Source organism: Gymnodraco acuticeps, unplaced genomic scaffold (assembly GCF_902827175.1).
Source record: "Gymnodraco acuticeps unplaced genomic scaffold, fGymAcu1.1, whole genome shotgun sequence".
NCBI lineage: Eukaryota > Metazoa > Chordata > Actinopteri > Perciformes > Bathydraconidae > Gymnodraco > Gymnodraco acuticeps.
The window spans coordinates 158-72246 of NW_022992145.1; the positions used below are offsets into that span (position 1 = coordinate 158).

A 72089-nucleotide genomic window follows, 5' to 3' on the forward strand; every position below is an offset into this window, starting at 1 on the left:
TTTAATTAGACTTCTCGGTTTCATTTATTCGACTCTGTATAATTGTTACTGTAGCTTAAACGGCTAAATCGCTTTTGAGAGATTTTAAATCTCAGATCTGCTCAGGCGAAACCTGCTTTACAGCTCTCAGCACTCAAGCCTGCATTATTAACATAGGCAGGGGCCAGTCTATTGATTGCGTGAAGTAGAACCGCGTGACTCAGTCATCCTTTAGCTCAAAAAGCATTAAATACCGCATTTAGAAACTGATGAACTCAGTGTGCATCTGGACCCGGTGACAACATTACCTATTGACGCACAACCACTGTAGTTATATTCTTGTTTAATTAGACTTCTCGGTTTCATTATTCGACTCTGTATAATTGTTTACTGTAGCTTAAACGGCTAAATCGCTTTTGAGAGATTTTAAATCTCAGTACTGCTCAGGCGAAACCTGCTTTACAGCTCTCAGCACTCAAGCCTGCATTATTAACATAGGCAGGGCCAGTCTATTTATTGCGTGAAATAGAACCGCGTGACTCAGTCATCCTTTAGCTCAAAAAGCATTTAAATACCGCATTTAGAAACTGATGAACTCAGTGTGCATCTGGACCCGGTGACAACATTACCTATTGACGCACCAACCACTGTAAGTTATATTCTTGTTTAATTAGACTTCTCGGTTTCATTTATTCGACTCTGTATAATGTTTACTGTAGCTTAAACGGCTAAATCGCTTTGAGAGATTTTAAATCTCAGATCTGCTCAGGCGAAACCTGCTTTACAGCTTCAGCCACTCAAGCCTGCATTATTAACATAGGCAGGGCCAGTCTATTTCGCCCATCAGCTGTAGATAGTTAACTAATTAACTTCAGCTGTGAGAACTGAGCAATCAGGCGTCCATTTCGGGTAGCTCTTTCCTGGAGCGTCAGCTTCAGCGGCAGACAGGCTAAGACTGACAAAGACATTAGAGTCCTACAGGAGTCACGAGGGAGGCAAAGAGGAGGCAAATCCTACTTTGATTGAGCTAAGTATCGTTGGTGTTTTTAATTTTTAATTTTGTTGTTTAGCCCCTCATGCTATAATCATGTGTATTTTCTCCATTCCTGTTCATGTGTCTTCTCGCAATTATCACTGGCCCCGTGTATCTCGTAATCGATATAACCGGCCTGCTCTCGTCTATCCCACGTGCTCCACTGAGATCCAACATCTAGTTTCAGGTGGCCTGTGGAACTGCCAGTCAGCTGTTCCTAAGGCTGACTTCATCTCTGGCTACACCTCCCTGCAGTCTCTGGATTTCCTTGCTCTCACTGAGACCTGGATTACTCCATCCAACACATCCACCCCAGCAGCTCTCTCCACTGCATATTCCTTCTCCCATACACCCAGACCCACTGGCAGAGGAGGTGGCACTGGTCTCCTGCTCTCTCTCAAATGGAGCTTTTCCCTCTTCAAGCTACCTAACTTTACTCCTTCCACCTTTGAGTTCCATGCCGTCACAGTAACCCATCCTATACAGTTAACCATTGTTGTTCTCTACCGTCCAACAGGCGCCTTGGGGGACTTCTTGGAGGAATTAGATCATCTCCTCTCACACATCCCTGAAACTGGCCCTCCCGCTGTACTTCTCGGAGACTTCAACCTCCAGATGGGGAAGATAGACGAAACTAACATCTCTGTTAACCGCCTTTGCTTTCTCACTCTCTCCGTCCCCACCGACTCATAAAGCTGGCAATGTCCTTGATCTCATATTCTCAAGGAACTGCGCTACTTCTAACCTCTCTGTAAACCCGCTCCACACATCCGATCACTTCTTCATTTCATTCTCTCTATCCCTTTCCAAACATAACAAACTAATCTCTTCCCATCCTACACTTGTCCGCCGTAACCTTCGCTCCCTCTCTCCCTCTACCTTTGCCTCGTCGGTGCTCTCAGCCCTCCCTTCCTCTGATTCGTTCCAACTACTGCCTCCAAACTCTGCTGCAGAAACTCTCCTCTCTACTCTCTCATCCACTCTGGACTCGCTCTGTCCTCTGACATCTCGGCAGGCTCGTCAGTCCCCTCCGGCTCCCTGGCTAAATGATGCACTGCGTGCTAATAGAACCGTCCTTAGGGCAGCAGAGCGGAAATGGTGGAAATCCAAACACCGTGACGACCTCCTAACCTATCAAGCTCTCCTCTCCTCTTTCTCTGCTTCGATCTCTCAGGCAAAAAGCACTTTCTTTCAAGATAAGATCCAATCTTCCTATTCCAATCCTAAAAAACTATTTTCCATCTTCTCCACCCTCTTGGACCCTCCAAAAGCTCCTCCCCCCTCCTCACTTCTGTCAAGCGACTTTGTTACCCACTTTGAAAAAAAGGTTAATGATATTCGCTCTTCTTTTTCTGACTCACCTTTACTCACCGCTGGGTCACCAGACCTTCCTTCCACCAACACACTAACCTCCTTTTCCCCTCTCTCTCCAAGTGAGGTTCTTACCCTCATTACCTCTGCCCGCCCTACCACCTGTCCTCTGGACCCTATCCCTTCAAACCTCCTTCAGACTATCGCTCCTGATATTCTACCGTTTCTCACCCATTTCATCAACACTTCTCTAACTTCTGGTCACTTTCCAAACAGTCTCAAGGAGGCAAGAGTAAACCCTCTCCTAAAGAAACCCACTCTCAACCCGTCTGATGTTATAAACTACAGGCCTGTCTCTCTCCTCCCGTTCCTGTCTAAAACACTTGAACGCGCTGTCTTTAAACAACTCTCCTGTTATCTCAATCAGAACAACCTTCTGGATCCGCACCAGTCTGGTTTCAAGGCAGGTCACTCCACAGAAACTGCTCTCATTGCTGTCACGGAGGAACTGCACACTGCCAAAACTGCATCCCTCTCCTCTGTCATCATCCTGTTGGACCTGTCTGCTGCATTCGACACGGTGAATCATCAGATCCTCCTTCGCACTCTCCAAAAACTTGGAGTTTCAGGCTCTGCACTTTCCCTCCTCACCTCATACCTGAAAGACCGTACCTACAGGGTGACTTGGAGAGGGTCTGAGTCCGACCCTTGTCAATTAACTACGGGGGTCCCTCAGGGCTCTGTTCTTGGTCCCCTCCTCTTCTCCTTGTACACAAACTCGCTCGGATCAGTCATTAGCCCGCATGGTTTTTCTTACCACTGCTACGCTGACGACACCCAATTAATTCTGTCCTTTCCCCGCTCAGAGACCCAGGTCGTCGCACGCATCTCTGCTTGTCTAGCTGACATCTCTCAGTGGATGTCTGCTCACCACCTCAAGCTCAACCTTGACAAGACTGAGCTGCTCTTCCTCCCGGGAAAAGATTGTCCAACTCTTGACCTGACAATCAACATCGGCACCTCAGTTGTTTCCCCGACTCAGACTGCAAGGAATCTGGGTGTGACCCTAGATAACAACCTGTCCTTCACTGCAAACATCGCTGCTACAACCCGCTGCTGCAGATACACGCTTTACAACATCAGGAAGATACGTCCCCAGCTGACTCAGAAAGCGACTCAGGTTCTGGTCCAGGCTCTCGTCATCTCACGCCTAGACTACTGCAACTCCCTCCTGGCTGGTCTACCTGCATGTGCCATCCGACCTCTGCAGCTCATCCAGAATGCAGCGGCTCGTCTGGTTTTCAACCTTCCTAAATTCTCCCACACCACTCCGCTCCTCCGCTCCCTTCACTGGCTTCCGGTAACTGCTAGAATCCACTTCAAGACACTGGTACTTGCTTACCGTGCTGCGAATGGATCTGGCCCTTCCTACATCCAGGACATGGTTAAACCGTACACCCCAGCGCGTGCACTACGCTCTGCATCAGCCAAACGACTCGTTGCGCCCTCGCTGCGAGGGGGACCCAAGTTCCCATCGGCGAAAACACGTGGGTTTGCTGTCCTGGCTCCAGGATGGTGGAATGAGCTCCCCATTGACATCAGGACGGCAGATAGCTTGCACATCTTCCGGCGCAAACTGAAAACTCATCTCTTTCGACTCCACTTCGAGCGTTAGAACGATTAACGAAGCACTTTTATACTAATAAAGGACTGGATTACCTAAAGCCAGTTGAGTAGCACTTGAAATGTTTGGCTCTATGAAACCTGATATACTTATATGATTCTGTTTTCTTCAAGTTTGTGTCTTCCTGGTCGAATGTACTTATTGTAAGTCGCTTTGGATAAAAGCGTCAGCTAAATGCAATGTAATGTAATGGATAGTGAGGTGGGCTGAAGATCGGAAGGCTGTGAGTTCAAATCCCGCCAGGAACACCACCACTAGTGTGCCCTTGAGTAAGGCACTTAGCCCTTAGTTACTCCAGGGAGAATGTCCCTGTAATCGGTCATTATAAGTCGCTTTGGATAAAAGCGTCAGCTAAATGAAATGTAATGTGATTAGTAAAATATGCATGAATAAATAAATAAAAAGTTAACTAGGTGAAAAAAGGTAAGATACACTTTTAAAACTTGTTGAGAGAAAACTAGTCTTTGCTGCTGCCTCAAAGAGGAGCAGGGGGAGAGGATGGAGAGGGGGGAGAGGAGGGAGACAGGAGAGGCTGATTCAGGAGCACAGACACACTCACAACTATAAATGAACCAAAACTAAATTAATAAACAAGTTTCAGTGTTTTTTTCATATTGGAAATGGTATGTTATTGGTTATGGCCTTGATTTTATGATTATTGAAATGTATACAGTTCTGTTAAATATAGGTGTTTCCATAGATCTAGTCTCTTTATTTTCCCCTCAAAATGCACCAGATTGATGCATTTAACTCCAAAATAAAAAATAAAATCTTACCGGGGGGCATGCCCCTGGACCCCCCTAGAGGATTTGAGGTCGACCCCCACTAAAAATCACATGGATAGGTTCCTAAATACATTAATAAATACATTTATTTTTTTAAATAGTAACCATTTCCATATGGTCATGTGTGGGTAGTAGATTTAAACTATAGGGCTATCATTATGGACCCTGCCTGTACCTGTACCTGTTCGCTCTGCCATCGCGTGAAGGGTCTGCTAACAAGCGACCAACAGAAAGGTTAATGTTGTTGCACGTCACCTCAACCCCCCCCGCTACCACCACCCCCCAAAGTATATTTCAGATCTGTGGGAAACACTGGCAGTTAATGGACCAGCACCAGAAGCATTCCCATACACACAGGCGTTGGAGCTGTTCTTCATGAAATCCCAGAAGGATGAAGTGCTCTGACAAACAGTGCCATCTTTGCGCAAAATGATTATACCGGAACGAAAAGTCAATAAATAATGTTGTTAAAACTTTTTTTTTTTTCGCGAAAAATGAGAACTCCTCTCCTCTGTGTGGTCATATTAAAGCTTATGACATGGCAACAGCTGCATCAGCTGTGAGTGTTTTGTTAGAGCTCTGTATTTTGTAATCTCTGTTAGATCAGCTGAACATTGTTCCCCCACATATTTACTTAGACACTTAGACATATAGGCGACATTAGACTTATGTACGTTTCATATATTCACACATGCACACATACAAACACACAAAAAAAAACAATGACTGTCTATACACTATACTATAGGCTATGTTAACCTTTTTAAACTAGTAGGCTAAATGACATGATAAATCATCAACTCACACCTCTTTCACAAAACACCTGCAACGAATTTCTAATCCAAGTAATTAACGAATCATGAGGGACCTGACAGGCTAAGGTCCAGGCACACCTGTGATTTAAATTTCAACAACGAAAAACATAGTCAGTGACCACATTAAACAAATTGAGTCATGAAACCCGCTGTAGCATGTGCCTTACGGCAGTGGCAACAACTTCTGACCAACAACAGGAATCAGGAGAGACGCCGATCCCAGCGCTGGAAAGCGAGAATGCGCAAAGCCATCCTGCTTCATATTGAGGTATTTGAGTGTGCGATTACAATTGTTTTAAATAGTTGAAAAATAGCTGTTTTTTTCATTGGAATACAACAATGGATTAATTTGTTATGACAGAATATGTATGTGCAGTTTAGTTTGCTGGATAAAGGTATTGACCTGTACATTTTATTCTTCCTGCAGGTTCAACACCCACACTCATACAAACGTTTGAACAGCAGTGTCCCGGTGCTGGAGCTGTACTTTGGAGATGGGTGCCTGCTGAAGGACTTCAGGATAAGCAGAGACTCCCAGGAGGCCTTGATGCGGTGTCTGGGGCCTGAGAGGAGACAGGCCTGGGGACACCACATGACTGTCTTGACAACTGTGTACTGGCTGGCACACGGGTTGTCATACAGTGTGGTGTCCCGGGCCTTTTAGGTACCCCTCTTCACGGTCCACAGACTGGTCCACCAGGGAGTGGAGGACATCGCTGCTCTCAGGCAGTCTGTGATCAGGCTGCCTGCTGGTCCAGAGCTGGAGGAGGTCGGGCAGGGCTTCCAGCAGTTGGCCGATAGCCCGGCATTTAGTTCATGTGTGGGTGCAATAGACGGGTGCCACATTAGAATAAAGACCCCACCCGGACCCAGTGGCCAGGACTACATAAATCGGAAGCGCTTTCCTTCCATACAGCTGCAGGCTGTATGCGATGGGAAGGGTACATTCCTACAAACATTCGTAGGATTTCCGGGCTCAGTGCACGACACCCGTGTCCTAAAAAACAGTACCTTATACAAAGAGGCTCTGTACCCTCCACCAGGGTACTTCATTGTGGGAGATGGTGGCTATCCGTGCATTGTACACCCCATAACGGTCGTAACCCCGTATCGGGAGCCACTACAGGGGAGGGTACAGAACCGCTTCAACGGCTGCCATGCCAAAGCGTGCAGCATCATTGAGCGCGCTTTTGGGATACTGAAGGGGCGATGGAGGTGCCTCCTGTCGAAGGCCTTGGAGGTGAACCACACCTTTGTCCCTGCTGTGGTCACTGCCTGCTGTGTACTGCACAATCTCAGCATTACTGCAGACATGACTCAACTGTTGGAGGAGGAGGAGGAGGAGCAGAGAGGTCTCCACCTCGTCCTGTGAGGGGGGAGCGAGGTGGACAGGGCCGGAGAGACAGACTGGCAGACCAAATCTCGGCTCCTGACCACAACCCGGTCCAGCTGCACGACCACGATTATTGTTGAGAGGATTTTTATTTATGGCCAGTTTTTTTGTTACCCGTTTGTTTTCTTCACCGATGAAAAATGCATTTACTGGCCAGATGCATTACTCGGTTCTTTTGTTTGTGCCATTTATATGCCTTATTTCCAATTTCACCTTGCTCAAGTTTATTTAGAGCAAAGGACTTTACAGACCCATGTCTTTATTACAAATTGTATGTGAGATAGGCCATCGCACAATCTCTTCAGAAAGTGTTACGTTTAGTGTTGAAATTGAGTCATGTTCAGTGACAAAATATTGTTATGCTTTGACTGAACTTGAAAAGAAAGAAGAGACATGTGTTAGCAATTTTACTTATGTGGGGTTTGAGCTACATGCAGTAACTTGCCTCAATGTTAATGTATATATTATTTATAATAAAACATCCCTGATATTGCATTTGGATACTTTACACACGGTTGGTTTATGCGCAGAATTATTTGAGGTGGAGATCTAAAAAGCGGAAATCAGTGGCCATGACTTTCTCTATGACTATAGACAGTTATGCCTTGGGTTGCAAAAAGACTTTAAAAACGTTGGCTTTTCAGTCAGGTCACAAATCATAAAATGTATATTCAGCTTTGTATAAAATAAAGATCTCCTTGTATCTTCAGTAAACATGTGTGTTTCTGTATGTCTAATTGTAAAGAAGGCTTCATGCTTGATGTAACCCTTGTATGGTGTTCGGGTCTGTGGGACCCGTTTATTATTTTTCTAAAGAAAAATTATAATTTATTTTCTAACTCACTCAATGGCCTTGGCTCTGCAGGTCTCCCTTGAAAAAGAGATCAATGATCTCAATGGGATTTCACCTGGATAAATAAAGGATTTGAATTGAATTTTCTGTGAAGAACAGATATCAGAACACATTTTCAGTGACCACCCACTGTACCCCCCCCCCCCCCCCCCTACACATTTATATTACATACAGGGTGTTCAGGTCCACCAGACCCACGAACACTGGCTGAATAACAGAAATATGAACACACCACACAGGAGTTAAGGTCAAACTTAAATATGTTTACTAAATGTTGTAACATATATAAATAAAGAATAAATGAACACATCCAAAGTACAGAAAAAAGAAGAAAAAAAGACACTATTCCTTGCTAACTACTTCCTCAAAGAGCTTGAGGAATTTGGCGGAGGCTTCCTCCGAGGCTGCCTGCTGGCGGTTGAAGCGGTCCTCCTCCTTGACCGCCTCTGCCTCCAGGAACTGTAGTAAAGCGCTTTTTTTTTTTTGTCGGGGAGGGGGACCGGCAGACGTGGATGGCTCAACATCCTCCTGGCTGTCCAAGCCAGACTCTGTGGCCTCCTCATCCTCTACTGTGGCCTGGCTCTGGACAGCCTCAGTGTATGTTGAGCCACTGCCAGAAGCAAGAGCAGCAGTGGCCGAGTCCATCAGGGTGGGAGGGTCGATGGATGGCCTCCCACCGATGGCCTCATGCATGGCCGTAAAATACGGCCATGTGGCTGCTGTGGCCTCTCCCCTGTCGGTCCCTGACCCGGTTGGGGGGCATCTCAACTCCTACAAAAACGAGAGGTAAAGTTATACAAAAGCAGCGAGCAGACACAACCATGGTTTCACAGACACACATGAGTAAACGAAAGAATGATAACACATTACCTTGTATTTCCGTTTCAGGCTATCCCACTTTTTCCCGATCTGTGTGAGGATTAGGGCCTTTAGAATTTCCCTGAGTGATACAAGAGATGTTTCAAGCTGGTCAGCAATTAATAAGGTCTGCAGCAACAGGTGTCATCTATCAAAGCTATCGATATTTAAACTCACAGGTTCAGCAGACAATATTAAAATTCCAATTGTAACCACCAATATGTAAATGCTAACTATCATATGTTCCCAATCCAGGAAAATGTCACTCACTCCAAGGCTTTCTTGGCAGTGTGCCTTCGGCCAGTAAAAAGGTTATCGTTCTGGACTCTCACTTTGATGAGGGTCAGAGTGTCTTGCTCTGTCCCTGTGAAAAGACAAAGTAAAAGGTGTAGCTTAAAACTATTGGAAGATTTACAGACTGTAATGAGCGATGGATTCTAGTGTACAACATAGCCCAAACCAAATGATAGTGCTGAATGCTAAACAAAGTTCTGGTTGATTTAACACTTTTACAAAAAAATTAACGTTTACACTTTTAAACATCATGGCATGCTGTAGCAGGATTGGGTGTAGTTAAAATGTGGATAAAAACATAAAGAATATCAGGTGAGATGTCAATAAGGAATGTGGTTAGAGGGCTCTAACTGCATACAGACGGGCGGAGTTTGATCGCGCATTTCACTTCATAAATAACTAATACAACGAATCATTATCAACACTTACATTTGTGCATTGCTCCCGCCATGGTTTTGAAATGATTCCAGCGGTGTGTCACGCCTCTTTTATACCCAACGTTCCCGGAAATGCATCCGCGAAGGAGCCGCGAAGGACCCATCAGTGTATCCTCGGTTAGAGCTCCTCCAGAGAGCCTCCTCGATGCTCGATGCTCGGTCCTCTGTGTGCATTTTAGAGAAATGAGATGTCCTTCAACATGGCGCGCTAAAATCCATTTCCGGGTCACTACCGGAGGACCGAGGAGTCGAGGAGGGGGATTTGGTGAAATGAGAAAGGGCCAGGGAGGAGCCAGCAGAGGAGATATAACAGCTGGAGAGGTGGAGCTCGCTCTCTTCCCTTCGCTCACGAGAGCCAGAACAATATTCTGCTTGTAACATACCCGCGCCTTTTTTAATTAAAGTACCCATTTGGAACCTTCTCAGAGACTCCATTTAGTCTCCCTTTTAAAGCTTCTCTCCTGGACACGAGAATAACGAACACAGTTATCACTTTCAAAACATAACAAATGCCATAATCTGTTCATTGGGGACCATAACATCAATGCTCATTGCTGTTGCCGACCACTATTGCTCCTTAGCAACCTTCATTATAGTCCTTGACAGTGGTCTGTACTGCTGTATTAACAACGTGTCACATGTTAAGAATTTACAATCAGAATCGAGTATTCAACTAAGCCGTGTAATACAAGTTGTTAGTAGCCTTAAGGGCCTACACAGTTGTTATGCTATACCACATTGCCCTTCACTGGGTGTATAATGAGCTGCACTAAACTACATTATTTTGGTGAAAGTAACTCAAAAGTAATATAAAAGTAGTGTAACTCATTACATTTCAGAGACATAAATATTGCAATGTAATATATTACATTTTGGAAGTAACTTGCCCAACACTGTTCACCAATGGGTAATGTTTAGATGGATTTTAGGGAGAAACGGCAAATGCACTAATTAAATTGCATGTATACTGCACATTTAATCCTACCAAGGACACCATATTTGTTGTTGAAATTGTTTTCCAGAGTAATATCAGCTGTAAAAAAACAACTTCCTGGTCAGTGAGGAAGAAATACATTTTATTGCTCCAGCTTACAATTGTTTTCTGCGCTGTAACCCAAACTTTGGAAAACTTCCTCGAAACTTTTCACCTCTTTATTCCTCTCAAGGTAATGTATTGTATGCAACCCATGCGACAAATACAACTGTCAGGTATTGTTTATAATACACTTTAATATTACTTCCTAAGTAAGGCCAACAACCAAAAAGTATTTAATTAATACATAACTGCACAGTTGTTGTAATTATAATACTTCCTGCACTGCTGACTATTTATATCAAAGATGCAGTGTTTGCGTCAATGATTCTCACGAACAAAGCCTTTTAAATATAATGCTTAATAACCAGACATTATTTTTCATATGAAGTAAACTCCACAGCTGTCACTCCATCTGAGACCTTGATTTATGACTCTGAGGAAGCAGTTTTGTTTCCTCGTCTCTCAAATGGTAATTTCTTTGATCAGTTATGACTGATGGGTCATTTTATTTTGTATTTCAATAAATATAAAAAAAATTCCTACATGATGTACAACAAAATTAAAATGGTTATACACTGAGGGGCTATATTTACTTTGCATTCATTGCCCACCAAACTGTATTCATCCAGTGCAATCATCAGGTAAAAATTCCAATTAAATAAAAACATTGGTTTATGCCCAAATACGTGCAAAATAATTGATTCCCATCAGATTAAGCAGTACATTGTGTAAATATGTTAACAAACATTATAAATGCTTAAGAGTAGCATGTTAGCCACAGCAGATCAACATAAGATGTGTTGTACCAGTGGGATATTGTTTTTCACTGCCACTACACAATAAAGTATCTTGTGTGCACGAGATAGTTTCTCGTTCGCACGAGAAAGTTACCGGTGCGCCAAGTAGGAAGTGGAGCACAGAGGAGACAACCGTTTCATTGCAGACTGTTATGTTTATGTGGAGAAATGACAGTGCATATATTATTTGATATATATTTCAAACTCGGACTTCATTTAGGGACATTTTGGCCAGGGGTTTAGAGCTATTTGTTTAAGCACCGGATTCGCAAAACAGAATAGTCTGTAAACCAGTCTGCCTTGATCTATGAATTCCTGTCCGTGACTCTCACGGTATCTCAGTGGCGAACCGTGTCTATCACAACTGGACCTTCTGTAGACTCGCACTCACAACAATTCCGCAACAACTTCATCTTCACCTGTTGCACTTGTAATTTCAACGTTAAAAACAATAAAACGGCATTAATTGCTTCGTCGCACTCATCTAGATCCTCTGTCTCGAGCCAGTTAAAGCGGGCCTTCTAGAGTACCCTGAAACCGAGGGAAACTCTGAAAGAACACGCCCATTGGCTACAAATCAATATATGATTGGTTGATCAAACTGTCAGTCCAAACGTACGCTCTCATTCAGTGCAACGGCCAGGGCATTCGATCAAGGATGTAGAATACCTTGGTTGAAGGATATTCTACCCAGAGACCCAGAACAAGATCTGATTGGTTGCTTTCTTTTCTAACACAACACCACTGAAATGCGTAGTGCATGGTCCGAGAAGGACAAACAAATCAACGTAACACCGTAATATTACAGATCAACAACACGGATACGATTCTCATTTATTCATTTTATATACATTTTATTTATATAATTAAATCGATTTTTTGTTTGTTTTATCTGAGTGTTCCAGGGTATTCTCTGAATACCTTGAAGGCCCTGACGGTTCGCCACTGCGGTATCTGCTGCCCACAGCTGTTTTATAGAAGGAAAACCTCCTTCACTTTATGAAATCTCTGCGGCACCAGTGGCCTGTATTACGAAACAGGATTTTCTATTTACTTTTCATTCATGAAGTATGACGCTGCGCTGTCAGCACGCTTCTCCATGTTTGTGATTGGTCAAATGTTGCTAACCCCGTCCCTTTCACGTGAACGCGCTCTCAGCCGGACAGAGAAACCCTCAGTGACGTGCGGTGAGGTTCATGGCTGGTGAGGCACTGACTCTTTTCGGTTATTTTCAAAAGCTTTTTTAGTCTGATGCTTCGATTCATTTTAAACAGACTATTCAACAAAAGGATACCCAAAATCTAAATATTGGATTGTTCTTTCTTAGTAAGATCCCATGTTCATTATAATTGGGGTCTTACCTTGACTTGAAGATGAAGTCCATGCTATCCTTCTGGACAACAATCTCTATTACTTTTTTGTAAAAGTCCTCCTTATCTTCCTGTAGTTTCAAAAGTCTAGTTTGTTGTTTGCGTCTACCGTCTCTGCGTAGAATAACAGTAGCAACAAGAACCTGTGGGCTCACTTGCGCCCCCTTCAGTTCGGCAGAGGTTATGGCTGCCTCCCCTGGTGCTTTTTTCATTGCCGTTGTATGATGAGACCAGCGAGCCTAAATATCATATATACGTGAAATAAGTTATTTAGAGACTATGGATGGCGAGGACACATGTAATAAAGGGATCTACAAACATTACATTGGTGACATACAGTGAGATGGTGCAGGCATGCGCTTAGGGCCCGCTTTTGTGGAAATTGATTTAAAGTATTATGGCAAAAAGTTTGATACAGCGTAATTCTGGTATATTCATTTTTATGTCACCTGATATAGGCTATGGGATGTTAAGTGTTAGTTTGTGAGAGAAATGTATGTGCGTTCATTTCAAGACTCCTAAAAGAGCAGGATAATTGAGTCACACAATTAGAGAGACAATGGTCCTTCTGATTCTGGGTGAGCTGATTTCGGGTGGATGGAAGTTCAGAGATGGCCTGGGGGTATGAAGACAGTTAGGCGTTGTTGGTGAGCTGGTCCTGAGGAGGTCATGAGATGATGACTGTTACATTTCCAACAAGTATGGCTTTCATAAAGAAACACATATGACTTATGTGATAAGCTACATCAGGGGTGCCCAACCTTTTTTGAACCGAGAGCTACTTTTAAAGTCGCTAGTCTGCCAAGATCTACCAGTCCAAATAGAGAGGCGTAGCCATTACTGACAGCCTACTACCAGGTCAATACACACTTCTACTTGTATAAAACTGACCTTCGTACGATTAATACTTCATAAAATACTGCAGATCCTTTATCTTACCTCTTTCTAATCTACACACATACAAGTATTTAACTGAAGTTACACAACAGTGTTGTTGATACAGAGTTGGAGTTTATCCACACGTCACATACTAATAGAATAAAACCCTTTTTTTTGGTTGCATTTTAGTAGATTATAAAAATAAATGCCTTTTTTAAAATAGGATGCAAGCAACACTAGTTTCTTAACCCGAATTGATAATAGACTATAATCAATTAAAACAGAACAGATCTTAATGTTTGCATTCTTATACCATTTTGTACAATAATTATAATTAATAAGTTCAAACAAACTAAAACTTACAGCTGATTAATAACGATATCTAACTTGAGTTTTTATTATATCAAAAACCTTTTGAAATTCTACTGTTATTTTTACTGTCCCCCAAAAGTGCGTCAGCAGCCTCCAGGAATGCTTATTTCACAACTCCGCCGTCTTTGAAAGACTTCATGTGTTTCGCAAGAACGTGACTGACACGTTAAGATGCTATGGTAGCAGCCTTGCTCTTGTTGTTGGGCCTGGTGAAAATGGACTGCTGTGCATTTAGCTGTCCTTTCAGGCCCCTCCCCTTTTGGGAGCGTAAGGCAGAATTAGGAGGGAATTCCGTCTCGTAGCGTTTGTGCACTGTTTTGAAATGCCGCTCCTAAATTACCATTCTTCGATAAAGCCACGCTCGCATTGCAGATGGGACAGATGGACTTTGAATTGGAATAGATACAAAAATAATCATCCTCCCACTCCGAGTGAAAATGATATATTTGGTGCTTTTTTGCTTCTGCCATTGCGGTCTTGTGTGTGTGCGGACTGTCACTCCTGTTGACACGGACAACGTCAGCGAACGTTGCCCACTGCCACGTCACGTCAGCCCACTGAGTGCCCACAAGCCACGCCCTGACACATGGGGTCACGCCGGCCAATCACAAAGCTTTGATGCGTTCAAGTGCATTATTCTGGCACAGGAAGATTATGTTATAGGACATTAACGATAAAACTGAATATTGTTGTTCTATTTTTAGACACATCTCGCGATCGACTGGGAATCTCCCGGTCGATCGCGATTGACTGGTTGGGCACCCCTGAGCTACATGATAAGATGTGTTTTGTTGCAAAGTGAGCCTGTTTTGTTCTCTGCTGGCCCGCGCTGATTCACTGTGACACAGCATCTTTTGCATCTCCCAATGAGATGACCTGAAAAGATCACCAGCTGACCTAACCCCTCCTTCTTATTCTTGTATATCTCCTGTTGAGTCCTGGCGTTCGCTCTCTCTTCTCGGGCTGCCAGGACCGAAGGATCTACGCAGCACGCGAACCAGGGCAGGAGTGGGCCTACTCCTTACATTACAGTATAATTGTATTGTATTGTATTATATTGTATTGTAATGTATTATATTGCATTGCATTATTACCTTTTATAATTAAAACAGATTATTGTTTAAACTGGTATCCTGGTGTTCTCTGATTTCCTTCCTGTTATGATTTTAAGCAGGACTCGCCAAAACGACACGCGGAGCCGAGTTGGGTTGTAAAAACCTCAAAACTCCGACACTTTCCAGCCAGTTTCTGTGGGGTGACGCATTCTGAGGTGAGGCAGAGCTCATCTGTGCCTCACCTTACCCCACAGTAACTGGCTTGAGCGCGCTCACGAAATAAGTGCCCGCGCTACATTAGTGCCCGCGCTCCAGCCAGTTACTGTGGGCTTACGAGAGGCATAGCTCGTCCCTGCCTCACTTCTCATCGCTACCCGTAGTTGTAGCGGAGCTCGGCCAATTTGCTGATTTTAACTATAAAAAGCGATTGGAATCATACATAAATCACATTTACAACACAGATCAGTGGAGACATTTTATTATTATTACTATTTCGTTTTTCCGTTACATTGGAGTATGACAGGAGAGGCTCTGCCTCCCCTGACTGCACGTCGCTGGAAACCCTTGTTGATTTACTGAGTTGATAACCAGCTTCGTAGGACCGCTTGGCGAGATCGCATTTGTTAGGGTTAGTTAAGCCGGGTAACTCAAACATATCCAGGGTCTGTTGAACTGGCTTCGTCGTACAGGGCACTGGAGGCAGTAACGTGTAACTCAGCAGAATCTGAGAAGAGCAGCACCAGCTGCAAAGAGCTGTTCCTTTTACTGTTTACTTCACTGTGTGTCCCTTCATTAGAACCGCTGAATAGAGATTGAGGCTGCTACGTTTAACCACACACACACATGGAACTACCAGAGTATTCCCCCTATTACTCGTTGTATGAAGGAGATGTCCGGTCACCAGGGCGCATGGTGTGTGTGTGTGTGCGTGTGTGTGTGTGCGTGCATGCGTGCGCTCAGCTCAGCTCAGCTCAGCTCAGCTCAGCTCTGTGTGTGTGTGTCCGGTGTGTTTGTGTCTGTTTGTGTGTCCGACACCACCGGCATTTGTTTTCAAATTACCACGGACAGTAATTTACACAAATCTGGTTCTCCATATTTATATGTGTATTCCCAAGTGAAAGAAATGTGTTTGATCTTAATCTCGATGTAGTGCTATAGTCCTGCCGGAGTGCACCGGAACGAACGACACACAACAAATGCCCACACACAGACATATTATTCATAAAACTAATAATATGGCGTACTAATCGGGCAGTTCGATGTGTTTTACCATCTCGTGCGAACGAGAAAGTATATTGTGCGCACAAATTAATAAAGCGTGGCCTCGTTTCATTTATTTTTCTCTCTATGAACCCTCCAGGGCTCCGTACAATAGACATATACTGTAGTTGCAAAGATTGAGTTTCTGTGTATTGTATTATCCAAGCTCACAACAGTCTCAGAGAGGCAGATTGTTCAGGGCCCAACTCATATTACCTCTACTGTACCCGTCCCCCGGTGCCACGATGGAATTAAGAGAGCTCAGACCCTCACTTATGTTTGTTTATTTCTATCACTTGCTGATATTTGTACTTTGTCTAGTGCTAAATCCTAAATGTAATAATGTAGTTAATACATTTATTCTTTGATGTTGTTTAGCCTTTCTGAGGCTATAACATGGTTAAGTTTACGAATATTATTTAGGAATAAAAATCCCTCTTTGCAATGTTTACCAGCTTCCATAGGCTTTTCAATCACAATCATTGAAGAGGATTATATACAATATTGATACAAATTGATTGCATGAAAATATGATTTCATGTTTATTGTTTAGAGTTATTCTAAGGCTTTACTCATTGGGAACTCAGTATAAGAAAGTTCACACTGTTGAGATATCATATCTGCCTGTTTTACACAGTTTGGCAAACAGGGGGGTTTGTGTTCAAATGAAGCCTCATGAGATGCGCCCAATTGGCTGGAAAGCTTCAAAGCTTCATGAGGCTTCATCTCACCATCACCAGTAGGTAGGTCGACCTTGTCAGATGGAGAACACCAAGCAACCACATGTGAACAGGAACTAAGGAGAAGCCGATCTTGAGGTGAGGGACAGAAGTCTGTGGGTTTACTGGGTTTTATCGGATGAGAAAGGGAGGGCAGAGGCAGGCAGGGTCGGCAATAAGAAATCAGTCCAGAAACAAAGTGCTCGAGTCTTTCTTGAGTGGCGGAGAACAATTTGGTAGTGAGTGTGTGAGCATACGAGGCTCAAGTACTGGCTTGATTGCAGATGAGATGCAGCTGGAAGCCCAGGTTAACTGATGAGGTGGGAGGGGCTGTCTGGTGGGGTGAGGTGGAGGCAGGGTAGTGGAAAAGTACTGGGGGCCAGCAGGTAAGGAGAGAGGCAAACGGTGACATTGTTAACTTAAAGAATGTTATATGTCTACAAAGTATTGGCTCCAATCTATACAAAGAGGATTGTGGTAAACATTGTAAAATTCACAAAGATCAGTGCTAATAGTCACATGGAGTTATAGAAAAGAAAATTCCTCACAGAGTTGGTGGTAACAGAAGCAAAGGGATATCTGCTTATTCTCATTTATTTTGGGACGCAGACACAGGACAGTTGTCATTAAAAACAAATGGATACTGTTCCCTTACATGTCTTCTTTTTTTTTTTTAAAGGGGGGAAATCAGGGCGTGGCAGTTACCTACTGTAACTCTAGCTTCTATGAGTATTGGCGAAGCCCTCTAAGGCATTCGCTATTGGGTAATCCCCCTGCGCACCCGCGCAGCACTGAAACACTTGTAGTCCACGCCCGCCCGCAAGGTGGGACCCAACCTCGGGCTCCCTTCCGGTGTAAATAGGAAGGAGGCCCGACAATCTGCTCCCATACAAAATAACTTTTCTTCAGCTATTCGTGGAGCCAGTGGGGCCCAGAACTTAGAGGGCTACGCCAATACTCATAGAAGCTGGAGTTACAGTTCTATTTCGTATAGGCTTCGCCCTCTAAGGCTATCGCTATTGGGTTAAGGGCGAAGCATGATGTAGTCTGCGCCCCACTGGGTCCGCCTGGTCATGGCCGTATCCACCATTGAGGTCACCGAGGTCCGGACCTCGGTAATATTTTCCAAGCTGTGTATATAACACAACTTGTGAAATAACTGCACTAAACGGGGGTTCTTTGTAGTACTTCCATTTACTGACAATGGGGGCGCTGCATAACTACGTAGCCTCGATTAAAGCAAACAGAAGAAGACGACATGTATCAACAAACCACCTTGTATCGGATCAGCGGAGGAGTGATGAGGTATCTAGAGATCTGAGTCCAGTGGGCTGCTTGTGTTTCTGTTCATCAGGACATCATATGAGCAGCAGATCCTGTGTGAATAATCTACGTTAGTCAGTGGACGTACGACAACATGCACACTAACTTATATTGCAGCTATAGGCTATACTTTGGTTTAAATTGCGTGAATAAACTAGCTAGAGAGCTAAAGTTAATTACATTCATCCAATGTCAGAAGGATTACATTTTAACAAACGTTGTAATGCTTTTCTTTCATTTCAATTTGAGTAAAACATTGAAGATATAACATTGTATTGTTTTCTTTTTACATTGACTCAGATATAATGAAAAGAGACAGGACAGGCAGAGAGAAAAAGAGAAAGTGATGGAAATCAGGGAGGAACTGCAGGTACAAAAAATAATGTAGGCTTACCCCATCTATCTACACTGAACAAACATATAAATGCAACACTTTTGTTTTTGCTCCCATTTTTCATGAGATGAACTCAAAGATCTAAAAATGTTTCTCTATACACAAAATAACCATTTCTCTCAAATATTGTTCACAAATCTGAAACAATCTGTGATAGTGAGCACTTCTCCTTTGCCGAGATAATCCATCCCACCTCACAGGTGTGGCATATCAAGATGCTGATTAGACAGCATGATTATTGCACAGGTGTGCCTAAAGGCCCTGACACACCAAGCAGTCACCAGAGGACTCGCCGACGCCGACGTCGGCTGTTGCGTCGCGGTGTTCTCCTGCGTCTTGGCCATGTGTCGCACGGGAACACACCGCAAAGACTTCAGTGCGTGAGTGGCAATAACTCTCCTTACCAGCAGGCGGCGGTAGTGTGTATTCGTCATTAAAAATAGGCAACAACCGGAAGACAGAGAAGAAGAACAGACTGCGTGATATAAACAACAACAAATAGCGTGTGCAAACTGCAGCCTGGTTATGATCCACTGCTGTCTGCCCGTCTTTGGTGCTCCACAACTACCCGAAGGGGCAAGTCTCCTGTACCGGGTGTACTGGGTTCGCAGAGAATCCCAGTTCTTCCTCAGCTCTTTCTCTGAAGCACACAAATAAACGATGTAAGCATTGTGGCTAGTTAGCATGTCCAATTCATATATATATGCAGTGCCAAACTGCACAGCAACAGCTAGCAACAAGATAACAACAAAACACAAGGTTGAAATAACAAATTACATTTCACGTTAACGTCACTGACGCTGGCAAACAATAAAAAGCCAACAATATCTGCTAAAGAGCTCAATTGATGAAAAATATAATCTTACCGGAGAAACCAAGTTGCGTTTCAATCTCTCGCCAGAGTCCGGTTTTCACTACTCGGTTCGAGTACCTTTTCTCTGTGATGTCGTACAGAGCTGGCCTCTCCTGGATCAATGTGATGAGCAGGTCTTCGTTTGCGTCATTCCAGATCCCCATGATGAGATGAAAATGAATATCAGTCCGTGTGTGCCTTCTTAAATCGTTTGTTTACGTCCCTCACTTCCGTTTCGCTTCTCATGCACTGATTCGCTAGCTGAACAGCCAATCAGAGTGATTGTTTGGTCCGACTGCCAGACCCGATGCATGGCCGATTCAACATGTTGAATCGGCCATGCATCGGGACAGGCAGTCCAAATAAGGCGTGTCACGGTCGACGGTGCGGGACACACCAAATTGAGTTTGGGCGACAGGACACGCTTCGTCTCCCGACTTACGAAAACAGCCGAAATCGGCCTGGTGTGTCAGGGCCTTTAGGCTGGCCACAATAAAAGGCCACTCTGAAACGTGCAGTTTTGCTTTATTGGGGGGGGTCTGGGGGGGTCCGAAAACCAGTCAGTATCTGGTGTGACCACCATTTGCCTCACGCAGTGCAACACATCTCCTTCGCATAGAGTTGATCAGGTTGTTGATTGTGGCCTGTGGAATGTTGGTCCACTCCTCTTCAATGGCTGTGCGAAGTTGCTGGATATTGGCAGGAACTGGAACACGCTGTCGTATACGCCGATCAAGAGCATCCCAAACATGCTCAATGGGTGACCTGTCCGGTGAGTATGCTGGCCATGCAAGAACTGGGATGTTTTCAGCCTCCAGGAATTGTGTACAGATCCTTGCAACATGGGGCCGTGCATTATCATGCTGCAACATGAGGTGATGGTCGTGGATGAATGGCACAACAATGGGCCTCAGGATCTCGTCACGGTATCTCTGTGCATTCACAATGCCATCAATAAAATGCACCTGTGTTCGTCGTCCATAACATACGCCTGCCTATTTATCTATAACAATAGTCTTCATTTACAATATACACAATAGGCATCATTTTTAACATACATCTATTGCAGTTATGATGTCATAATAACATACAATTGTATAAAACACAATTTGCTTACATCTTTGTTCTCTTGAGAATCAAACAAAACAGATTTAAATAAAAATATAATGCAAACAAACAAGTGAATTGAACAACATTTCTGAATTGATTTGAATTCACTGTCAGGAGCGACAAGTAAGGAGGAGCAAAAAGTGAACAACGACGGAGAGATTGAACAAAGAGAAAGAGTAGAGGACAGAGAGAGTAATTAAGATAGAAGAGAGGGTGCAGGTTATGGAAAGGAGAGAGACATGGAAAGTGAATGTTGACAATGTTTTGTGATCATTTTAGTCTCTTCTGCATGTCCAGATCATTAATAGTAACAATCAACTGATTCTTATGTATTACACTTTCAAAAATAATGTATGCTGCAATCAATATATTATCCAATTTGTGACCCCCCACAGGACTTAAAAAGCACCTAACTAGATCATAAAAATCCCCAAAATCTCGGGGGGTATACCCCCGAACCCCCCTAGCATGTTTGGACCTCGGTATTTAGGAAATCCTGGATAGGGCCCTGCGCCCGGTACTAGAACCACAGACACACCTGCTCAGATAACAACCCATGCCTATTGCGCCATGCGTAATGGCGCATCACCGTCCCTGGAATATAGCACAATATGAATATTCTCCATGAGGGGACGAAGGCTGGGAACAATACATACCTGCCGCTGTGAAAAAGTAGAGACGAAGGTCACACTTTGCCCAGTGACAATAAGAGGGAAAAAGGGCCGCTCTCCGTCTGCCGAGAGGCAGGAGAGAGGCACACAGCTGGATCCCTGACATCACTCACTCTGACAGGACACTCAGTACAGAGTGCGTCAGAGAGGAATGGGAGACATCCCTCAAATACAATTGAATAAATGAACAGGGGAAAGACCAAGATGCAGCAGTGCAAATGTCTTCCACTGACATTCCTCCGTGCAAAGCCGTGGAGGAGGACATTCCTCTGGTGGAGTGCGCATTGATGTTCTCCGGGGGCTCCACCCCAGAGGAGACATATGCCTGTGACACAGCTTCACACAGCCAGTGTGACAGCCGTTTTGCAGACAGAAGCTGCAGGTACGAGAGAACAGCTCGGGGTCGATGTGCGGGGGGGATCACCACGTGACCAGCTGACGTCATGCTGAGCAGCTGTATCACGGAAAGGGCTGGCACGCTGCGTAATGTGACACGCCCGTGCTTCAGGTTTATGGAAGTGAACCAGTCGTCCTGGTGAACACATTCCAGCACCTGTTTGATCGTCAGCATGTGGAATACTGACATATCAAGGATAGGTCTCACTCCCCCGTTCTTTTCCGGGATTTAGAAAATAGCGGGAGTAAAAACCCCTGATTTTCCTCCCTTTTGAAAAAATGCCTTTTTCAACAGGAGTTCCTGCAGCGCTGAATGGAGCGCAATACACTGTTGCTGGGATGACAGGAGTGTTTCTTGTATCCCATGGAACTGTTGGGGGGAGAGGCTTCTCTGTGATGTGCCGCAATGGTCGTCATGGTGACAAGCCACGCCATCGCCCTCGCTGCCCGTGAGGCAAAAGGGCTGCGAGGGAGTCTCCACACGCTGTATTTCACTCAGTCTCTCATCGTGAGGCGTGTACACGCCCAGGGGATCAGTGGTGTGTGCAGTGCTGTTCACATGAGGCGTTATAATGGTGCTTGTGGGTTTATTATGACCGTGTGTAGGAGGCATAACTGGGACAGAGGAATGCCGCGAGCTCTGCAGTATATAAGCCAATAGGATAAAAACAGCAGGCTTCTGCAGCGAATGAACCACCTCTGGAGTGTCCCCCTGTTGGAAGAGACCCAGGGCGATCACGTGACCAGCTGACGCCAATGCAGAGCAGCTGCGTCACAGAGAGGGCTGTGTGGGTTGTGACACGCCCGAGGAGATCTGTCAGTTTCTCCACTCGCTGCCGCGAGAGCCGCGCTCCCATGCTGGCTGAGTTTTATTCCACTCCCAGATAAATGATTGTCTGAGAGGGAAGAGGACAGCTCTTCTTCCAAGTTATTATGAAACCCAGGTGTGAGGCTGACAAGTGAGCGGCCCGACCAAGTAAGGAGACAGAGGCAGAACATCTTGATACAACCCGGTGTGGGTGTGGTAGGCCCCCTTTGTCCTTTTGTTTGTTTCCTGTCCTCCAGCGTATTGTTCATTTGCCGATTGGCCATGTAAGTACGGATGTCTCAATAAATGAACACCGTTAAATGCTGCGTGTTTGCTGTGTTTTCTATGTTGCGGGTCTCCCCAACGAGTCTCTACCATTAAGTAGAGGGTGGGTCGTAACAATAGTATACAATGTGCAAATAGGCAATGTTTAACTGTACTGTGCAAATTCCGCTAATAAAGTGCAAAACTGTTCACTAAAGTGCTGAGTGACATTTGTCCTGTGCAAACCCACATGTGCCAGATTACCCGGCCCGAAGCCGTCAGTCCATTGTGACGAAGTTACCTTCGTCACACCAGGCTTTGACAGATGCGATACGAGATGTAACGTAAGCGACTTCCTCCCTGGAGCGAGCCAGCAATAGCAGGTCGTCCAGAGGAAACCACACTCTCATCCCTCCTCTGTGTAGTGGCTCCAGCCTTCTATACACAGCCGCGCTCCCATGCTGGCTGAGTTTAATTCCACTCCCAGATAAATGATTGTCTGAGAGGGAAGAGGACAGCTCTTCTTCCAAGTTATTATGAAACCCAGGTGTGAGGCTGACAAGTGAGCGGCCCGACCAAGTAAGGAGACAGAGGCAGAACGTCTTGATACAACCCGGTGTGGGTATTTATTCATCTTTTGTACATGGTTGACCACATCAATATCCCCCAATGACTGTCTCCCACACTATTCTCCCCCAAATGAGCCCAACATGCCACCCTTTATAGCCCCACCCATTGGACCGTACCATCCAAAAGGGGTGGCATGCAGAGATGGTCAGCTCAGATAAGGACCGTAGTTATTCACAATAAACATTTAGTGGAGAATGACAAACATCCTTTACTTACATTATATTTAATTACTGTATGCAAAGAAAAACCGTTATAAACTAACAAGCCAAATGTACATGATAACAAATCACCCCTGCCGCCAACCTGCTTCCTTTAACCCCATCCGGAACAATAAAAATGATCCGCTGTTTCCCCGGGGACCCTTTACGATGACGGACCTTGGGACCGGAGACGGGAGAGCAGGCGGAGGTGAGTGTTATGATGTTGACTGTTATAGGAGTAACTTGTACCATTAATGCACCTTATATCATGACTTTTACACGCTAAACATATCCTTTGCACATCATCTCAACCGCTGTCAATCTACACAAACCAACACTTTGGCGCTCTCGCTATAACTCCCCTTTCTTTCCAGGTGGAGCCGAGAGCCTGACCAGCGTCTGCCAGACGACATCACAATTTAATATGGTTGAATCATTTAATACACACTACATCAATAAATAGTATAAAATGTGCAAATAGGCAATGTTTAACTGTACTGTGCAAATCCCGCTAATAAAGTGCTGAGTGACATTTGTCCTGTGCAAACCCACATGTGCCAGATTACCCGGCCTGAAGCTGACGGCTTCAGGCCGGGTAATCTGGCACATGTGGGTTTGCACAGGACAAATGTCACTCAGCACTTTATTAGCGGGACGAAGTTACTTTCGTCACATTTCCTTCCCCCTCTCCCCAGGAAGCACAGTGTCTTAACCGTTTTGGCTTCGGGACAACCAGTCAGCTACCCCGGCTTCCCCGGCCAGTACCTGACCGTAAAGTTATACGGCTGCAAGCCAAGGTACCACCCTGCGATACGCATGTTTGCGTCCTTCATCTTGTGAAGCCATTGAAGTGCACGATGGTCTGTCTCCAGTATGAACTGCCGTCCGAGAAGGTAGTACCTCAGGGAGTCGATGGCCCACTTCATCGCCAGGCACTCCTTTTCAATGGTCGAGTACCTTGTCTCCCTGTCCAACAGCTTCCGACTGAGGAAAACCACCGGTTTCAGCTCCCCATCCACTTCCTGCAGCAATACCGCTCCAAGGCCTACCCCTGAGGCATCTGTCTGAACGGTGAATAGCTGATTAAAGTCTGGTGAGTGAAGGACTCACTCAGTGGTAATGGCTTGCTTCAGGTCCTTGAAAGCTCTGTCACAGTCCACAGTCCAAACTCCCGCAGTACTTGGTCCATGAGCCTCTGGAAGGTCGCAGGGGCACCATGCAGTCCAAAGGGCATTACCCGGAACTGGAACAGTTCTAACGGGTTAGTAAAGGCCGTCAGCAGCTTGGCCTCAGGTGCCAGTGCCACCCGCCAGTACCCCTTGGGGAGGTCCAATGTGGTGATGAACTTTGCTCGTCCCACCCTCTCTAACAACTCGTCGATTCTTGGCATGGGGTATGGGTCAAACTTTGAGATGCTGTTAAGATATCTGAAGTCAATGCAAAATCGTAAGGAGCCATCTTTCTTTGGTACAAGCACCACTGGACTGCACCACTCACTGGTTGACACTTTGATGATCTCCAGCTCTAACATCAGCGTTATCTCCTTCTTCAGGGCCAGCACCAACTGCTCAGGGATACGGTAGCTTTTCTTTCGGCTGGGAGCAGTCTCCTTGAGGTAGATGTTGTGCTGGACCAGATTGGTGAAACCAGGCTGCTCTGTCAAAAGCTCTGGATCCAAGCTCGTTGATTTCCTCTTGTTGGACCGATGGGAGATGTGTTACATCCAATAGACCTGGTTCAGGTAGGTCCGTGGGGGAAAACTGCTCCTCCACCTCCACTGGCTGTATGAAAAAGTGTTGCGACACGGTGTCTGGTGGACCTTGGAATCCTTTTAACAGGTTGATATGAAACGTCTGGTGCTTCTTGGTTCTGTCCGGCATATGGATTTCATAGTTGACTGTTCCGACCTGTCTGGTGACCTCATATGAGCCCTGCCATCTAGCCAGCAGCTTGCTCTCACTGGAAGGTAACAGCAACAGCACCTTCTGACCAGGTTGAAACACTCTTTCTCTGGCCTTCTGGTCATACCAGGTTTTCTGAGTCTTTTGGGCATTCATCAGGTTCCCCTTGGCCAGGGCTGCCATTTTCTCCAACCGCTCCCTCATCTTGACCACGTAGGATACAATGTTTTCACCAGCAGGCTTCGGATTCTCCCAGTGGTCTTTAAGCAGATCCAGGGGACCTCTCACCTCACGTCCATACAACAGTTCAAAAGGTGAGAACCCGGTTGAGGATTGTGGCACCTCCCGGTAGGCGAAGAGGAGGTATGGCAACCACTAGTCCCAGTCGGAACCTGTCTCTGAAACAAACTTGCGCAGCATGCTCTTCAAGGTCTGGTTGTATCGCTCGACAAGCCCGTCTGTTTGGGGATGATAAGGGGTGGTCTTAATGCCCTTTACTCCTAGCAGCTGATACACCTGCTTCAGTAACTTGGAGAGGAAGTTTGTGCCGCAGTCAGTAAGTATCTCTCTGGCTATGCCTACCCTAGAGAACAACTGTAGTAGGCAATTCGCCACATACCTGGCTTTAACAGATCTCAAGGGAAACACTTCGGGGTAGCGGGTAGCATAGTCACAAATTACCAGTATGTAGCGGTTACCCGATGCACTTCTCTCTAAAGGCCCAACTACATCTATACCTATTCTTTCAAACGGGGTTTCAATGAGGGGCAAGGGCTGTAACGGGGCTTTAGCTACCCTTTGCCTGGATGTAATCTGGCAGGTCTCACAGGCCTGGCAAAACTGGGACAGCTGGGTGTACAGGCCTGGCCAGGCAAAACGACGACCCACTCTACGCAGTGTTTTATTAAATGCCATGTGCCCTGCCCAAGGAACTGAGTGGCCGAGTTTCATAACCGTGTTTCTGAGTAACTGGGGTAAAGCTAATGCTTCAATCTCACCCTGACGACGGTACATAATACCCTGTTTAATGAGGAAAGTAGCATCCTCCTTAAATCCTGCATCTACTGTTTTTACACCATCAACCTCTGACACTTTCTCAAACCACTGGGTAAGGGAAGGGTCCTTCCTCTGCAGCTCACCTACATCGGGGGGAATCTGAATGTCTAGCGGGTGACTAGGTACAGGGAGCTCAATGCTTTCCTTAGGGGCAGCCAAAAATGTGTCCCTGCGTTTCTGCGCTTTGGACAGGCGCTGCTTGTTTGTACCTGCCTTTAGCTCAGAATTATAAAATGGTAGCTCACCAAGGGTCGCCTTTGCCGTCTGCGCCCTTGTGGCGACATTACACATCCTAATCTGGGTGTCTGAGTTTACCTTGAACTCCCCATCGAAGGGATCGGGCTTCCCGGGCACTTCTACACTCTGGGGATCTAAGGGAATGACTGGTGGAGGAACTGATAGGGCACTTGGTGATGGCTGTTCTTGCACAAGATCTAGCAACGTTGGAACATCCAGGCCTAACATGACTGAATAAGGCAGCTTGGTTGCTAGTGCCACAGGAAGAAGGAAAGTCTGCCCCCCGACAGTCAAAAAGACCTCGGCGGTGGGGTAAGGCTTTTCATCTCCGTGGATGCAACTGATGGTAGCTTTATCAGGGGCCCACTGATCCTTGCCAACAAGACTTGACTTCACAACTGTCTGGAAACTGCCACTATCCACCAGTGCTTCCTCACGCTGACCATTGATGAGTACCGGAACTATACGTGCTTTTTCCTGGCTAACTACTGGTTATCTGGTGGGTCTGGGAACAGTGCAAAGAAGAGAGGGCTTACTCTGCCTAGCCACTGGGCATGTGGGTTGTGTGTGGCCAAACTCATTACAATGGTAGCACCTTACTTCTGGCTGAACTTACCTCTTAGCATAGGTCATTCGACTTGGCGTGGTTTGCTTGCCGCTGCTATTGCTACCATAGGTGTAACCACTACCCTTTTCACCCCCAAAAGCATTACTTTTGCCCGACGGGTATCGGTTCTGGCAGTTCGCAAAGCTTTTGCTTTCTTTCCTTGCTGAATGAAATACTTCAGCGAGGCGGGACGCTTCCTCCGCAGACTTAGGATCTTGTTCCCGGATCCAAACTTCCATCTCTGGGTTTACCATGTGGAGGAACTGTTCAAGGATGAGTATCTCACAAATGTTTTTGATGCTGGACGTCTCAAACCTAACCCACTTGCAGAAGAGGTCCTTCAGTCGGACGTACAGCTCACGTGGGGTCTCGTCCTGTTGGATGTCGAGGGCACGAAACCTCCGTCTATAGGTGTCAGCGGTGATCTCGTATTTGGCCAGGATTGCTGCTTGCTCGTAGTCCTCAGAGTCTCTAATGTCCATTAGCACGTACGCACTGCATGCTTTACCAGTTAGCAGGGGAACCAATCGTACAGCCCACTCTTCTTGGTCCCAACGACAGACCCGGGCCATGCGTTCGAAGGTGGTGAGGAACTGTTCAATGTCGTCATCTGGCCCCAGTGGCCACAACTTTGTCTCGCGGTGAAGCGGTTGTTCTCTCTGACGTCTTGGTGACCTTCGCCTGGATGAAGACGTCTGCTCCAGATTATCACCAAAGTCCCCTCTTCTTCTGGGCCGCTCCTCATCACTGCCTTGCTCTGTTGGTGGCCCCGCTCTCATCTCAGATACCTGGGCTTGAAGCCTTTGCCAGTTCGTCTCCTGCTGCGTCTGAGACTGCATGAGTGTTTTCATCTCAGACAGTTCCTCAAACCTGTCCCTTGGTTCACCAGCCGTGGCCCCCTGGTCAACTCCATGCCTAGCCACCCCGTCATCGGGCACCTCCATTTGGTCGGTTTTTTCCCCTCTCGGCATTTCCAACTCCTTACTTGGTAGATCCCACTTCTGACACCACTTGTGAGGTTGACAAGTGAGCGGCCCGACCAAGTAAGGAGACCGTGTGTAGGAGGCATAACTGGGACAGAGGAATGCCGCGAGCTCTGCAGTATATAAGCCAATAGGATAAAAACAGCAGGCTTCTGCAGCGAATGAACCACCTCTGGAGTGTCCCCCTGTTGGAAGAGATCCAGGGCGATCACGTGACCAGCTGACGCCAATGCAGAGCAGCTGCGTCACAGAGAGGGCTGTGTGGGTTGTGACACGCCCGAGGAGATCTGTCAGTTTCTCCACTCGCTGCCGCGAGAGCCGCGCTCCCATGCTGGCTGAGTTTTATTCCACTCCCAGATAAATGATTGTCTGAGAGGGAAGAGGACAGCTCTTCTTCCAAGTTATTATGAAACCCAGGTGTGAGGCTGACAAGTGAGCGGCCCGACCAAGTAAGGAGACAGAGGCAGAACGTCTTGATACAACCCGGTGTGGGTGTGGTAGGCCCCCTTTGTCCTTTTGTTTGTTTCCTGTCCTCCAGCGTATTGTTCATTTGCCGATTGGCCATGTAAGTACGGATGTCTCAATAAATGAACACCGTTAAATGCTGCGTGTTTGCTGTGTTTTCTATGTTGCGGGTCTCCCCAACGAGTCTCTACCATTAAGTAGAGGGTGGGTCGTAACAATAGTATACAATGTGCAAATAGGCAATGTTTAACTGTACTGTGCAAATTCCGCTAATAAAGTGCAAAACTGTTCACTAAAGTGCTGAGTGACATTTGTCCTGTGCAAACCCACATGTGCCAGATTACCCGGCCCGAAGCCGTCAGTCCATTGTGACGAAGTTACCTTCGTCACACCAGGCTTTGACAGATGCGATACGAGATGTAACGTAAGCGACTTCCTCCCTGGAGCGAGCCAGCAATAGCAGGTCGTCCAGAGGAAACCACACTCTCATCCCTCCTCTGTGTAGTGGCTCCAGCCTTCTATACACAAAAAAGCGAGGAGCCAGGGAATATCCGAACGGCAGACGATTGTCTGGTCTGATATTCCCTGAAATGAGAAACGCAGGAATTTCCTGTGTTTCAGGATGATGAGTACATGGAAGTATATGCATCCTTCAGGTGGAAGTGAACCAGTCGTCCTGATGAACACATTCCTGTGCTGTAATGGTCGTCATGGTGACGAGCCACGCCATTGTCCTCGCCGCCGCTACCCGTGAGGCGAAAGGGCTGCGAGGGAGCCTCCACACGCTGCGTTTCACTCCGTCTCTCATCATGAGGCGTGTACACGCTCAGGGGATCAGTAGTGGTGAGTGCAGTGCTGTCCACATGAGGCGTTATAACGGCGCTCATGGGTTTATTATGACCGTGTGTAGGAGGCGTTTCTCGGACAGAGGAATACCGGGAGCTCTGCAGTTTATTAACCGATAGGTTAAAACCGGCAGGCTTCTGCAGCGAGCCCTGCTGGCTACTAACCGATAGGTTATAGGCAGTTGGTTTACGCAGAGTGGGGGATATGTGAGAAACACTTGTTACTGATGACTCAGTACAAAAAGATTGAAAATGAACACACTTTATTTTACTCACAACCCCCAGAACGTCAGAACCGGCTCTGCTTCCTCGGAGGCTCTCGTGGAGCAGACCAGAAGCGGGGGAGCATCACTCCCCTTTGACTTGCCGCCGGGAGACCCTGTCTCTGGGGTGGTGGGGGAGCGGAGACGTCACGTGGGACGGAGCCCCTGCAGCCGCCAAAGGGCGAGCCTGGTTGCTGTGGGCAACTCTCCGCTCGCGGTCTCTGCTGCCGGTGTGGACGCCGCGGCTGCTGCGGGCGTTGGTGCCGCTGTGGGCACTCAGCAGGCTGGAGCCAGCTGACATGCTGGAGAATGTCGTCCGCCTGTTCCGCGGCCGTCCTGAAAGGCACACTGGTGCACCCGGTCGGCCTGGCGGGCGACATACTGGTCTCTGGGGGCGCTCATAGGGCGCCGTCCGGCGATTATGTTGGCCTGTCTTACCCCAAAAAACGCCGTCAGGCTCGGCTCCAGAGAAGGGGCGGCTGGGAAACCAGCATCTGTGAACCCCTCCTCCTTGGTGAGGGGAACAAATGTGGCCACCGGAGCCTTCAGGGTCCTCGGGTTCGCCGCCGCCCGCTCCTAAAACCTCCTGATGGCCGGGAAGCGTGGCCAGATCGGGTCACTCCTGACCGTCTGCATCCGCGAAAAAACTCCGGTCATGTCGTCCGGAGCACACCTCTCCTGAGCTAGGGGAACGGTGAGATCTCTGCAGGCGGCCGCCTTGCGTATGATCTCCGGCAGTTCCCCTAGGATGCCAGGGACACGAGGCCCCCGTCCGCGGGCTCGTAAGCATGGACGGGTCAATCGTCCTCCTCGGCCGCAGCAGCAAGAGCGTTTTCTCTCCGCTTCCTGTCGCCCGAGGGGAGACGAGCGCAGTGTGTGCATGCTACCTGCTGGTTTAGAGCCGCGTACGCGTGCTCCGACCCCAGGCAGGATTTGCATACTGCTTTTATCTGTGCTGGTCATAACTCATTATGAACCCAGAGCCAGTCACACAATTGTTACTCATGTTTAAATTGAAGTGTCTCTTGTGCTTCAGTAACGGGGTGCTGAAGAAAAGAGGGAGCAGATTGTCGGGCCTCCTTCCTATTTATACCGGAAGGAGCCCAAGGGTGGGACCCACCTTGCGGGTGGGCGTGGACTACAAGTGTTTCAGTGCTGCGCGGGTGCACAGAGGGATTACCCAATAGCGATAGCCTTAGAGGGCGAAGCCTTTACGAAATAGAACTGAACCAGGCGGGGCAAACAATCACAAAGGTGGGAAAACAAACGAGTAGAAAAAACCGACAAGACAAATTAAATGTAAGACTTTTTGCCTTGCTAACTGCTTAACATAAATTGCAATTGTGACTATTTCATAATTAATTAGGGGATAACAAATGAACGCAAAACCATTAACTGAAATTAGGAAATGAATAAAGTAATGTTAAATAAAGCAGAAAGCAAATGGGAAGATTAAAGTGAATAATATGAAGTACAAAGCAAAATAAGACAGAATGGGCAAATTAACTATGTATACACAGCTTTTTCAATAAACAGTAAATCAATAACTAAATAAAGCAGAAAGGGGTAGAATGGATTAGTTCGTTTTTTTGCCAGCAGTAGTTTTTTCCTAATGAATTGTCCGTAATGTCCTTTAATTGAATGCATGTTAATTTCTCAAGACAAACACACACTTACATAGGCAGTTAGTTAACAAACCCAGCTATTAGAATGATGGACAACTGCAAACATGCAAGTACAAACAAAGCTGTTTTTTGCATGTGAAGCATAATCAACATTGAAAAACTGAGATTTCAATAAATGCATCTATTGGTCTGTATCACACTCATTTGTGTATGAGGAACTATTAATGGTCAAAATATCGACCTTTGTTTCCTACGTTTTTATTTACGTGTTAGGCCTTTACATTTACTATTCCTCTATGTATCTTTTTAAGAGGCTTACGTCTTGTCATTTTGAGCCTGTCATGTTATCCTCAGTTAGAGGATGGATGGTGAAAGGCAATAACAGATTATAAGAAATAATCTTATAAACAATCTTAAATCCAATCCATCTTCAACTATTTATCCGAGAGTTACATGTAGGCCATGGTGGAAGCAGTGCCAGCCCCAAGACCTGCCTGGCCACAAAACACAGCATGAATACAAACATTTCAGCAACATATCCACAGATGAGCTTTACCCTATGTGCGGTTGATTTAATGACAAAAAAGCTTTGCCTTCTTGCTCAGCTCTCTCTTCGTCACATCTTAAGACTGCAATACCACTCCCGCTGCTCCGATTCTCCAGCCCATCTCACTCTCCTTTGTCCCCTCAGTCACGAACAAGACCCCTAGAATCATCCAAGAGCCAAAAAAGCACTGAATATAATCAGGGTTGGAAGGGTTACTTTAAAATGTAATCATTTACAATTAATAGTTACCAAACTATAAAAGTAATGTAACCTGATTACTTTATTACTTTTGGATGACACCTATATCAAATGCATTGCGAAAGAATACAAGAGAACATAAATATCATTCTGTGAGTAACAATGTAGCCTTAGAAACCAACAGTTGCGGCCGGCCCATAGGGGCGCTAGGGGCGCCGCCCCACCTCTTCCCACATTAAAAAATATATATTAAAAAAAATATTAAATAAAAAAAAATATATAAAAACAATATATATTTAAAAAAATATATATATTTTATATTTTTATTTTTAATGAACAAGGTAAATATCATACAATTATACGTAAAATGTATAATCTACAATAAAATCTCGTTTAAAATTGTGTTACGATGTCTAAAGTTACTGATAAGTCACATGTTTCCTGCCTGGCCTTGCCCATGGCATTAGTTTATCATTACCGGGCGGAGCCCCCGAGACAAACAGCAGCAACCAGCACGTTGCAAAAGTCTCAATAGTAAACTGTGCCGCCGAAACATAATTTCAGCCAATCAGCGCCGTCAAATATTTTGGTCACGAGGGCGCTCACGTTGGCGCCCACGTTGCTTACGTGACGTGAGTTGTTTTTTTAGACTCGTGAGTGACCAAGGTGACGCAGTATTTAGAATGGTGTGCAGGTGGAGTCGCCGGACCTCAGTCCGCACCCAATTCCGTGCAAGAGCTACTCTCCAATCCTTTCCAAAGGAGAAGTTTGGGAGATAAATTGATACTTAAAGACCTTGGACCGGACCAACCCGATTTGTATCACAGCAAGCTCGTGAAAAAGACAAAACGTATCAACGAGGCTAGCTGGATGCAAACGATGCAAACAGGTAAATGCTATCTTTTGTTTCCCATGCTTGCTCTTCAAACAGCCGGGGACAGATACGATCTGTTCAGAAACTAGACGAAAGTTAAACAAGTACAAACCACAGACTGTCTGTGTCATGGAGAATACAGTCGCTGGTTTATTTATGTCTGTATAGGCCGTTGTTGTGAGTGTGGACGGTCGGAACATATATAACGTTAGCTTAGCCAAGCTCCATTCAGAAAACAAGCATTCTAAAAGGTTTTTCGCCTGCCGCCTGTTTGCAGACTTGTCAAAGCATTAATTCATGGTTTTTACTAACCGGTATCAGTATGTTGTTACGTCGGCATCATTTAGAAACGTGTATTACAATTTAATCACGGTAAAATATTTTCATTTTGTTGTAGTTGTAGCTCCCGAGCCAGCGCGTCTTGTTTGAATGATGCGAGTAAACACAGCTGGCAGCCGCGGTGAAACTCGAGCGACTAGAGCGATGCGATAGGAGCGTTTAGAGCGAAGCGAATATTCGCATCGCGTCCGGTCTGAACGCAGCATTAAAGCGAGCTCTGCGCTGCACTGGAAACGCGCCATTATATCACCAGAAGTCCTAATTTAAGGGGTAATTTCTCCCCAAAAAAAAGTGTTTACTCACTATATCAAAAGTCCCACCAAAAATATTTTCCACCAGCCGCCACTGGAAACCAAGATATTTTATACCAAATTGTTATTGTGCTAGTAACCCCCAACTTTTAAAAATGTAATAGTATTCTGGTAACATCTTTTTTTATGCACTGTAGGTCAATACTGGATTATTTCTCAGAGTTTCAGTGTGCTTTCCTCTGCAGAAGAGTACAGTCTGTCCTACACTCCCTTCTGTTAATGACAAATGAGTCAAGCAATTGGCAGCAATCCAGCAGAGTGAGTCAGTGTGTGTTCATGCTATACATTTACATGTGTAAGTGTGCACACTGATGTAATTTGATGTTTCAGTAAGCTAGGAATAAGACTGCTGATAAAAGAAGGTGAGCACTAGGAAGTCAGCAGGGTCCTTCTCATCAGTGATTGGCTAGGTCATGGACACCTCACACTGTAGCAGTCAAAGGGTTGAAGCTAATCAATACACACACGCACACACACACCAACCACAGGCTGTTTTGCAGGCAGCTGTAATCAGTCTGTGGCAGCAGAGATTGATTCTCCCTTCCCTCGTACTTCTTTTTCAGACTCTCTGTTTACCCTTTTTCTTTTTCCCCCTGACTGGATGACTCGCTCTTCGTCGTTGTCATCCCATTCATTATTGTTTTCCCTCCCACTGCTCTTTTTTTCTTTCTCTGTCTCTTTCTCTCTCCAAACTCGCCTGTCACTTGGTCCTCCCTCTGCGAGCACTCACTTCGTACTTCTCATCCAACCCAGTCTCACGGCATTTCGTGTTCACCAACACGATTTTTAATCTATTGATTCGTGTTCCCCAACACGATTTGCCCCTTTTTTTCGTGTTGCACAGCACGATTTTAAAAGCAATGTATTTCTATTGCCTGCAGCACGTCTTTTTCTCCGGTCGGGTCGAGGAAGACCTGAAGCTGTGTGGTTCATAAAAACATGTTCTTACTCAATATCAAGCCACAATTATTGCTTTTATTTTAAATCGTATAATTTCTGACTTTTGTTGCCGTCTGTGAGGAAAATAAATGGCTCAGAGCCTCAGAATACTGAAATCTGTATTTTTTAAAATATTTTTTTCCTTCTAATTTGTTATTATTTTCAAAATAACACACTGTTATTTACTCACCAATAATACACAATTATCCTTGATTTTATTTATTGGTTTAATTCCATAATCTCGGGCTTTTTTGGCGTCCGTCAGGAACTGAATTTCAAAATAAAAATAACCGGAAACAGACGTAGGCCTATAAGGGACATTTCGAGCGTCATTGCGATTGTCAACCTTTCTGAGTTTAGGATGGCCGAAGACACTACACTACCCATAATCCCCAGCTATCGTTTAGGACTACAGTCCCCCGTAAGGTTACGCAGAGCGTCAAACAGCTGTGTGAAATGGAACGAAACCACGACAGACTATCCAAAACTGGAATCGAACGCCCCCCCCAGAACTACACATGCTGGATGCTGGCTATTGTGTTTCGCCAAATGTTCTATGGGACGTCTCTACTGAACGTTTTCGTTTTTCCCACAATTAGAAGTTGCCAGTATTAAACACATTGGCGTTATCAAATGTAAACTATTATATATTATTTATTATAATTAATAAATGGGTGAAAATCGCTATATATACCCACATGACAGCTCATTGTTACTTTGTAATTCTACTCCACTACAATTCAGAGGTTAACCTGGTATTTTTACTCCACTGCATTTATTTGAGTTACTTTGCAGATTCTGATTAATTATGTGAAATATAAACAACCCTTAAATCAGACTATAGTTACACCTGAGTAAAATTCAGGGAAGGTGATTGTCAAGTGCCAACAATCAGGAGAGATATTTGATAGTTGGTGCTTGAGAAGACTAAACATGTATCTGCAATTGACATGAATGGAAACGAGTAATAAAGTATATTCATTACTTGTTATTCTCTACTAATAGTTAATTAAAGACTGTATATTATGGCTATTTTGCACATCCCTTTCAAGATTTTCAAAGGTTTATTGACATATCATATACACAACTACAGTGTAGTTATGCAATGAATGAAACACTTGGGTCACAGGTTCCTCAACAGTGCATTACAAGACATCTATCAATATGTGTGAACCTCCACCATTAAACTGTCATATTCTGCACATTTCTTATTCTATCTACATACATACGAGTATAATTCATATGTATAATATCAGTTAAAATAAGTGCTTCAACATAGTTAACATTGCAGGAAAGCAATATATTAGACGTTAAGTACTTTGTCAGGCTTAATATTTATCTGTAGATAGATACCCCCAACGTTTTTTTCTTATTTAAAAGAAGACCTTAATCTGTTATTTAATGTTTAAATAAAGGTTAATTCGTTTTTCTGTTTTGCACCTCCTCCTATTAATATCTTTGTACATGCTGCACTAAACTGTTTTATTGTAGAGATCACTTTATAGTATCTTCTTGATTTTTTATATTCTATATTTATACTTTCCCCCTATGAAAGTATGTACTCTTAATATTTTTTTAATCAAACACAATAATTCAATAACGTGCTTTAACCAATAGATGCACACAAGGTACACAAATGTTTTCCGGATTTCATATCATATAAACACCAAATCCCAGCATGCATTGTGGCTAAAACATCCAATAAGCGAGCTTAAAACCATAGCTGAGGATCTTGGGTAATGCCTATGTCCGGTTATTTTTATTTTGAAATTCAGTCCCTGACGGAGGCCAAAAAAGCCCGAGATTATGGAATTAAACCAATAAATAAAATCAAGGATAATTGTGTATTATTGGTGAGTAAATAACAGTGTGTTATTTTGAAAAGAATAACAAATTAGAAGGAAAAAAATATTTAAAAAATACAGATTTCAGTATTCTGAGGCTCTGAGCCATTTCTTTTCCTCACAGACGGCAACAAAAGTCCGAAATTATACGATTTTAAATAAAAGCAATAACTGTGGCTTGATATTGAGTAAGAACATGTTTTTATGAACCACACAGCTTCAGGTCTTCCTCGACCCGACCGGAGAAAAAGACGTGCTGCAGGCAATAGAAATACATTGCTTTTAAAATCGTGCTGTGCAACACGAAAAAAAATCGTGCTGTGCAACACGAATAAAAGGGGCAAATCGTGGGTACACAAATCAATAGATTAAAGATCGTGTTGGTGAACACGAAATGCCGTGAGACTGGGTTGTCTCATCACATCCTGTTCCCTCAGGTTTCCAAGCTTCTTTCTGTGTTTGTGTGTTTACCAGAGAGGGAATAGTTTGTTTGTTTCTGTTTTGTCCGGGACATGCACTCTTGCTAGTGATGTAGGACTTTTTTGTTCATATGTGTGTGTATACATATATGAACAAAACCGTGGGGGCCAATGACTGGCTGCATATGAAGGGCCGTGTAGGCCAAAATTCAAACTCACCTCGCACACACACTACTGAAATCCTCTCACATTCACTACTGAACACCTCACACACACACAACTGAAAATTAACCTCACGCACACACTACTGAAATCCTCTCACATTCACTACTGAAAACCACACACACACATTCCTGAAAAACATTTTACTGAAAGGTTCTCAGTAGGGAATGTGCATGTGTTTCACCTATGTGTGTGTGAGGGGGATTCTTGCTGTAAAGGAAGTCATTGTAATGAAACGGAAGTACCAAACTGCTCTGCAAGTGATCTCTTTGCTAGCCCTGTTAGCTTCATTAGCTCCAGGCTGCTACTCGGACCTGTTTGTTGTGTTGATGCCTGGTGGAGTATTCTTCATTGAAATATCGCACTTATCTTATGGCTCTGCGGTTCAAACAGACCGTCCATGAATGCAGTTTATTCGTTAAGTGAAATTCAATCACTTTATTTATTACTTGTCTTTTTATTCAGCTAACGAGCGAGACGAAGCTACATCTGTGCTAACGTTGCTATCCGTAGCATACAAGTTAAAACATAATAGAGAAGTGTAAAACATTAAGAAGGATTATACTGTAGAACAAAAGGCTTCTCGGTGAGGTTGGTAAAATAAGGTCATGCTTGTACATTAGTTAGTTTGCTAGTTAGGTAACTGTATGCATTGTTATTGTTAATTTAAAATAGCTATGCTCGGCGATGCAGACAGCTAGCGTCACATTAGTGTCGAAGAGCAGAGTACTGTATGAGATTAACCTCACTATAAGATCTGTGTATCTTAAAAATATGAATCTCACATTTCCAGTTGGCTCCAGAAATAACGTTAACGTAGATATTGGAGTTGATTATTGAAGCTTACTGGTTAACGTTCATCATATCAAATGAACGAACCCAAACGTTGTTTTTATTAATATTATTACCAATACTTACTAAGCATTATCATTACACTGGAGAAACCGACTTATGGTGGCAGCAGAACGTGCACATGTAACTTAATGCCTGCATTTAAGGACGATAGCGTAGTCAATGCTTTAGGGACAAGGATATGATTTGTTTAAATATTAGATATGACGGTATGTGTGCTTCTGTGACAATGAAGCTTATTCATTGCATTACATTTGTTGAAGATGTTTGTCTTTTACCCATACGTGTGTGTTACAAATGAATGTGAATATGGCATAGGACAAATATTTAAATTGACTGTCTCATGAAAAACGATTCCAAAATAACAATAAAAAATAAAAAGGACCCCAACTATACAATAATACACAATCCAACTGATAAGTTACAGTAAGGGCTGTGATATCCAGCACTTTTTTTAAGGATAACAAAAAGATTATCACATGACATTTGCATGTAAAAAAAGTCTGTGACCAACACATTGTTACTTTATATATATATATATATATATATATCTGTTTGTTTAAAGTTTCCAGGTGATGCAGACAGAACAGAGGATGCTGACCACGAGAGACAGACCTATTCCTAACATCAGTGAACTTCAGCATGGACTCAAAGGTACAAAGACTCCTTTCATACTGTACAAAGAATCGAGAAACGTTCTGGTTTAAATAGATAAAGTAACAACTATAATCAGCTTTCACATTTCAATGTATTTAAGGCAATTATTATTTTACATTGTGAGAATTACTACCATTTGTCTCTACATATTGTCTGTAAAAGACGTGGTAAAAGTGGTTATTGCAGAGAGACAACCGAGCAGTTGAATATTATTTAATAATAAGATATTTTAATGTTGATTAACTGCAGACTGTCCATTCACAATCTGATTATCTTTGTAGTACAAAGTGATAATAAAAAAAATACATTATTTCTACTGCCGCTAAATAAACAAACCTCTTTCATAAATAACACACTTGCTCTGCAATAATGTCATAGGTTTTATGTTTCTTGTAATTTCTGTTAGGAAAGGACATACCTGAAGGACACAACTGCCTTACCGTTTTCTCAGAGGGGCAAGAATAAAATGAAAAGCTGATATCAGATTAAAGACCAATACAGGACATTCAATAAGAAACTACTCTTTTATTGTCGAGACAAAAGTCAATATGTAATAATATCTGTGAAAAACGGACTGAGAAATAATGATGTGTTTTCGTTTAGAGTATTATTATTATTATTATTATTGTATTGTTCAATACCAAGAGAGGGTATTCGTTTTATTTTGGACCAAGGCTACCTTTCATAAGAGAGCTGTATTGAAATAATATGAATGCCGCTTCTGGTAACACGGCAACATGAGGGGCGTAGTTTGTGATGGCCGGTCTCTTGTTCTCAAAGCCACGGAGGGAGAACCAGGCGACAGTGTGTGTGAGGCTCCGGAGACGCCGTTGGTATGTTTCTCCGGTGTTTATTGTGGTTTATGTACTTGATCTGTTGCCTCACTTTGCGAGAGTGCTGTTGCTGACTACTTTTTACGCAGCGCGGTCTGCCTGTGCTCCGTTTGTTTGCTGTGTAATTTAGACAGCGCAGGTGTTCAGATGAGGTTTTCTCTGGTGCTTGTCTCCAAGGAGAGATAAACACTCTTATTAATTCATTTAAGTTAATGATGTGGTTTTAAAATAACAAGTTATCCTTTTAATTAAAACATGGTTTGTGTTGCTATTATTATTATTATTATTGAGAATGCAGTGAGGCCTGCAAAATGTTTGTAATGTGTGTTTGCATGTGAGCTAACATTTGTTTGTACGTTGTGTTTTGAAGGTTTTCAACCTGATGAATTCTTGGAGCTGTCTTAAATAAATAAAGACAAAAAGAACAACATTTGAGTTGTCCAAGCGTCCTCTGTTGCCCTCCAGCCTCTCAAGTCAGGCTAAATCACTGATACAGGCCAAAACCCTGAAGGACTTGACATTTATTGTGAACACAAAGTCAAACAGGACCATCATTTGTTTGTGACAGCTGTGCCCAGTATGGCTCACAGATGCAGTTAGGGGGTTTCTTCATCAGGCCTGGTCCTCCTCCCAGAGAAAGACCTCTCCACCTCAGTCCTCTCCAGCCAAACCATCTGTCACGCTGAGGTTTCTCCCAAAGTCTCTGCAGCTCTCTGGACTCCACGCCGTTTCAGTTGATCCACACTGTGAATATGAGAGGGGAAAACGTGTGTAATAAATGCTTTAGACAATAAGAAATAGGAAGTTAACTGTTGAGTGGCTCATTCTTTTTTAAATAGACAAAACTATTACTGTATTTCAATATCTCACGTCTGAAAGTTTAATTTAAAAGAAGAAGAGGCCCCAAAAATAAAGATTGGTATATCAATAAATGTAGTTGATTTTGTATTTTTAATTGTTTAAAGTAAAGTAGATTGAACTGGTGCTTAAGAGTTTTAATACAGTCTGGTTGTGGAGGAGGCACACAGGTAAGAGCACTAACTAGCTACCATCACGTAACTAAGCTTAACTTGAATTTATTAAAAGTATAATTAAGTAAAAGCAACAAATCAGTAACTAAAATCATGCAAAAATGTGAATCTTTGCTGGATCCACTATTGAATTTACCACATTATATATTTTTAGAAACCTGAAGGCATTTATAGATTTGTATGCAAGTAATATCCCAAAACTCAATACCTTAGATTCTTATAGAAAGTTTTGCTGAATAGTTTCATGTTCACTTACCTTAAGCAACGTAAAACGTGCAGACCGGGAGCAACAGACGTAGGTTAGCCGGCTAGCTGGAGTACATACATAGGTTAGTCTTATATTTACTTACTGTTAACTAACTAATGCTAACATAACTGTCGGCTAGAAGTACACAGCTTAATCAACCATATTTAACAGGCCATTGTCCAGGGGCGGAGGGTACTGTAGGCTAGGGAAGGCTAAGCCTTCCCAAATATTTTTGTCACTGCATCCTGGTAAAATAAAAATATAATGTATAGTTTGTGTCTTTGACATTTGCGCTTCTATGCAGCCACCTGTGCCCTGTGCACTACGAAGCCAGTTCAACAGACCCTGGATATGTTTGAGTTATCTTAACTAACCCAAACAAACGAGATCTCGCTAAGCGGTCCTATGACGCTGGTTATGAACTCGGTAAATCAAGCCAGGGTTTCTCTCTCCAGCTGAGAGCGCATTCACGTGAAAGGGGCGGGGTTAGCAACATTTGACCAATCACAAACAGGGACAAGTGTACTGACGGTGCAGCGTCATACTTCATTAATGAAAAGTAAACTAATATTACAAATATGAACTTTAACCATCCATGACTTAAACATATAGGATATAAGCCACAGAGTTGCACCTGCAAGGAGAATACAGAACAACTGGTTACAAAATAACTACAGAGTGTTTGAAAGCGTACAACAGTTTTATGATATCACTGCCCCATCGACACTAGTGGATCTGACTTTAATTACATTTGACTCGAGTGTTTCGTCAACGTAATGACACTAAGTGTTGCACGGCCAGATACGGCTCGAGAAGCTGACTCAGATAAGGAAATATTGTGATATTATATGATCGATGATCTGATTGAATGTGATATGAATGATAAGTGCGACACGTCGGAGTCTTCTCTGCATACGGCAGTTTAAACTGTATTTCCTTTATCCTGTAATATGACTTGATAGTTTTAAACTCCGCACATGAGCTCTGATTGGTCAGCAGGCGGTGCTTTAAATGAGTTGAGCTCTTTTCTATAGACGCCAGAGGCGGGCAGCATCAGGTAAAAAAAAGTTATTTAGCCTTCCCAAACCTGAGCCTCACGCGCCGCCTATGCCATTGTCCTCTCAGCCTGAAATATCAATCACTTCAATAAATGGTAAAACAAAAAAAGGAAAGGTTCTGGCTCAATTTCGGCTTAAGTTAGCTCATTGCAGCTGTGCATGTTGCTAGCGGGTTGCTAGGCCACCTCACGAGCTGCGCCAGGTGATGTAAACAAGAACACCTCCATAGACCAGACCGTCTCAGTTTGTAGACCGCTCGGCCCGGGGTAGAGCCTACGGCTGCGGTGCCGTTTCTCTATAAATCCATGCTGAATTGAACCTTCTGTTTCGTTCTTCTTCATCTTCTTTAACTTGCAACCAGACAAGCATTATCGCCACCTACTGTATCACTGCAGCATTGTTCTTTGTTAGTTCCGTTTCATTACAATGACTTCCGTTACAGCAAGAATCCCCCTCTCACACACATAGGTGAAACACATGCACATTCCCTACTAAGAACCTTTCAGTAAAATATTTTCAGTTGCGTGTGTGTGAGGTTAATTTTCGGTAGTGTGTGTGTAAGTATTTCAGTAGTGTGTGTGTGAGGCTTAATTTTCAGTTGTGTGTGTGTGAGGTGTTCAGTAGTGAATGTGAGAGTATTTCAGTAGTGTGTGTGCAAGGCCAGATGTTTTCAGTAGTGTGTGTGTGAGGTTAATTTTCAGTTGCGTGTGTGTGAGGTTAATTTTCAGTAATATGTGTGACGCTTAATTTTCAGTAGTGTGTGTGTGAGGTGTTCAGTAGTAAATGTGAGAGTATTTCAGTAGTGTGTGTGCAAGGCCAGATGTTTTCAGTAGTGTGTGTGAGAGGTGAGTTTGAATTTTGGCCTACACGGCCCCTCATAGCTGCAGCCTAATGGGATCCAACCTTTCTGAAGGGTTTTAGAGACATGATTTTAACTGCTCAAATCATTTTTTTTTTTATTTGAACCCAAAAAATGTAAACCTTTGTTTGCATTGTTTATGATTTTACATGTTGCCAATAAAAAAATTAAATACCCACCAGATCTGCTTTATGAGTTTTTACTGTCTCTGATGATCGAAACGACCAGAAACAATATTTAAGAATGGTACACCTATATGCAATGCTGCCTATTCAGCAATATAGAAATCAATTGAGTGTCAATACTCAACCAAGGTCCCACTACAGGCAGTTATTGGTGACAGTGAAATGAGGCACCACCTGGGGGAACAACCCAACCCATGTCTAGATCTGTCTCTGAACATTTGGTTTGAAGTAGCTCCTCCAAAAGCCCGACATTATACAATCAAACAAATAAACAAAAGGATAATTGTGTCTTATTGTTGAGTAAATAACAGTGTGGTTTAGAAAAGAATACAACATTTGAAGGAAAAACTATGAAACAATACAGATTTCAGTATTCTGAGCCCCTACTCTCCCACTAACTGACGGCAACAAAAGTCCTACATTATTCAATTAAAATAAAGAAGTAAACACAATAAGTTTGGCTTGATATTGAGTAAGAAAAAGGTTGATAAACGCTGTGAGAATGGATCTGCGGAGAGCATTTTGCCGCGATCCCAACTCGAGTTGAAACTCGATGCTTAAGGACCCCCCCCCTTGAGTTGGAAAGTGACGACAGGGACCCTGACATAACGTCAACATAGGCCGAGTTGGGAGTGAGAATGTGTTGGATCTGTCTAGTAGTGGCTCTTTTTCTAAGCCCAGCGTTTCCTGGAGTAGTTTAGCTACAAAGTCTGTTGGGTTCTTCCCAGCCTCCCCGTTTTTCTTGTATCCCGGTGATTGCACCTCCTAGACCGCGCCTCCAGGTCCTCATTCCTGTCAGAGAAGATTTTCATGTCCTTTTTTAGCTGCTGCACGTCTCGTTCGAGAGTGGTAACGAGTTCCGAGTGATCATTAGCAGCAGTACCCAGGCTTTCGACCCGGTCCTCCAAAGCCTTGGTGCGGCTGCTGACGCGGTCAACGGCGGAACTCAGCTCGTCCCTCAGCTCGTCCCTCAGTTGGCTTATTTCACGTCGTAATTCTTTAGACTGCATCTCGGCGTTGTCATCAATTTTTTTCAGCTGGTCTTCTCTGAGAGATTGAATGGCCTGTAGAATGGCGGCCTCATCACCTCTTGCTGCACTAGCGGCTTTAGCCGGGCTAGCACTATTAGCACTATTAGCTTTCGGATCTGGCGCAGCAGACGCCTTTTTGCGAGAGGAAGACGACATATTCCAAATGAAACTGTCGGGCGGAGGCAAGGAAGAACAGCTTAGATTAAAGTTACTTGAATATAGTGTAGAAGGTAGTTGCCTATTATAGATATTCTGATTCTGGCGAGGATCTCGAGAAATGCGACCTCACATGGCTCTGCTCAGACCGGAAGTCGGATGAAAGCTCTTTAATGGTCACACATGCAGAGCACACAGCACACACAGTGACATTTGTTCTCTGCTTTTAATCCATCCTAGTACCAGGAGTCTAGTACTAGGAGCAGTGGGCAGCTATTGTACAGCGCCCGGGGAGCAATGGGAGTGAGAGGGGAAGGGGGATGTCTCAGGGTTTCCCACACATAGACTTTACTTGGGACTTACAGACCGGTTACATATTCATACATTTCCAATGTATAGGGTTTTGTGTGCAAATGGCAGTTGATATTCACTCTTTAAACTCAGTATTTTTGTTGATTCTATTTTCAGTACTCTGACCCAGTTTCCCCAACAAGCTTCACTCCATCTGTATTCAAATTGGAGTAGAGTACTGATATGCCTCAGTAATATTATATTTGCAACAGGAAGTTGCTGATACTATGGTTGCCTGCCGCTTCCACACCGGAGAAATACCAGCCATCCATCACCTACAGGACACCTGTCATACACATTCATCATCTTTCACCACTGCTGTCACACAAACCCAAAAAAAAAGAAAGGTAAACACACACACATAAGCACACAAGTCACTTGGATAGAAATGTATCCTTCATCTTCAGCCCCGTACAGTCTCACACTGGGAGGAAAAAACACACAGCACACATAAAGTGACGCCTACGCGCACATGGGAGTCATTCAGTCAGACAGCTGTATCCATCATTCAGCCGAGAACAATCACAGTCACGTTCTGCTGGCTGAATTTTTCATTAGCATAGACTGTGAAACGCTATTCTTGGGCTTTTTCTGGGCAGGTTAGACAAGTATATCTGGATAGCTGTCGACATGAATATTTTTATTTTATTTCTGGTGGCTGTCACACACACAGTTTGCCTTCATGCTTTCCAGTACATATTATACAAGGCCATGGAGTCAAGGTTGGTGCTTGGATTTTGAGATGTATTTGTAAAGTAAACACACTTCAGGACATCTAATAGAAATGTGTACGATACCTTGGTATCTGGCTTGATAATTGTCTCTCTTTTAAACTTCAGGTCAATAATCTGCTTAGAAAGATGCGGGTGAAGCTAGGTTTCTTTTTTAGAAACAAGTCCTGTTTCTCGCTTAAGGCCAGGAAAAGGCTAGTCTCTGTGACCTTTTTACCTGTGCTGGACTGGTGATCTGATTTATATGAATGCACCTGCCCAACCTGATCAAGTTACAGTAGATGACGCATATCACAGCGCTCTGAGATTTGTTACAAACTGTAAAGCACTTACTCATCATTGTACCCTGTATGCCAAGGCAGGTCTGCCTTCACTTACTGTTCGGAGGCTCAGTCATTGGTACACGTTCATCTATAAAGCCATGTTGGGTAACTACCATCATATATGCTCTCTGACCTCACAGATAGTTGAAAATAGCTATTGCCTAAGATCCCAGGATGTGTTTTTATTACATGTGCCAAGTGCTAGGACTGTTTTAGGTACTAAAGCTTTTATGTGTGCAGCTCCTCTAGCATGGAACACTCTGATGTTTGAAACTGAGCTATTTGGTTCCCCTGCATCATTTTAAAACTCGGCTGGATGATATGCTATTTGATACTCTTGGTACCTGTCATTGTGAATAGATTTGTAAATTGTACCCTATAATTATGTTATTGTTATGTTGTTTTCTGTTGTTTTTCTGTTTACATGTGTAACCAATGTGCTGCAGGTCTCTCTTGAAAAAGAGATCGTTGATCTCAATGGGAGATAAATAAAGGATAAACAAACAAACAAATGTGGTTTTTGGAAAAATATTAGTTTTTTCACCTTGGCTCCATTTCTTCCAGTGGCGGGCCATTGTGACAACATGAATTGTCAACACCCGTACAACCACAATAACGTGCATTTTTGACTTTTTTTATGTTTGATAAGGGTGCCAGTCTGTCAGCCTCCTGACATTTAAGATTTGTTTTAAGTAACAGTCGAGTTGGTCAAAACTGCATACCATTTACAGTACACCCCCCAACACTTTCTAAAATAGAGAACGCAACTCAAATTGTTTTTTTGTAAAAAATAACAAAGTATACATTAAAAATGTCACCCCAAAAAGGAACCCTCAAACCAATTAACAATTACATCAAAAAGTCCACTTGAAGTCCTTTTCCAACCATTTGTTTCAAATAGTCCACAAAGCCCAGTTCATCTCTTAAAAGAAAAGTTCAAAAATAACCAAGGTAGAGGTATATTTATTCATTTGCAAATCACCAACAAAACTCCAGAGAAAATACACAGACAGCAATCCAGTCCGGGTTTGCAAAATGGTTATGAAGATGTCCGGCTTCCTACAGTTTGGACGTAAGAGATCAGGTAGAAGTGATGAGAGAGACAGGTCAGTAGTCTCCCTCCCGGACTCGCTCTGACTAAATATAAGGAAGTGAAATTGAATCAAGGTGTGAACCAAGAATAAATCGTTGACTGGGTGGGCGTTAACATGGGTGTACCAGTGTTGACAATTCCGCTGTCTCACCTAGACCTTCAGTGGTGTCCTACCTTAATGAATCCACCCCAATACCATTATTATGGCACCACGGCTATATATGTATATAAACGCAGCATACCAGGGCGATGCATCACATACAGGTGTCTAATGTAGCGAGAATAAATGTCATTACTAAAGCAAGAAACATCATAACACAATTCAACGATTCTCATTTGACTACAGGCACAGCTGCGCCATCATATCTAGCAGAAGCATCAATATTAACCTTATTAAATGACAGTGTAAATAAAATGCACTATACTCCCCACAACTTTGATTATCTGTACCCAAAATCCATCTTTCTTTCTTTCCTCAAGAAGAATTGAATTACTCTGTCGTACAGGTTGGCTGTGTGTTTCAGTTCCAACATTAAGTCATTTTCTATCGCCATGAAGTTGAGTCCGTGCATTTGTATTGATGACAGTCTTAATTCGCTTTAGTTCTGAGAATGTTAAGTTGACAGAAGAAGCGGGGTAGTCCTCGGTTGGCCAACCTTTCTACACAATATTTAGCTTTTCTGGAAAACACCTGCACATGTAAGCTTCAACTGTACCTTTCCCCAGGGGGCATGTCATTACGGTCACTCCCTGTTGTGTTGAGCTTGGTACTTGGTGTACTTCCTTGTGGAGGGGGTTACAAGGTAAGAGGCTTTTATATAAAAAATTAAATCCAAAGAGCTATTTTGAAATGGCAATCAATTCCAACGTCTACCAACCCTGACATCAAAGGACTCATGACCTTAGTATTTAAGTCTAGATTTTGGGTTTATGAGAAAAGAGCTATCTGAGGATCTCAGGAAGACACGGTACAAGGCACTAAAAAGTCAGATATATAACTTAGGGCAAGGCCTGTCAGGGCTTTAAACTAAATCAATACGCTTTTGGGAACAACTCCTAAGAACAAAGGGTTGTCAGTGAAGGGTGCCAGGGTCAGTAAAATGTAAAATGTTATTTTGTTTCAGTTCTAACTCTGGTGGATGAGTTTTAAATCAGCTTGGTGGAGTCAAATCCTAGGAATACGTTTGAGTGAGTGCTTTTATACGTGCTTGTATAGAGGATTGGAGATCAGGAGCATGTAAATAAAAGAGGTGAGACTCTGTTTGTCTGCACCCCCCCTCTTGTTTCCAAACAGAGCATGTCTTGGTTCCACGGTAAAATACGCTCTTTTATTAAATTGAAGGGTTTTACCATGAGAGGGCGATTCCTTCACAAAAACACATAAACCAGCTAAGGTATACTGATGAAACTTTTATCAATTTTGCTTTTAACCCACCAGCTTTTATGGATAGAATAAGTTGCATATCCATAACCTAGAACCATGTTGTCTCGCTATTTTATGAATAAAAAAAACAAGCTGTTATGCGTCTGCAGAGGAGGCCTACACCCTCAAATCAGCTGTTCTTAATATATTTAATTTATTAATTAAATTGCAACAGCTTCCATCACAACTAGTTCTCATATAATGCATCAAAGGGGCGTTATAAGTGAGACACATTAAATACGTCACTGTGGGGGATTTCTTTATGTCAGGGGATCTGATGGGGAACAATGAATGGCTATCTTTGTATATATCTTATTTACGGATATATATATTTTTTGGTCCTTTAATTACATGTAAAAATGATATCATCAATCGTAACTATATCACCTACACAGCTACAGAAGTTGAATCTGGCTTGATGTTACATTAGGTATGGGGTTTTCCATCAAAGCAGAATGTAAACAATCAATTTCAATAAACACGACAAAAATTACCAAGGATTTTACTAATTGCTCAAAGGTGGGGTAGGTAAATTTGAGAAACCGGCTCGAGATACACTTTTTGTTATATTCCATGGAATGCTCTTAACATCCCGATAGCAATGAATATCTTAAGTGCTTTGACAAAAAATCCATAAAAAAAACGTCATCTGTGGAAGCCATAGTACTGTAAAAAGCACGACCAATCATCTGAGCCGGCCCGGCTAAAACAACTGGATGGCCTACCTGCCTGTCAGCCTTCCATCTGTGCACAAACTTATCTCGTGCCCTCATTGGTCATGTGCGCGTTTGTGTGTGTTGGAGCAGGGGCTCTGTAAGGAAGTAGCAGATTTCTTCCGGCTGTGTATTTTCAAATTCTAGCGCACTCGAGCTGGTTTCTCCAAAATTACCTACCCCACCTTTAATTTTTCAAGGCCAAGACAATGGTGTGGTGCCTGTATCAATTGTTCTACTTGTTTGAGAAGCAAAATATTTTTTTAAGGTCAAAAAATGCCTTTCAATGTGTGACAATCATTCTCATAATGTGCAATCCGCATCAACTTTAAAATATCTCTTCAAAGCACAGACAGCCGTTCAATGGGATCAGTACAGCAATCTGACGTCATGATGTAGGAAGTGAAAAAGCAGGAATGCAATGCAGCAACCAAATACTTTCAATATTCAAGATCAGTTTGAGTATTTTTTTACATCAGATGCTCATTTTTGGAGCATTTGACCTCATTTTCGCCTCTCTGTCAGATACAAACTGTCAGCTGTTTGGTATTGCAGACACGTAGATGACCTATAAGGAAGACACGTAGAGCGCTATAAGGATCTCTACAGAATAACAAATCAGCCCGGAATGATGTAGCACAAGAAGCAGAAATTGCAGAGTTTAATCTGGCATTTGACTGAGACACCGGTATTTCTTTCATACGATGACAGTCATTCGGATCATCTTTAACTCGCTTAATCATTGTTCTTTTGGAAACAATTGTTTTCTAACTGTTGTGCCGTGCATCCAGGGAACAACAAATGACTTGGTTTACAGGCTCTGCACTAATCTCTTTTGTTCATGGACAATGTGGAAAATGATTACGTCAGCTTCTGGGTGATACCATCTCAGATGTGTTCACGCAATCCATGTTGTCTTTATCCGTCTATTGTTTCTAGTTTTGATTGCAGTTCCTGCTGTGCTCTGTTATTGTTGGGATTCTGAGAGGGAAAAGTAAGTTAAACACTGTTTCCACCTTAAAAAAACAGCACCCTGGAACTATTGAGTCAGGATATTTGCTTTGTCCACCGCTATTTATGATGCATTTATAAACAGGCTGTACCAAGGTAAGGTGTTTATGAATGCAAGAATGTAATTATCCAAATCCTCCATATCATCATCATCTAGACTAGAGTCATTCGGGAAGTGGTCAGACATGTGTATGGAATAATGAATTTTATTAAAAAACGTAATTGAAATGAAAAAAATCTATAATATTCTAGGTCCAACTTTTTTAATCACACATTATTGTTTTCCTTTTTCTTCTGCAATGTTTTCCGACTAGAGAATTGCCATCTACTACTTATCTTGATGCTCAACGTGTTATGATTGCATATTGGTAGTACATGGAAACAAGCATTTACTTGCATTTTATTTGGCTTGTTTCTACAAATGTTTCCAAATGTGTGTGATATTTAGATTAGGTAGGAAACCTGACAAGAGACTTCCATATTTAGCCCATAATGTTCTTGACTAAGGCAACGATTAGGTCGATATATAAAGAAGCAGAATCAGAAGATCTTTATTGTCACTGTGTACATTTACATTTTGCAGACTTCTAAAGGAAAGCAGTGAACAAAATAGAGAGAGAATACAAAAATAGAAGGCACTAGTTAATTAAATGTACGGATTTACAAATTAACAATGGTACACAATATATAGATTTATTTTAGGTGTTTCTAAAAATATGTTTACAGAAAAAAAAAGCAAAAGATTGAATAATATTTATATTGTTTGGTGGATGCAGTCTTTGAGGGGTGGGAGTGTGTGATTGTTGTGATACTAATGATGATACAGTATATCTGAAAAGCTACAACCTGGATTGACTTGTTTTTACAGACAATTTATCGCAATGATGTTGGTGATCCCCACAATTGTTTTGCTGTTTGTGATGAGTGGGATGGTTGTCAAGAAGATTTCGAGGCAGATCATATGTGTTAAGGTTGAGTGAAGCAGGCAGGACCCAAATGCAGAATAAACAGAAAAAACTAGGGCCACCAGGGTGGGTGGAGGGTGTCTGGAGGACGGGTTTGGACTGACAGCCCAGGAGCACAGCGGAGGACCCGGAAGGGATCTCGGGCGGACGTCCCGGGGGCAAGGCAGAGTTCGCGGTGGGGGTCTCAGGCGGAAGACCCGGGGGCAAGGCAGAGTTCTCAAAGGGGCGAAGGCCACAGCGGGCGTACTCAGGGGGCCGGGCATGAGGGCGAAGGCAGCGGCAGGAAGAGTCAGGGAGCTGGGCCCGAGGGCGAGGACCGCGGCCGGGAAAGTCAGGGGGCCGGGCTTGAGGGCGGGCAGGAGCTGGTGGAACCCCTGGCGGGTCAGACGTAGACGAGACCCTGGACGGAATCTGGGCTGGTGTCAGTGGGACCCACGACGGAGCAAGGGCTGGTGTCGATCGGACCCGAAACAGGACAGGACACGGTGTTGGCAGGAAACCCGATGGAGCAGGCGTCGGCGGGACTCCCAACGGGACAGGACATGGAGTTGGCAGGACCCCCGGCAGAGGAGTAGTCGGCGGGGCGTCCAACGGCACAGGACACAGGGTTGGCAGGACCCCCGGCGGGACCCCCAACGGGACAGGACATAGGGTTGGCAGGACCCCCGGCAGAAGAGCAGTCTGCGGGACCCCCAATGGGACAGGACATAGGGTTGGCAGGACCCCCGGCAGAAGAGTAGTCGGCGGGACCCTCAACGGGACAGGACATAGGGTTGGCAGGACCCCCGGCAGAAGAGTAGTCGGCGGGACCCTCAACGGGACAGGACATAGGATTGGCAGGACCCCCGGCAGAAGAGCAGTCGGCGGGACCCCCAACGGGACAGGACATAGGGTTGGCAGGATCCCCGGCAGAAGAGTAGTCGGCGGGACCCCCAACGGGACAGGACATAGAGTTGGCAGGACCCCCGGCAGGAGAGTAGTCGGCGGGACCTCCAACGGCACCGGACATAGGGTTGGCAGGACCCCCGGCAGAAGAGCAGTCGGTGGGACCCCCAACGGCACAGGACATAGGGTTGGCAGGACCCCCAGCAGAAGAGTAGTCGGCGGGACCCCCAACGGGATAGGACATGGAGTTGGCAGGACCCCCAGCGGAACCTCCAACGGCACTTGAGTAGGGACTTGAGTGGAGACTTGAGAAGGGACTTGAGTGGGGACTTGAGATGGAACTCGAGAGGGAACTCGAGAGGAGACTCGAGAGAGGGCTGGAGAGGTGACTCGAGAGATGACTCAAGAAGGAACTTGAGAGTAGTGTTAATTTCGTCAGCTATTTTTTAATTTAGTTTTAGTCTTAGTCCTGTGTTACATTTCCTTTTTAGTTTTAGTCATATTTAGTCACCTTCATCCTGTTTTTATTTAGTCAAGTTTTAGTCGACTAAAAGTCTGAGCATTTTAGTCTTATTTTAGTCAAAGAAAACTAATTATTTTAGTCTACTTTTTGTCTTTTTTAGTCATCAGATTATATAGAACATTTCAGTCAAACTAGTCTAGCCAAAACCAATAATTTGTCATTTTAGTATATATAAATAAATAAGGTTATATCTTGTCCTTATTTAATGAAAAACACAGGTTGAATGATTAAGAAGCTTTGCAGAGAGTATCTGCTCAGGTTTGTGGTGTTTTTACCAGCTGTGTTATGGCCACATTGCTTCCCTTCTGATGAAACAATGCATTCGCTTTTTTTCTCCGCCTCATTGTAGCAAAAATGGGCCCAAATATCACATCGTTTCTTTCTCCCAAGCAGTGGTGGCTTTAGACTTTTTCGTTGTCAGTCATTTTGACGGACAGGATTGTAAAATTTCCGTCATAATCCATTATTACCCGTAGAGTGCACAATTTATCACTCACTCGCGCTGACGGGGGGTATTCGGTTAACGCGAGTGCAACCACTGCTCCCAAGCCCTGTTGTTGCCATTTTATTTTCTGTTAAATAAGGTTAGTTAGACCAGTGGTTCCCAAACTTTTTGTGCCCAAGGCACACCAAAGGACAAGTAAAAATCTCAAGGCACACCTATTGTGCAAAATAGCCTTCATAACACGTGTTATCACTCATATCATGTAAAATATCTGTAAATGTGCATAATGATTTCCTAATGCCAAATAAAATGTGACAAAGACAACTATATTACTCATGAAATATTTATTAACGAAATATTTCAGAAATTAATTTGAAACTTTATCAAATTAGGCTTAATCAAAGAAACAACACACTCATTTAAACCAGACAGGTCACAAAATTAAAAATGAGGCAAAGGAAACTCAGCAGAAATTCAGCACAGAGAACTGTCAATGCAAGGAAGCTGCATTGTCCATGGTCCTGAACTACAAATTATAAATGTAACATTTCAGCAATCAGCATTGAAACATGTGCTATTGTAAATATTTTGCCGACTTACAAATTAGTGAGATACATGTGCCTGTCTGGGCGCGCAGATTTTTTTAATCCTTGGTGGCACTGAGGAGAGGGCCACTCGCAAGTCCTGTTCAACAGAGAGCCGTGACCTCCTGTTGTTCTTCATGTAAATCAGAGTAGAGAACGCCAACTCCAGAGATGGGGTCGTTACTAAAACAATGTAATATATTACATATTACTTTAAAAAAAAGTAATATATTACACTACTTTGTTACTATCTACATAAAGTAACTCGTTACTTTACTCGCCGAGCACGTACGAACTGCGCATGCATGAGTGGCAATAACTTTCCTTACCAGCAGGCGGCGGTAGTGTGTATTTGTCATTCAAAACAGGCAACAACCGGAAGACAGAGAAGAAGAACAGACTACGTGATATAAACAAACAACAAATAGCGTGTGCGTTAGCTTCACCTTAGCATGTGTTCTTTGCAGGTGTTTGTTGAGGTTTGACGTGGTGTTTCCAGCAGTGGATAACAGCTTCTGGCCTGGACACAGTTTGCACCTCACCGTCACATTCCTGTCTATTCTTCGGACGAACTCAAAATAATGGGCATACCTCCACCCCTCGAAAGTTATCGCTGACTCAGCCATGTTTATGCAGCACTGCACGTGGAGATGTGGACGAGCAAGTCGCGGGAGCTGGCGTCGGCCGGTACGCTGACAGGACACAGGGAGCTGGCGTCGGCCGGAGAGCCAACAGGAGACGAGGGGCTGGAGTCGACGGTACGCCGACAGGACACGGGGAGCTGGCATCGGCTGGAGAGCCAGTACTGGAGCCGAAACCATGGCTGCTGGGGCCGTTTCTGGAGCCGGAACCATGGCTGTTGGGCACGGAACAGAAGCCTGGACCCTGGCTGTGTGAGCCAGGTAATGGAGCACGGAAGCATGGCTGTGTGGGCCGGTACTGGTGCACGGATCCATGGCTTTGTGGGCCGGTTCTGGAGCCAGAACCATGGCTGCTGGAGCCAGGACTAAGGCTGGAACCATGGCTGCTGGGGCCAGAACTGGGGCCGGAACCATGGCTGCTGGGGCCAGAACTGGGGCTGGAACAATGGCTGCTGGGGCCGGAACTGGGGCTGGAACCAAGGCTGTGTGGGCCGGTACTGGAGCAGGAACCATGGCTGCTGGGCACGGAACCGGAACACGGAACCATGGCTCTGTGGGATGGTACTGGAGCATGGTACCACGTCTGTGTGGGTCGGTACTGGAGCCCAAAGCATGGCCTCTGGGGCTCGGGCTGCTAGCCTGGACTTGCAACTCCTTCTCTTAGGAGCCTTTTGGAGGCTCAGTGGACCTCCAAAAGCCAGACGGGTACCCGAGAACGGCTCCTGGACAGGAGCAGGAAATGGGGAAGAAGCAGGGGTTGACACCAGACGGAACACACCGAGACGTATGGTGTCAGGTTGTGAATTGGCATGCCTGGGGCTAGCAGGCCGGGAATCACATGTCTGGAGGAAGTCCATAATCCAGCCAGGTAAAAACTTCACCAAACATGGTTTCTCTGTTGCCAACTGGTGCGCCTCTACCAGAGCGGCCCTCTTCTGCCGAACACTGGACGCTCCCTTCCACCAATCAAAGCTGCAAGCCAAAAAAAAGGTAAAATTGCTTAATTCCACCTCAAATGGATCATCTGCTGGGTCCATTTCTGGTTGGTTCATTCTGTTAAGGTTGAGTGAAGCAGGCAGGACCCAAATGCAGAATAAACTGAAAAAATACCTTTATTTCAAGGTTTTGAGGAACAAACAGAACACTAACCCGAGAACACAGTCAAAGACAAACAATGAACCAACAATGACAGACAGAAAAATCAGAACTTAAATACACACAAGACTAATCACACAAACAAGACACAGGTGAGGAGGGAGGAGAAAACACAGGGGCACCAGGGGGGTATACTACGAAGCAGGATTTTCGCTTAGCCGGCTAACTTCAGGGAAAACTCGGGGTTTCCGGTCCTACGAAGCTGGTTCTCTTTTTAGCAGGCTAGATCTCCATGGTAACTTATGCTGAGCGGCTAACCTGCCCCGGAGCAGGTTAGGTTGCAGGCTAAGAGATCAACTCAGAGAAAGCACTGCCTGCTGACCAATCAGAGCTCAGTGTGCAGAGTTTAAAGCGATCAAGTCATATTACAGGAGAAAGGAAATACAGAAAAGCTGCCGTTGCAGGAAAGACGGCCAGAAAATCACCGACTGTGAACATGAACATTAATAGAATATCACCTCCCATCTTCAGAGCAATCTGACTATTATAACATTAGCGTTAAGAAAGCTTACTTAAATATCTGCCACAACATAAGTAACCGGATCAGAGTAACATTAAGTACAGTCCGCGGCATATCACATCATAGTGAATCATATATTTCCTTATCTGAGTCAGCTGAGCCGTATCTGGCCGTGCAACACTCACAGTGTCACATACTGTATGCAGTAGTATTATTTTAAGCAACACATTAAGTTGACGAAACACTCGAGACAAATGTAATTAAAGTCAGATCCACTCGTGTCTTAGACGGGGCAGTGATATCATAAGCCTGTTAATGTACGCATTCAAACACTTTTTCTGTTACCAGCTGTATTCACCTTGCAGGTGCAGCTATGTGGCTTTTATCCTGGATAAAGTGTTTAAGTCATGGATGTTTAAAGTTTAACGTCTTCATATTTGTCTAATTATATAGTTGACTTTTCATTCAGGAAGTATGACGTTGCGCTGTCAGTACGCTTGTCCATGTTTGTGATTGGTCGAATGCTTCAAATACCACCCCTTTCATGTGAACGCGCACCTAACTAGATAGGACACGGCTGGCTTGAGCGATCCACTTGATAACCCGCGCCGTAGTACAGTTTAGCGAGAGCGCGTACATTTTGGATTAGGCCAACCGGCTAACTCAAACATATCCAGGTTAGGTTGAACCAGCTTCGTAGTACAGGCCTCTGGTGAACACAATCGGGTAGGAGGGAAAACAGACAGAAAGCAACAGGCAAAACAGGGGGCGAAGACTTTTCAAAATAAAACATGAAACCAAAGACAGAAAAAGACAAGACAAAACACAACACAGACAGATCGTAACAGTATGTGCTTGTGCTCCATTGCTACAGTAAAGAATGCTGCAGCTGTGACTGTGCTGTCAAATCCCAGGAGAATGGATGTTTTTCATTCAAACCCAGTGGCATGTGACAGGCTGGAAATGAAAGGTTACAAATCTCTTTCAGGGTGACCTTGGGGCTTAGTTACTGTCAAACTCTGGGGTTTGAATCCAGCCTAAAACCTTTGTTGCGTGACATCCTGACATCCTGTCGCTCTTTATTTCACTGTGATTTCAATGTTCCAGAAATATGATTTAAGTAATCTTTCATAAAAGGGAATTACCCCGGAATTGAAAAAAGTGAGCTGGGCTTTTTATTCATCAGAAGAAATGTTTGAAAAACCCTTCTAAAAACTATTTCCTCAAAACAGCTTTATTTAATTAAACCTTAAAAAGTATAAATGAAAAATCATTAACAATTGAACGGTAGCCTGTTGTACTCGCAGGCAAAACGCAAATACTTTGTGTTTCGGAACAATCTCGACATGAAAGTAAGTGTCCCTCAGGTCGATGGTTGTAAACCAATCGCCTGGCTGCACCAGTCCCAGTAACTGTTTTATAGTTAACCTGTTAAGCACTGAGCCTGTTTTTCAGGTCTCAGGCTCTAAAATGACATTCCCAGAACAAATGACCATATCTTCCCTTCTAAAAGGGTTAAATTAATAATCTTTTTTCTCAAAGTAATGATAAACCTGTGAGTTGGATGTAGAAGTCAGAATCAATATAGATGTTTTTTATTGTAAAGAAAATTCAGATTGAACATAGTAAAAAACTGTAAATTATAGTGTTCGTCCAATTCTTTTTTACTTATAGTGAAAACTACCCTTGGATGATGGTAAGGTAGACTAAAAGCTTTAGTAATCCGATTACTCATACAGTATAATAAGTACCCTGTATCAAGATTGATGCAAAACAAGTGACATTTGACCTTTTTAGAGAGGTTTAGCAACAAAAAAACACTTCTGGGGTCATTTGGGTGGATTTTCCATATCTCTGGCCCCCCTTGGTCGATTTTTCTGATTGACATCTCTTTCTAACCGTCAGAGCCAATGGAATCGAGGGAAAGCCCCCCATTCACACACAGCTTACCAAATAAGGAGTTAGAGAGACGCGTAGAAAAACCGGAAGCTGTGCTAACCTCTGGTGGCTACCATTAGCAGCTAATTTTTCTTCTCCGATTTTTGCATAAAAATGGAATTATGGATTATCAATAATTTTTTCAAAGTGACAGACACATTGCTATAACCTATGGATTAACCTTAATGCCATTGAACACGACTTTTGATCAGAATAACAGCTAAGGTGAGCATATCTCCGTATTTCCTACCTAAAGCTACTTGTGTGTTGTCTGTATTTGCTTCCCCTGTCACGAGTTCAGATCGCTCAGTGATGATCCTTATATTTCTATAATCTGTGGACTCTCAGGATGTTATCGAAGCTTGTTTGTGCAGATCCAATAAGTATATCGATCAGTGTAGCTAGAGTTCTGTGCTAACGGCCTTAAGATTGTTTCGCTCATAGCTAATTCAGAGGCTCGGCGCTAGCTTTGTGGGTTTAAAACAAAAATAATAAAAATAAAGATCCGTTAGCTGAGTTTCTTCCCGTTACATGGATATAAAACATTCATCGTTTTTTAAATATTAAGATGCCGTCAGACGCTGTTTCCTGCAGATGACGCGTTTTTCCCCCCGGTCTCGGGTAGAATAATAATAATAATAATAATACATTTTATTTTTAGGCGCCTTTCATGACACCCAAGGACACCGTACGATTTGTTTAAAAAAAAAAAAAAATTTAAAAAGGAAAAAACCGCTAATAGGCAACAGAACATGATAAAAACACAAACAGGAAATCATGGAGGAGACAGTCAAGTGGACACAAATGAAACATATAATGGGGAGCACTACAGTGAGTAAGCAGATTTGAACAGGTGGGATTTGAATATGGTGATTGTGTCTGACTGTCGGATGTGCGGGGGGAGGGAGTTCCAGAGTCTGGGAGCAGTGCAGCTAAAAGCCCGAGCACCCATGGTGACGAGGCGTGGGGTGGGGACGGTCAGCAGACCAGCAGAGGAGGAGCGGAGGGAGCGAGAGGGGGTGTACTCCTGAAGAAGGTCAGCCAGATGGGGGGGGGGGGGGGGCAGGTTATGTAGGGCTTTGTAAGTGAGCAGTAGGTTTTTGAAGTTGATACAGGATTGAACAGGGAGCCAGTGGAGTTGGATGAGAATGGGGGTGATGTGTTCGGAGGCCTTGGTGCCGGTGATGATCCGGGCTGTGGAGTTCTGTATGATTTGTAGTTTATTGATGAGCTTGTTGGGTATGCCTGAGAGGATGGCATTACAGTAGTCGATGCGGGACGTGACAAATGCATTGACCAGGACTTCAGTGTTTGATTGAGAAAGGGATGGGCAGAGTCTGGAGATGTTGCGTATGTGGAAGAAGGCAGTCCGGGTGATGTTATTTATGTGAGGTGAAAATGAGAGGGAGCTGTCCAGGATGACACCAAGGCTCTTAACTTGGCCAGAGAAGGGGATGGAGTAGCCATCAATGATGAGGTTGGAGGCAGGGGAGGATGAGGTTTTGGAGAGGGTGGTTTTGGTGCCAACCAGCAGGGCTTCGGTTTTGCTGCCGTTGAGTTTTAGGAAGTTCCTGCTCATCCAGCTCCTGATGTCCTGGAGGCAGTTGGTGAGAGAGGATGGGGGAGGGCAGTATTGGGTTTTCTGGAAATGTAGACCTGGGTATCGTCGGCGTAACAGTGGAAATGGACATTATGATGACGGAGGATAGTGCCAAGGGGGAGTAGGTAGATAATAAACAGGAGTGGACCCAATACTGACCCCTGAGGAACACCATGTGAGACAGTGGAGCAGCTTGACCGGTGGGTGCTGAGACGGACATATTGTTTTCTGTCTGTGAGGTAGGATGAAAACCATAAGAGTGCAGTACCAGTGATCCCAATGTCTACCAGACGTTTGATAAGCAGTGCGTGTGATATGGTGTCAAAGGCAGCTGTGAGTTCAAGGAGGATTAGGATGGTGAGCAGTCCAGAGTCAGCTGCACGGAGGAGGTCGTTGGTGATTTTTACCAGCGCTGTTTCGGTGCTGTGCTTTGAGCGTAAACCCGATTGGAAGGGTTCATGAAGGTTGTTTTTGTCCAGGTGTTGTTGAAGTTGGTCAGCAACCACTCTTTCAAGGGTTTTGGAGATGAAGGAGAGGTTAGAAATGGGCCTGTAGTTATTCAGGTCATCTCGGTCAGCTCAAGGTTTTTTGAGTGTTGGTGTTATTGCAGCAGTTTTGAGGTTTGGCGGTACAGTTCCAGTTGCGAGGGACGAGTTAATGATTCTTGTGATCAAGGGGCAAGTAGAGGGCACAGGTTTTAACGAGGGCAGTGGGGAGTGGGTCGAGCCGACAGGTAGTAGGTTTGGATTTAAGGATAAGCTCAGTGATGGAGAACTCAGCTCTGCCGAGAAGTTGGACAGGGTGGGGATTAGCTGGTGACTGGTGGAGCTCAGCCACTGTGGGTCGTCTTTGGAGGTTGCAGATGCAGCCAGTTGCAGGTGGATGGTGTTGATTTTGCTATTGAAGAAATTCGGAAAGTCATTGCAGTCATCAGATGAGATGTCTGTGGGGAGGGTTGTGGGAGGTTGAAGTAGGTGTCTGACGGTTGAGAAGAGGTTTCTTGTGTTACCTTTTCCAGAACTGATGAGGTTGGAGTAGTAGGAGGACTTAGCGGTGGTGAGGGCGTTCTTGTAAAGGCAGAGATGTTCTTTGTAGAGCTGAATGTGGATTAAGAGTCCAGTCTTTTTGCACAGACGTTCAAGACGTTTAGCTGATGGAGGGCAGCAGTGTACCAGGGAACAGTGTGCACAAATGAGACTATGCGAGACTTCAGGGGAGCAAGCGCATCCAGGGAAGATGTGAGGCAGTTGTTGTAGTGACTCACCAGTTCAGCAGCGGTCGAGCAGGAGGATGGGGGTGGACTGGGCACGGAGGGAATAAGGGAGTTAAGGTCTCTGGGGTCAATGCGTTTGATGTTTCTGAAGGTGATGGTCCGCAGTGCTCTTGGGACATTTACCTCAAAAAGCACAGATGTATGGTCAGAGATGGGGAACTCAGCATCAGTGAGGTTATCATGTGACCTTTGTTGTGGGTTGGACAATTGACATATTGTGTAATACCAAGGCACTCAAGGAGTGAGATGAAGTCCTTTGCTAAACCATTAGTGGGGTTATCAATATGAATATTAAAATCACCCAGGAGGATGACGGTGGGGGACATAGCACATATTGTTGTTAAAAAAGGCTGAGAATTCTGTGAGGAAAGCAGCTGAGGGCTTCGGTGGTCTGTAGATAGTCACAATAATGGTAGGTTTAGATCCTGTGAGTTTCATTGCAAGGCACTCAAAAGAGGAGTGATGAGGGACGGTGACAGTGGTGGGTTTCATGTCTTTGCAAGCTAGGACAGCTAAAAATAACAAGTTACGGCGGAGGCGCGGCAGCAGCTTGCCAGCGGTCCCTCGCAACCCAGAGGAAGATTGGAAGTACGCGAAGTAGTGCCGAAGAAGAGGTTAACATTCGGAATTTTCTGCGTGCAATGTGGAGATTCAGACTGCGAAGATCCAGACCCAACCTGGGCAGTGAGTAGGGAAACTGTACGGTCAACATTACGTGGCTGTGTGGGTGTGTGGAAAGAAAAGACACTCAGACTGGAATACAAGTTATCTTTTTTATTTTGAAAAGAAGACTTTGATACCAACGGGTCAAACAGGGAGGAAGCGGGATTCGCCCTCGCGTCCTGGCCGGAGACGGACAACCCCGTCATTTCTATGACTTCCGGTGTTACATGACGTTACTTCCGGCTTCACGTTAACAATGATTACAGCTGTTAAAATGCATTAACTAAAAAGTCATGAATGAGAATACGAGGAGAAAAGGCGTGTGGAGTTATACAATAAACACACAACGTCTAAATCCTCTTATTTACGCGATATCAGACACAGAAGAAAGAGGGGGAGGAGACCCCCCCCCCATCGTTGAAGTAGCCAATGAGAGGAGGAGCCAGGAATCACTGTGAATCGGCCTCTCTCTTTCCTCCTCCCGACACGGCGCCGTGTTTTGTTTTCCTCTGTCTGATTCAAAACCACGTTACTTTCATTAAATTACCCATTTCAACTTTTCCGGGACTACATTGTCTCTTTTTAACTTCCTCCTGGGTTCGAAAACAACGATCACGATCTACACAGAGCATAAAGAAAAACAGATGCTATACATTTAAATAAAACACACATAATTCAAGTAGTGAGTAGTGATCATTACATAATTCGTAGTATGAAAACACCCATGGTATTTTTGTGGCAATACAATGAAATAACTTTTTTCTGACTTGAGAAGATGTAGAAAAAGGTTAAACATGACCTTTGACTATATAAATATCATCCCTCCTTTAAAGAATCTTGAATTTGAATAAAACAACTAAAAAGAACATATTTAATCCAAAGTATGAGCTCACCCTAGGGAGGTGTTCCAGGCACGTCCAGCTGGGAAGAGACCAAGGGGTAGACCTAGGACCAGGTGGAGGGATTATATCTCTTCGCTGGCCTGGGAGCGCCTTGGGATCCCCCAGTCAGAGCTGGTTGATGTCGCCAGGGAAAAGAAAGTTTGGGGCTCTCTGCTGGAACTGCTACCCCCGCGACCCGACCACGGATAAGCGGAAGAAGATGGATGGATGGATGGTATGAGCTCACCGTCCAGTAACACACTGTCCAAAAGGGTTTAAAATTGGGAATGTGACAAACGCTTCCTTTTACAGTCAAAAGACACAAATCCTCAGAGGGAGTATACAGGTTTAATTTAAGATAAAACAAATGTCGACATCATACTGCCTCGAGTAAATCTTGGGGACTGCAAATTGTTTCGGGGGCTAATGTGGAATCATCTGTTGAATTGCAATGTCAAATATAAAATCAAGAATAAAATGGGTTTTTTTTCTAAACAAAGGTGTGACGGCTATATTTCTGGATGTTTTCATTGCTAATTCCAGTAGATGAAGCTCTGCTGCATGACAGTCTTTTTACATTTTGGAGCAGCATGCAGCATTTCATGGCAGTTTTTGTAAGGATTTGCAGTACTCCCTCCTTCTGCTTCCCTTTTTGTTTGTTGTCTGTTGTTGTCAGTCTGTCTGTGTTTGTCTCCCGGGCTGGGCGTGGCTGACCTACTTCTGATTCCCGCCAATTCATCTCCGCAGCTGCTTCTCATTCATCCTGATCATCTACTCATCCACACCTGTTTATTAACCCGGTCTCCTCATCCAGTCTTCACCAGTTCGTCGTCAAGATTACACTGGTAAAACGTATTTGCTTTCTAGTTTAGCCTGACACAACTCTGGAATACGTTTTTTTCTTACCTGTTTGTCTCTCTGTCCAGAATCCATCATCACCTCATCCGCTTGCCACGTCCAGCCACTTCCTCGTCGGATTCATCCACTCTCCACGCTACCTGCTCGCTCCCCTCGGCTCTGAAACCCCTGCTCGCCACACTCCAGTCCGGTAGGACAAACACAACTCCTACTCCAACCAACTCACTCTCGGGAGCGTAAAGACTCAGCCTCAAGCCACCTTTCGTCTGCCAGGCGATATCCCCAGCTCACTCCGGATCCTCGGCTGCGGATCTCCATTCCCTTGCTGATTTATTCCCTTTCCTGGAATATATCAACACAGTTAGTTTCCCCTGTCACCATTGGAAATAAAACCTTTTGCTGCAAACTCCTGTTTTCTGTCCGTGTTTGTATTGTGGGTTCAGTTCTGAAAAGGCAATTACGGAGCTTAACAGAACGAACTGGTCATAATATGAACCCCACAAACACCGGACCGGACTCCTCCACTGTCCAACACGCCCTGTCTCATCAAGGCAATCTTTTGGGTCAACATGAACAGTTAATCCGTGCATTGGCGGAAAGTAACCAATCCATGGCTCTGCACATCTCTAACCTGGCTGCTCAGATCTCCAACTGACGACAGCAGCTATAACTCCTGCCACCTCTAATCCCCCTCCAGTACCTACTCCATGCCGGGATTTCCCCATCACCGACCCTGAGCCGTTTCATGGTGAGGTGGAGAAATGCAGGGGATTTATCTTTCAGTGCAGCAAGGTGTTTCGCCAGCGCCCCCGGTCTTTTTCTTCTGATGTTACTAAGATAAACTATGTGTTGAGTTTGCTTCGTGGTAAAGCCTTAACCTGGGCTGAGGCACTAAGTTCATCAGTGGATTATGACAGCCTTTCTTTTGGAGTTTTTTCTGAACAACTGTCTTTAGTTTTTGATCACCCTGACTATTCTGGCTCGGCTGACAATCGTCTGCTAAAGATACAGCAGGGGAATCGGACCGTGGCAGATTACTCCATTGAGTTTCGTACACGGGCGGCAGAAGCCCGATGGGACGAGGCGGCTCTTAGGGCAGTGTTCGTTAAAGGATTAAAGGAGCAACTGAAGGACGAGCTGGCTGCTCGAGATGTGCCAGCAGACCTTCAATCCCTGATTGATTTGGTTTCTCGTCTCGACAGCCGGTTAAGGGAACGTCGTGCGGAGCGAGGACAGCGTCCACCAAGTGCCTTTTCCAGTAAGCCGAGCTATCCTCCCAGAAGTGCTCCCTTTGATCGCACACATTCTGCGTTTTCCTCGCCATCTCACGTGCCCACCTTGGATAAGGAGGAAGCGATGCAGGTGGGAGGTGCAGGATTATCACCTGAGGAACGCCTTCGCCGCATGAGGGCAGGAGAGTGCCTGTATTGTGGCAAACTGGGGCATCTCCTTGCCGGCTGCCCTGTCTGCCCAAACGCAGGTGCTCGTCGGTGAATTTGGGGGTCCTGACGAGTACACTTCCTACCTCAATTATTGCCCCTACTTTGCGCCGTTTCCTCATACCTGCTAGACTCTGTTCCAACTCTCAGACCTTGCCCCTTTCCGCCCTCATAGACTCTGGTGCTGAGGACAGTTTTGTGGAGCTTGCCAACCAGCTGGGAATTAAATTGGAATCCTTATCGGACCCCTTGACGGCTTATGCCTTAAATGGCCAACGCATCTCTAGGGTGACCCAGCAGACTTTACCTGTAACTCTGTTTATTTCGGGGAATCACAGAGAACAGATCCAACTCAAGGTCATTTCCGCTGCATCTACCCCGTTGGTTCTTGGTTACCCTTGGCTTCGCGCTCACAACCCTCATATTGATTGGGCTGGAGGAAGGATAATTGCTTGGAATCAGAAGTGTCACCTTAACTGTTTGCAAACAGCTATACCTCCATTTCCTGCTAAACCAGTGTCTGCTCCTTGTGATTCTTCTGATGTGGATTTATCTGGCGTACCTGAGGTTTACCACAAGCTGGGGGAAGTTTTCTGCAAGGATAAGGCTCTTTCTCTCCCTCCTCACCGTCCATATGACTGCCCCGTCGATTTGCTTCCTGGAGCGCAGTTACCAACAAGCAAACTCTATAATCTGTCCCGGCCTGAGAGAGAGGCCATGGAGAAATATATCAGTGATTCTCTGGCTTCTGGAATATCCGTCCTTCTTCCTCCCCTCTGGGTGCGGGGTTTTTCTTCGTGGACAAGAAGGATAAATCACTACGTCCCTGTATTGACTTCTGTGGATTGAATAACATCACTGTGAAGAACAGTTACCCACTTCCCCTGATTAACTCTGCTTTTGAGCCTCTCCAAGGTGCCACCATCTTCTCAAAGCTGGATCTCAGAAACGCTTACCACTTGGTTCGGATCCGCCAAGGTGATGAGTGGAAGACCGCCTTTAACACTCCCCTTGGCCACTTTGAGTACCTCGTCATGCCCTTCGGACTCTCAAATGCCCCAGCAGTTTTTCAGTCCCTGGTGAATGATGTTTTGCGGGATTTCCTCAACCGGTTTGTTTTTGTTTACATCGACGATATCTTGATCTTTTCCAAGAGCCTGGAGGAACACCAGAATCACATCAGCCAGGTTCTACAGAGACTGCTAGAGAACAAGCTGTACGTCAAGGCTGAGAAGTGTGAGTTTAACCAGGAACGTGTCAGCTTCCTTGGATTTATCATCAGACAAGGCAGGCTGGAGGCGGATCCTGGAAAGATTCTTGCTGTCTCCGAGTGGCCAGTCCCCATGACGCGGAAGGAATTACAGAGGTTCCTGGGTTTCGCCAATTTTTATCGCCGGTTCATTAAGGACTTCAGCAGGATCGCAGCTCCACTCTCCAGTCTCACTTCCATCAAGGTCAAGTTCTCCTGGACCTCTGAGGCTAACGAGGCCTTTCTCAGACTCAAGTCTCTGTTCACTTCTGCCCCCATCCTCATCCAGCCGGACTCCAGCAGACAATTTGTTGTTGAGGTTGACGCATCAGACATCGGAGTCGGCGCTGTCCTGTCTCAGACAGCAGGGCCAAACAACAAGCTTCACCCGTGTGCTTTTTTCTCTCGCCGTCTCTCCCCTGCGGAGAGAAACTATGATGTGGGCAACAAGGAACTGCTGGCAGTGAAGATGGCTTTGGAGGAGTGGAGACACTGGCTCGAGGGCAGCGAGCAGCCATTTCTGGTTTGGACGGACCATAAACATTTGGAATACATCCAGTCAGCCAAGCGGCTGAACTCCCGACAAGCTAGGTGGGCTCTCTTCTTCGGCCGCTTCAACTTCTCCCTCACCTATCGCCCTGGTTCCAAAAATACCAAGCCCGATGCTCTGTCCAGATCGTTCTCGTCTGTGAGTCCAGTAACCTCTGCTGACTCAATACTCCCCCTGAGTTGTGTTGTGGGAGCCATCACCTGGGAGATTAGTAATTCCATTCAGGAGGCCCTTTTGGAAAAACCCGACCCAGGAAGAGGTCCGCCTAACCGTCAGTTTGTTCCCGACTCTGTTCGTTCCCAAGTCCTACAGTTCCCGTTTCTCTAATCATCCCGGTGCCAATCGAACACTTTCTCTCCTCCGAAGACACTTCTGGTGGCCTACAGTCGACAGAGACACAAGGGAGTTTGTGTCAGCTTGCACAACCTGTGCTAGGAACAAGGCCTCCCATCAGAAACCCGCTGGGCTGCTCCAACCCCTTCCAATCCCTTGTCGACCCTGGTCACATATAGCCCTGGACTTTGTCACCGGTCTGCCTCCCTCTCAGGGGAACACAACCATTCTGACAGTCGTCGATCGCTTCTCTAAGTGCGCACACTTTGTTTCTCTACCCAAGCTCCCTTCAGCCCTGGAGACCTCCAAGCATCTAACCCAGCATGTTTTCCGTCTACACGGTATCCCAGCTGACATTGTCTCCGACCGTGGTTCACAATTCACATCTCAGGTTTGGAAGGCTTTTTGTCAATCTCTTGGAGCTTCAGTTAGTCTAACATCTGGCTTTCATCCCCAGTCCAACGGCCAAATTGAGAGGGCAAATCAGGACCTGGAATCTGCTCTCCGCTGTGTGGCCAACAGTAATCAGAGGACCTGGAGCTCCCATCTATCATGGGTGGAATACTCTCATAATTCCCTCACCTCATCTGCCACGGGACTCTCACCCTTTGAAGCCTCTCTGGGATACCAGCCACCCCTGTTCCCCGAAGAGGAGAGTGAGTTGGCTGTTCCTTCTGTCCAGCAACATGTCCAACGTTGCCGCAAGATCTGGAAGGACACCCGCTTGGCTCTCCTCCAAGCTTCCGCCAGGAGTCAACAGTCGGCCAACCGCCGTCGACAGGTTGCTCCCCCTTACGCCCTTGGCCAATCGGTGTGGTTGTCCGCCAAGAACATCCCCCTCCTCACCGAGTCCAAGAAACTGTCCCCTCGGTTTATTGGTCCCTTCCCCATTGTGCGACTCATCAATCCCTCTGCTGTCTGTTTAAGGCTCCCCAGAAATATGAGAATCCATCCCACTTTCCATGTCTCTCAAATCAAGCCAGCTCTCATCAGCGACCTGTGCCCTCCGGCCATTCCCCCTCCTCCCCCCTGTGTCATCGATAACCATCCAGCCTACTCCGTGCGGCGTCTCCTGGATGTTAGACGCTGGGGTAGGGGTCTACAATACTTAGTGGACTGGGAGGGCTACAACTTGGAGGAACATTGTTGGGTTCCTCGTTCTCGAATCATGGACCCAGTCATGGTCAGCGAATTCCACAGGGCCCATCCTGACAGGCCTGGTGGTCGCCAGGAGGCTCCCGTTGAGGGGGGGGTACTGTAAGGATTTGCAGTACTCCCTCCTTCTGCTTCCCTTTTTGTTTGTTGTCTGTTGTTGTCAGTCTGTCTGTGTTTGTCTCCCGGGCTGGGCGTGGCTGACCTACTTCTGATTCCCGCCAATTCATCTCCGCAGCTGCTTCTCATTCATCCTGATCATCTACTCATCCACACCTGTTTATTAACCCGGTCTCCTCATCCAGTCTTCACCAGTTCGTCGTCAAGATTACACTGGTAAAACGTATTTGCTTTCTAGCTTAGCCTGACACAACTCTGGAATACGTTTTTTTCTTACCTGTTTGTCTCTCTGTCCAGAATCCATCATCACCTCCTCCGCTTGCCACGTCCAGCCACTTCCTCGTCGGATTCATCCGCTCTCCACGCTACCTGCTCCAGCCTGCTCGCTCCCCTCAGCTCTGAAACCCCTGCTCGCCACACTCCAGTCCGGTAGGACAAACACAACTCCTACTCCAACCAACTCACTCTCGGGAGCGTAAAGACTCAGGCTCAAGCCACCTTTCGTCTGCCAGGCGATATCCCCAGCTCACTCCGGAGCCTCGGCTGAGGTTCTCCATTCCCTCGCTGATTTATTCCCTTTCCTGGAATATATCAACACAGTTAGTTTCCCCTGTCACCATTGGAAATAAAACCTTTTGCTGCAAACTCCTGTTTTCTGTCCGTGTTTGTATTGTGGGTTCAGTTCTGAAAAGGCAATTACGGAGCTTAACAGTTTTAGTAGCGTTGATTGTACTACGGATCAAATCTGTCAAACAGGTGGCTTTCATCAGGCTGAATAGAGCGATTTACTAGAAGCTTGTGCAGTTAAAAGAGATCGGTGAGTCTTACTTGGAACATTTGTATGAGAAAACCTCCCCAAAAAAAAAAGTTAAGTTTAGGATTAGAATACCAAAGCATTGGTACTTGGGGAACTCATATACGGTTCAGGGACAAAATTGTCCGTTGACACTAGTACATTTTTATGCACATAAAAGTGCCATGATTTTGTCATTTTAATGAAGAACTGATAGTGTGACACTGACACTACGTTTTTAGGCTATAAAGATGAGAAACACACTTTAGAAGTGAGTGTCTTGGAGCAAAGAACATAAAAACCTAAAACTGGTTTTAAATCAGTTTTCTTACTGCCTCTGGAACATTGGCAGTCCACCACTCAAACTAATTCATACTGCAGTGTCATAGTTATGTCTCAGATGTTGTAGAAGTATTATTAAAAATAATTTTTCACAATGCGCACCTATCCGATCATCAAGGAGGAATCAGTAAAGTACTTTTTTAATGATGCCATTATTAAAATGCCACTATTATGCTTTTAGGGGTTCTCCATTTCCTGCAGCATGTTATATATGTTTTTGTGCATGTAAAGTTCCCTACAGAGGTAGTTTCTTTCCCACACACTCCCCCCCCCCCGTCCTCTGCCTGAAACGCCTACATTTGACTCCTTTGTTTATCTCTAGAACATAAACACACCACTCTGAAGGTTATGAATAACTCCCCCCCCACTTACACTTCCATTTCTGCCCCGTTTTATGTTTATGTTTTTTGTTTTATGTCTTGTCCTTGTATGTTTCTTTGTAAAGCGACCTTGAGGTTATGAAAGGCGCTATATAAATTCAAGTTATTATTATTATTATTATTATTATTATTATTATTATTCTCAATTCTCTAATTTCCGGTCCTCCGGTAGTGACCCAGAAATGGATTTCAGCACGCCATGTTGAAGGACATCTAATTTCTCTAAATGCACATCGAGGACCGAGGATCGAGCGTCGAGGAGGCTCTCTGGAGGAGCTATAATCGAGGATACACTGATGGGTCCTCCACGGTCCTCCACGGCTCCTCCGTGGATGTATTTCCGGCAACAGTGATGTCTAAAAGAGTTGTGACGCACGACCAGACTTTTCTCAGCCAATGACAGCTCTGCATGCATCCCCTGGATATTATTTTATTAACTGCTTGAATCAGACGCAATGTTTACAGTGAGAACAGCTGTGAGGTCCGTGCAGAAAGCAGAGCAGTGTGTATAATATATATCACTCAGTATAACAGGCCTACATTACTCTCTTTATTTGTATGCTTTAGTTTAGTAGATATCTACAAACAAAGAGTCAATATTTTTCATACAGTGGGGCAAAAAAGTATTTAGTCAGCCACCAATTGTGCAAGTTCTCCCACTTAAAAAGATGAGAGGCCTGTCATCTTCATCCTAGGTACACTTCAACTATGAGAGACAGAATGGGGGAAAATAATCCAGGAAATCACATTGTAGGATTTGTAATGAATTAATTGGTAAATTCCTCGGTAAAATAAGTATTTGGTCACCTACAAACAAACAAGATTTCTGGCTCTCACAGACCTGTAACTTCTTCTTTAAGAGCCTCCTCTGTCCTCCACTCGTTAACTGTATTAATGGCATCTCTTTGAACTCGTTATCAGTATAAAAGACACCTGTCCACAACCTCAAACAGTCACACTCCATACTCCACTATGGCCAAGACCAAAGAGCTGTCAAAGGACACCAGAAACAAAATTGTAGACCTGCACCAGGCTGGGAAGACTGAATCTGCAATAGGTAAGCAGCTTGGTGTGAAGAAATCAACTGTGGGAGCAATTATTAGAAAATGGAAGACATACAAGACCACTGATAATCTCCCTCGATCTGGGGCTCCACGCAAGATCTCACCCCGTGGGGTCAAAATGATCACAAGAACGGTGAGCAAAAATCCCAGAACCACACGGTCTAGTCAATGACCTGCAGAGAGCTGGGACCAAAGTAACAAAGGCTACCATCAGTAACACACTACGCCGCCAGGGACTCAAATCCTGCAGTGCCAGACGTGTCCCCCTGCTTAAGCCAGTACATGTCCAGGCCCATCTGAAGTTTGCTAGAGAGCATTTAGATGATCCAGAAGAGGATTGGGAGAATGTCATATGGTCAGATGAAACCAAAATAGAACTTTTTGGTAAAAACTCAACTAGACGTGTTTGGAGGAGAAAGAATGCTGAGTTGCATCCAAAGAAAACCATACCTACTGTGAAACATGGGGGTGGAAACATCATGCTTTGGGGCTGTTTTTCTGCAAAGGGACCAGGACGACTGATCCGTGTAAAGGAAAGAATGAATGGGGCCATGTATCGTGAGATTTTGAGTGACAACCTCCTTCCATCAGCAAGGGCATTGAAGATGAAACGTGGCTGGGTCTTTCAGCATGACAATGATCCCAAACACACCGCCCGGGCAACGAAGGAGTGGCAACTTACGAAGCGTAAGAAGCATTTCAAGGTCCTGGAGTGGCCTAGCCAGTCTCCAGTACTCAACCCCATAGAAAATCTTTGGAGGGAGTTGAAAGTCCGTGTTGCCCAGCGACAGCCCCAAAACATCACTGCTCTAGAGGAGATCTGCATGGAGGAATGGGCCAAAATACCAGCAACAGTGTGTGAAAACCTTCTGAAGACTTACAGAAAACGTTTGACCTCTGTCATTGCCAACAAAGGGTATATAACAAAGTATTGAGATGAACTTTTGTTATTGACCAAATACTTATTTTCCACCATAATTTGCAAATAAATTCTTTAAAAATCAGACAATGTGATTTTCTGGATTTTTTGTCTCTCATAGTTGAAGTGTACCTAGGATGAAAATTACAGGCCTCTCTCATATTTTTAAGTGGGAGAACTTGCACAATTGGTGGCTGACTAAATACTTTTTTGCCCCACTGTATATAGTATATGCTTTAGGAGCTGTGTGTGTGTGTGTGTGTGTGTGTGTGTGTGTGTGTGTGTGTGTGTGTGTGTGTGTGTGTGTGTGTGTGTGTGTGTGTGTGTGTGTGTGTGTGTGTGTGTGTGTGTGTGTGTGTGTGTGTGTGTGTGTGTGTATGTGGGTGTGTGTGTGTGTGTGTGGATGCAGCGGACAGACAGGTCTCAGTTGGTTTGGTGTCCTATGCTTACTTTTAATACTTGTAAATAAAACTTGTGGCCCGTCATTTAATTTCCCCATTGTAGCGACCAGAGAGGGGAGAGGGGGGGGATACATCCAGTCTCTGATAGCATTACGTTATGATGAGAGTGCTCTCATACTTGTTTGAATCTGAAATTGTATATATGTGTGTGTCTGCATCTGTAGCCTGTTATTGTCTCATTATACCGCACTGTGAATGAATTAAAGTAAATATATAAGTCATCATGAACACGTCTGTCCATCAGACAGAGGGCTGCTGTGCCTCCTGTCATCATTAATGGACGTCTCTTTAAAATGACCGCTCAGAGGAGAGGAGTTCTCATTTCTCTAACCGCCTGCTGCTTCCACTCTCTCCTCGGTTCCCCTCCTCGACTCCTCTGCTCGCATCTCCTGTGGGCGGGACTAAGACACGAGGATAGGAGTCGAGGAGGGGAATTAGACAAATGAGAATGTAACACTTTCCCTTCAATTGCAACACATTTCTCATTTCTCTAACATCATATTGGTAAACAAAAAGAGGATTGTTCTAGTTGCAAGTGTGCAAAGTACTGGCAACATCTGAGGTGGTCTACAACGTCCATGGTAAAGACGCCAAGTAAAATCTGAAGG

At 44.6% G+C, this 72089-nt stretch overlaps 1 protein-coding gene and 1 long non-coding RNA gene across 2 annotated transcripts; one reads left to right on the plus strand and one right to left on the minus strand.

Annotated features, from left to right (window-relative positions):
• Positions 1-8106: 8106 nt before the first annotated feature.
• Positions 8107-9603, minus strand: LOC117538309. The gene is made up of 4 exons (XM_034203910.1): positions 9435-9603; positions 8982-9075; positions 8724-8793; positions 8107-8624 (listed from the first exon to the last, which is right to left on the minus strand). Exons 1-4 carry the CDS (start codon positions 9544-9546, stop codon positions 8196-8198), a joined length of 705 nt encoding a protein of 234 aa, XP_034059801.1. The 5' UTR covers positions 9547-9603; the 3' UTR covers positions 8107-8195.
• Positions 9604-38676: 29073 nt separating this feature from the next.
• Positions 38677-40006, plus strand: LOC117538315. Its single transcript, XR_004567836.1, has 2 exons — positions 38677-38760; positions 39170-40006. It is a non-coding gene; the product is annotated as an uncharacterized LOC117538315 (long non-coding RNA).
• Positions 40007-72089: the final 32083 nt, after the last annotated feature.

Excerpts from the sequence above, each read along its gene's own strand:
- LOC117538309 (XM_034203910.1), bottom strand. The coding sequence starts at position 9,546 with ATGGGTCCTTCGCGGCTCCTTCGCGGATGCATTTCCGGGAACGTTGGG. Across the intron at positions 9,076-9,434 it reads GGCGGGAGCAATGCACAAAT|GGACAGAGCAAGACACTCTG; the intron begins GTAAGTGTTGAT and ends GTCTTTTCACAG. Across the intron at positions 8,625-8,723 it reads GCCTGAAACGGAAATACAAG|GAGTTGAGATGCCCCCCAAC; the intron begins GTAATGTGTTAT and ends TCGTTTTTGTAG.